The 72,089-nt window shown below is 38.0% G+C and overlaps 4 protein-coding genes and 1 long non-coding RNA gene across 18 annotated transcripts in view; 3 read left to right on the forward strand and 2 right to left on the reverse strand.

Moving 5' to 3' along the window:
* Positions 1-1,431: 1,431 nt before the first annotated feature.
* Positions 1,432-36,313, reverse strand: LOC112467682. 5 transcript variants are annotated; one of them, XR_003042298.1, is made up of 4 exons: positions 36,227-36,313; positions 32,594-34,746; positions 31,334-31,486; positions 1,432-1,492 (listed from the first exon to the last, which is right to left on the reverse strand). It is a non-coding gene; the product is annotated as an uncharacterized LOC112467682 (long non-coding RNA). The 5 variants fall into 5 exon arrangements; XR_003042297.1 differs by having other exon boundaries at positions 32,594-34,682; positions 35,993-36,311; XR_003042295.1 differs by having other exon boundaries at positions 35,993-36,311.
* A 6,069-nt stretch (positions 36,314-42,382) lies between these two features.
* Positions 42,383-48,015, reverse strand: LOC112467681 (renin receptor). Of its 5 annotated transcripts, none has more exons than XM_025036394.1 (8): positions 47,651-48,015; positions 47,221-47,348; positions 46,759-47,004; positions 46,324-46,632; positions 46,082-46,165; positions 44,562-44,735; positions 43,206-43,314; positions 42,383-42,821 (listed from the first exon to the last, which is right to left on the reverse strand). In XM_025036394.1, the coding sequence occupies exons 1-8, from the start codon at positions 47,691-47,693 to the stop codon at positions 42,742-42,744; spliced, it is 1,173 nt and encodes a 390-aa protein (XP_024892162.1). In that variant the 5' UTR covers positions 47,694-48,015; the 3' UTR covers positions 42,383-42,741. The 5 variants fall into 5 exon arrangements, with proteins under 5 accessions (XP_024892162.1, XP_024892164.1, XP_024892161.1 ...); XM_025036396.1 differs by lacking the exon at positions 44,562-44,735 and adding an exon at positions 45,302-45,388; XM_025036393.1 differs by lacking the exon at positions 47,651-48,015 and adding an exon at positions 47,453-47,523 and having other exon boundaries at positions 47,221-47,368.
* Positions 48,016-48,138: 123 nt separating this feature from the next.
* On the forward strand, positions 48,139-62,231 carry LOC112467680 (V-type proton ATPase 116 kDa subunit a-like). Of its 4 annotated transcripts, none has more exons than XM_025036388.1 (8): positions 48,139-48,443; positions 48,651-48,956; positions 52,193-52,305; positions 58,933-59,059; positions 59,198-59,374; positions 59,667-59,879; positions 59,972-61,353; positions 61,560-62,231. In XM_025036388.1, the coding sequence occupies exons 1-8, from the start codon at positions 48,327-48,329 to the stop codon at positions 61,660-61,662; spliced, it is 2,538 nt and encodes an 845-aa protein (XP_024892156.1). In that variant the 5' UTR covers positions 48,139-48,326; the 3' UTR covers positions 61,663-62,231. The 4 variants fall into 4 exon arrangements, with proteins under 4 accessions (XP_024892156.1, XP_024892158.1, XP_024892159.1 ...); XM_025036390.1 differs by having other exon boundaries at positions 52,220-52,305; XM_025036391.1 differs by lacking the exon at positions 52,193-52,305 and adding an exon at positions 53,988-54,040.
* Positions 62,232-63,279: 1,048 nt separating this feature from the next.
* On the forward strand, positions 63,280-71,586 carry LOC112467684 (glycerol-3-phosphate dehydrogenase [NAD(+)], cytoplasmic-like). Of its 3 annotated transcripts, XR_003042299.1 has the most exons (9): positions 63,291-63,421; positions 64,442-64,619; positions 67,674-67,814; positions 67,907-68,048; positions 68,545-68,657; positions 68,791-69,021; positions 69,261-69,460; positions 70,761-70,881; positions 71,061-71,586. XR_003042299.1 is itself a non-coding variant. In XM_025036401.1 (8 exons), exons 1-8 carry the CDS (start codon positions 63,387-63,389, stop codon positions 70,816-70,818), a joined length of 1,098 nt encoding a protein of 365 aa, XP_024892169.1. In that variant the 5' UTR covers positions 63,280-63,386; the 3' UTR covers positions 70,819-71,053. The 3 variants fall into 3 exon arrangements, 2 of the variants coding, with proteins under 2 accessions (XP_024892169.1, XP_024892168.1); XM_025036401.1 differs by lacking the exon at positions 71,061-71,586 and having other exon boundaries at positions 63,280-63,421; positions 70,761-71,053; XM_025036400.1 differs by lacking the exon at positions 70,761-70,881.
* Positions 71,587-71,996: 410 nt separating this feature from the next.
* The window catches only part of LOC112467685 (glycerol-3-phosphate dehydrogenase [NAD(+)], cytoplasmic-like), an 8,637-nt gene continuing 8,544 nt past the window's right edge, over positions 71,997-72,089 (forward strand). The window contains exon 1 of the mRNA XM_025036402.1: positions 71,997-72,089. This exon is cut by the window's right edge and continues 150 nt beyond it. The gene's annotated coding sequence lies outside the window, so the exon portion shown is untranslated.

Here is a 72,089-nt window from a genome sequence, read left to right on the forward strand (position 1 = left end):
TTATAAAACGTGTCATTGAATTTGAGTATCTATTAATTTAACAATGTGTAAAATGATTAAATACAAGTCGTTGCTAAATACGAGTTTTCGTCTAGTAAACCTAGATGTGACTCTGAGGATTATTTCAACAGATATGTCGGATCTGATAACACAGTCTACGGCATATTTCTTGTTTTATCCGCAATAAAGCGGTTTCATTAAGAGTCGTCTGTATGGACATAAGTTAAACGAGAGAGATTCTCCGCGTTTATTTATTCATTTCTGACGTCGTAATCCAATGTGGGTGACAATCCAGAAGATTAAAGCACAAAAAAGTTAATTATATATGCAACCTTCGCGTTATGTTAAATTTTATAAAAAAAATTTATTAACAATTTAGAATCTGCGTTTAAATTATTCTTAATTTATTCCCCTTCCCGAGGGAGGGGGACTTTAAAGAGCTTGATGTACCAAAAGCTCCGTTTGATAGATTAAGTCATCTTTACATAACATCGTCCATACGCTTATATAAACTTTTCTTTATTTGATGATCCGAGAAATCAGTTCCCTATGTAGATTCGGCGTGACTCACTCGGTCGAGCGACAACGCGCAAAAACCTGCATCAGCTGCATGTGCATATATGCGCGCATATGCATCGGCCATTACTATGACAGCTGGTCTGTCGCAAGCAAAATATAAAACTGTACTTGGGATCCGATCTTTATTACGCGAGAGATCGGAGACAGGCGTTCGCGCGTTCTCGGAAACGAATTACCTTCCGAGACCCGGGTGCCAATTAATCACTCATTGCCGTGAGTTGTAATAATGACTTAGAATTTTCTCCGCGACACGTTCGCGCTGCAAAAATAACGTTTCATCAGACCTGGGTCTCCCGTGGTCGTGCCGGTATTTGGATATCGGTTGATCGAGCATACCGAGCCGTCGTGCCAGCGCGGTAAAACTAATCGCGAATTCAATCGGCGAACACGGCGGTCGCGGGCTCGGCAGGCCGCGAGTGCATCAATCGGTGGGTCACGCGCGTGTTAATATTTTAGCATCAATCTCCGCCGCTCACTCGGAAACTGGACCAGTCGACCCTGGACCAAATCCCGACGAGCCGATGGCTGACGAAATGTCTCCTCACGAATTCCCAGTTCTAGCGCGCGACCTCACGATCCCTCTGTTCTTTCTTCTCCCTCTTTTTTTCCGCGTCTTCGTGATTGGAAAGAAAACGTGAAATGGCGAATACCGAGTAAATTCGTCATCAGATGCGAATGATCAGAAATAATGCAGTGCTCTGTGGTCGCCGATCGACGCCGATATGCGACCAGGGGGGGTCGATTTTGAAAGACACGCTGGAGTTTCAGGGATCAACTCCAAATCCGCGTGAAGGAGAAGAGAGAAATTAAAGAACGCGGATCCCTTTTCTCAAAGAACTCGTAAATCACTCACCGGTGTCGTTGTCGTGCCCTTGGGGCCCATCCCCGACATCCTCGGTGGCTGTGGAAAGTGCTGGAACAGATAAGGAAAGAGCAGAGTGAGATCGGGACGCGCACGGCCGTTTTAGAGGGACGCAGGGACGGGGGGCGGCAGAGAAGAGCGAGGGGGAAACGCGATTATTAATGCGGGTCGCGTCGTAAAGTTACGTGCCCTCGAGGCGATCGCGACCTTCCACGTTGACGGACGGACATTAAACTATAAGCATTAAGCTGTAGCCAGGCCCGCAACAATTAACCCTTTGACTGCCGGAGTAATTTATGCGACGTGACCTCTGGCTTGAGCCCCGGTAGAAAGATGAATGCGAAATTAGGCTTGTTTGCGTATTTGATTCTTACGACAGTCTCAATGCTGCGATATTATGTACAGCACGCCTCAAAATCACCGGATGCTGTCAGCGACAAATCTTCTGGTCAATTTAAAGCTTTTCTTCAACGAGCGAGACGTCAACAATTTCCGTGTTATAAGCAGTTAAACGGACTTTTCGCTAAACCCCTTCTGTGTGGAAGCTAAATGGATTAACTTTTTTAGTTAACATAGTAAATTGAAAATAAAATTAGTTTCTTTAATCAATTTTAGATAAAATTTGTCTTGAATTTTAATTAGAGGTCCAGTTACAAAGATATATGATATATAAACTTGACTTTATCGGTATTTTTTCTTTAGAAAAATCACTTTTATAAAAAATTTATTAAAGGATATTTGATGATTTCAGAACGTCTTGTTTAAAATCTATCACATATCATAAAAAAAAAATCATTATATTATATAATACAATTTCATATTTCTGACAATACTAACACATTTCCACCTGGGCGACAATCGTTCGGAGGAAGACAAAATAACAAAAGTTCTGGTAATTATAATGCCACGACTGAAGTTTATGTATATACCGCAACTCGTTTTATAAAGTTATGAAGACGAAAGGTGATACAGAGAATGATCAAGATCAGGATAGAGTTACAGCAAATGTGACGCTGAATGTCGTTTCATTAGTTGTATATAATGATTTAATTTTAGTGATATAATGGAATAATTATAATAAATAGTCATAAACTTCAATTTAATCACTTATAATAATATTATATTTTTTATTTTATTTATCTCGGATAAACGTTTTTTTGAAATTAATTATTATAGCATTATGACAGATTATGACACATTTTTTGTATCAATCTCAAGCAAAACACGAAGTTGTAATAACGTCATGATAACGTCAAAGTGACGAAAGTGACTTTTAATAATTATTTTGGAACCATTCTAACGTCACATTGACATCACCATCCTTTCTTCTGCTTGGGAATAATAATAGAACTATTTTACATGACTATTTCCTTTAATATGTTTCGTTGATTCATGCAGCTTGTTCATTTTTCTTTCCGAAACTTCACAATACACAATTAAGGTGCTATTTATCCTCAATTTTCTAGTTGCTGATATTTACTTTTCTCTCTGAGCGCAACCAAATGTCACCGCGAGTTGGTATAGGAACAATAGTCGTCGCGCGAACGACACAATCGCGTCCCTCGGTGCAGAACAATTTAATTTATTCAATTACGAGGCAACGCAATTTTTCGCCATTTATTCTTGATTGTTATTTACTCGATAGGCGCAAACACGCGTACTCGCACGATCGATCCCCACGCGGTGATTGGAGAACAAGCGTTTGCTCGGTGACCCATTAAGCCCGCAACCTGTTCCACGACAACCTACGTTGTAGATGTGAGCAATATCTCTCTGGAGGTTTCCCCCAGTATTTGCGCCCAGAAAAGACCGATCGAAGAAACAATCGTGACTTTTCTAAGTAACTCAGCTTTACGAGTGCCACAATGATGTATCACAATGTTTTCTCAGAAAAAGAATCTTGAAAAAAAAATCAATGAAATCTTATATCAACAAAAAGAACAATATTATGTAAAGATTGATGATTGACATGTAATTGTAAAGTTTCTTAAACTTCCTTAAACGAATCTATTCATTGCCTTTTAATTTGTTATCTTTAAAAATATTTAGATAAGACGCTATAAAATAAAAAGTTAAGATACTATAGAAGTAGGGCCGTGTATTTATACATAGCGTAAAAATGAGTTGAACAAAGAGGGAAGTTCCATCGTCGAGAGTGCACAAGGGATATTAGGAGAAATAAATAACGCATGCGGGATCCATTGGGATCCATTTTACGCGTTAATTCCCATAGAATGTATAGCATTTCCTATATGCGGCTCTATCTCGTCTAGCGCTGGGTGGAAAGCGCGTTAAAATCGATTGGCGGCCCCAGAAGAAAGTCAGTGTTAAACGTCGGACTCTCACTGTGATATAACGAGAGCGCGGGACATACGGTGTGCATCCGCGCTAAGTGGTACACCCGCGTTCCCTAAACGCGCTCGTTGCTCAAATCGCGCGGCTCGCGCCCGATTGCCGGAACCGGCTTCCCGATATATATAATTTGCCGGAACGTCTCGCGCGACGCAGCGTCTGAATATCATGGATTGCACCTGACACATTATACTTCGTCGCACGTGCACGTGACCGTCACAAGCGTGGCCAGATGCGTCAGCGAATCGCACGCTAATCGCGTTAATTAACGAATCCGGGCTTTAAATGCGGATATGGCCCGCGCGCGTGACGGCGGTTCCAAACAGCGGAATTACTACGTCATTGCGTATAGCAATGTTAGTCGATCTATTTGTATTATGATGACTCTTCTGTTACAACCGATTGGAAATCCATGTTTTTTGTCAGAAGTTAAACTTCAGGAATGTAAATGTTTATTTTAATAATAATAACAATAGCCTACTAACAATCTCATTATTTATGCATTTTGTTAATAAAGACTAACACGGTATGCAATATGTAATATATAATATGGAATAAATTATATGTAAGTATATATAATATGTATTATATGTATATATGTATAATATACATTGTATATAAATTGTTAAAGATTGCTCGAAACTTCCGTGCAATTTTAATTTAAAATTCAAGTACAAAACTGTTTTTGCTATTTAATATTTAACCAAAGATACTTAATATTCACTACTGAGAAGAGTTGAAAATCTTTCCCCTCTTCGTCCCATGACAAGGTCAGAGCTCCCATCAATTGCAGTACTCTATAGATGCGCGAGCCGAACGTGCTGCAAGTAACCAATTACATTATGACGTATGCAAATGAAAGGCGACTGTAACGACGGCTGTGTCCCCGTCTACTTCCTGTTGTCCACTTGGTACTTCCCCTCCCCCTTCCGCTCTTTTTCTGCTCTTCACCATGTGCGATGACCTGAGAACGAGCGATGATATTCAGCGAGCGAACGTGATCAAAATCGCGATCGCTCAACGCTCGAGTATTTTCTCATACATCTTTGTACTTGGAAATTCATGCATTACTTCATGTATTACCGATATCAACCGTGAATGCACGCTAAAACGGGTCCTTGAAACCTTGCGGTATTTACTTTTCTTTGTATAGCATTCCCTTGTGTAAATCTTGATCAAGCTCCTCTCTCTTCCTTATAGATCATTTTTAAGCGAGATGAAAAAAATATCTTTCCACAGGGTCATATCCATACATTTTGTAGAATTAAGAAATTTCTAGGCAAATTTACATATCAAAGTCAAGGTCCCTAAGTACAATGCCGACATTAATTATTGCATCATCTTAAAAATTATTTATTTATTAAAAGTTTAGCGGAGATACTCTTTATACATACTTTATGTACGTAAGTAAAATATTTTTATCGTTGTGGCAGTCCGTGTGTGTATTTGGTATCATGAAATCAGCGTTGATACAATAAAAAATTTAATTGTCAATGCCAAAGAAATGTCAGGCTGTAATCAAAGCCCATGACAGCAATACTAAATATTAAGAAAAAAAAAACGTATTAAAATGTTAATATGAATAATACTTCCTGAAGTTATCTACAAATGTAACAAGATAAAATAAGCACATTGGATTAAAAAACTAATTTATTTATTATTTCGATTTTTATGAGAAAAATTGATACAATGATGATCTAATTAGATTTAGTACATTAGAAACGCTTGTTTAAGAACATGTATACGCAAACTTCAGTAATAACAATGCATTTATAAAATTTTTTTATTTAGAAATAGTCTGTAACTATCCGTTTCAGAAAGAAATTTTGATATTTTAAAGCCAAATATAAAAAAATTATATATATTAGTACACAGAATTGTGTGGTGACAAATTATTGGGTGATGCAATGATTAATGCTAGTACTGTAATACTAGCTTTACTTATTTGTCACATTTGACGCGCGTTTAGTATATTTGAACATTTTAGATGCTTTTACGCGCGGATATTTGTTTGTATATTTATTCATTTGGATATTTGTTAAACTTTAAATTTAAAAACGCACAATCTCTCCCCCCCTTCCCAAATGTATATCAAGATACATTGAACGTTCAAACATTCGACATTTGATTTTAGGGTATTAGGGTATTAGGTTTGGGTGAACGGCCGGGGACAAAATACCTATTCGAGTATATTTCCATCCTCTTGGACGTCGCTCAAGCGAACGCCCTGCATCGGAATGGATTGCCTAATAAACCTCTGAAATCAGTTATCTCTATAGCTCGCTAAAGGCAGTATTAATTCGCTCCACTTTATCGTGACGGCGCGGTGTGTGGCGCGCACGTTAAAAAAGCCGTTTTGAAGACTTTCTATAATCCCGAGATCGCCTCTCACCGTCTCTCGCGCTCGCCCGCGGCGTCGCTTACAGCTCCATTCAAAAAACGCAAACAACCTCGGCGTCCAGGGGCGCACGTGAAAACGTTTCTACGGAAGTGGCTCAGCACGTACGCACATGTAATAAAAAATTGTCTGTTTTACGTATAATTAAAGTAGTCATGCAAATTATTTGAGCCCCGAATCGATATTTGGATTTAAAAGTGTAAAACTGTTCTGCGTTCGATTTATCCAAATATCTAAAGATACTTTTTGTGCAATTCATGTCGCAAATAATATGCATAAAATGTTATTAAAAACTCTTTTTTTCTCGTCGTACAGTAAAGTCAGCAATTTTTCGTTGACGCTGATACAGCGCTAAGATCGAGTAACCAAAAAAAAATACGATCGCTCTTTTTTTATGTCTTCTTTCTTTTTTTACGTCCTGGCTCACGTCTTTTTTGCGTCCCTGCGTGTATTTCCAAATGCAATCGATCCGCCGAATAACACACGTCTGGCTTGCACCATCCTTTCGAAATTACTAGCGCACGAGACTCGTTTAAATAAATCGCGAGTCGCTCGTGCCGATTTCGAGAATGGTAATCACGATCGAGGCATCAATGGCTCTGAAATGAATGTCGGACGCCTAAAAAAAAAAAGTTCAAGGGTACGTGTGCGCCGACGAATTAACCCTCGATCGCTGTAATTAAATTTGTTAGCGTGACCACTTGTGGCAATCCTTGGCCCCTTGTAGCCGACCCCCTCACCTCCCTACGCCTCAGAGTAATAACCCACATAGCGTATCACCGTTCCAAGGATATATCTGTAGAACATCATCGTAATGGGATATCCTTAGGATGTTGTTACGACAAACGCAACTATCCTGCGTGCCTGCATATTTATTTATATTAAGTAACGGAACGATTCAAGACGCACTATACGTCTGACCGTGCATTCCGATCGGAATGCGGGGGAGACGCTTCACATCGCCGTCACGTAATCGACACATTGTTCTGGATTCCCATAGAAATCCAGCACACGCGATCCGATGACGTGCACACGTGCGGGATTCCTGGATGTCGATCGGCGGCTCAGGTGATCGACGATCGGCGCTTATGGGCATCGACCAGACGACCGCTCGTAATAGGAGAGAAAATGCACTTTCAAATAAGAAAGAAAAAAAGGAAACAGAAAGGAAAAGAAAGAAAGGCGAGGAGGGGGGGGAGAGAGAGACTAATTGTAAATTTCATAATTCTTGGAGAAGATAAGAGCGTAAAATTGCGTGTGCACTATCAGCGAATATTCCTGAGTCACATTTCTATCATTTCCCAGCGAGAAATGACCCGTCAATTAGACGTCTAATCGACGTCTATAAAGCAACGTTTATAGACGTCGATTAGACGTCTAATTGACGGGTCATTTCTCGCTGGGTTTGGCTTCCGGGGGAAAAGGGAATCTAAAGATATACGATAGTACTTCGAGATAATGATGAGCGTCTGACATTTCGAGGCATTTCCAAACAAAAACGTTTGTGTGTTCATTTTCGTCGAGTATTTTACGCGACGGTATTCGATCCTAGTCCATGTGTGTCGAAATACCACGATCGACGCACGACATACGCGATGTCGAGGGACACATCGCGTCTCTTCCTCTCGTGCCACCTTTCCTTCCTCTATAACTTTGCGAATAATTTCGAGCGCGCTGTTTGCCTCGCGATTACGTAATTTGCATATTAAGGCTGGGACCGCGTCTTTCAGCTTCAACCTTGTCGCGTATACGGTAATAAGCGAACCACGTGCGCGTAAAATTCTGTTTTTTTAACGTGCCTTTTATTCACGGTACGTTGCGTCTCGTTTGTACGCGAAATTTGCTCAATCGAGAGGAAGAAAGAAATCCGAAAAATCGATAGCAAAAATCGACATAATTACATGAATATATGTCATATAAGCAAAATCTGGCCAAATCTATCTAATATAATTACTATCTAATATAAATCTGTCTAATATATAAATAATAACATCATATGATTAATATACATGATAGTATATACCACGTACATTAATTCATCACAAATTTACATAAAACTGTCCAGCATTCATATTAATTTCATACAAAGTTAAACATAAATAAAAAGTAATAATATAAAGACTCTCGAAATTCAAATATATATAGATAGGACCCTTACAGCCTCTTCCTATCTATATTTAAACATAAATACTTCGCGTGTATTTCTCATGGTATATTAATAATGCATTATAAAAATCTAAGAGAGACTTTTCGAAAGGGCTGCGAACAGAGGGAGGGAAGAAGAAAAAAAAAGCGCGTGTTCGGTTCATTTCGAACGATGCGAATTATTACGGATTGTCCGGACGCAGGCAATAAAGAGAGGCTTGCCTTGAGGAAACGCGTGGCTCACGCCTCGATTCATTGAGGACATCTCATCGCCGCGATCGAGACGATCCTTGAACCGGCCGCCGCGTTTCAATTCAAGAACACCGGCCGACTTGGACCGCACCCGCGAGATTCGCGCGATATTCGATTACTCGATCGCTCGGTAATCTCCGCAGAGGCGAATGGCAGCGCTGCTCGATGACACTTTATTCTTTCCTTCGTATATTCTTGAAAAAAACAAAATGATAATCGAAAGATGCCAAGTGTGTCCACGATCACGAAATGTTCGTCGCTAATTGTTTTACGAACGGCGATAATGGCGATATTAAAATGCGCGTCACGCGTATAGCGTTTTAAAATTCTTTTTGCATAGATCCTTTCTTATGCGCGGCGTATAATTATTACGGATCGCAAGATCATCTTTATAATGAGGAATACCGTCAGTCATCTCGCAGCACATCTGCCTACAAGATTAGAATCTGGAATCTGACGTTCCATCTGTAAGGAAAAAAGTAATCTTGTCTTTTACGGATTTAATTGCTCACTCCATGTAAGTTGCGTGCATCCGAGAGCTTTCTATTCGTCGGACATACTTCGTTTCTCTCCTACATACATGTAAGTGGTATATCTAATTTAGGTGTTGCATTGCATTGTGTCATTTGTGTGTATTCAGGATACTGCGATAAGGGAAGTTCCACAAGTAAGATAAGCTTGAAATAAATAAAGAAATTATTTTCATTTCCCAAAGATGTATCAAAATAAAGCTTATTAATTCATTTCTTCCCATTTTACAATTTTTTTTTCCGACAGATTCGAGCGAGAATTTAAAGATGCATATATTCTTCACAAAAATTCGTATTCAAGTTGCCGAACCAATTTGTGGCCGCAAATCGTTTTTTATTTTGCTACTTGAGACGAAACATTTTTCTGACAAATGCTCTTTCGATTTTCTAAGAAGATGGAAATCGGAGGCTGCCAGGTCAGAAAAACGTTGACGACTGGTGATTTAGGGCTGCTGCTTGAAAGGGCTCCTGCTGGTTGAATTTATTCACGAAACGAGACGGTCAATGCTGCTCGACCACTGAAATCTTGGAACGACAAGTTGTTTAAAACGTGTTGGAATGTTCGGTCGAGGTATCAGACTTTTATGTGACACGCAACTACACGGAAAAAATGGCATTGTATTAATAACAGCAATCTAATTGAAAATAATCTTGTTAATTCAATAATAATATTAATGAAACAAAAACGTCATGCTCTTATTCGAATAAAACATTATTTGTTTATTAAATTACTGATAATTTTCAATTAAACTGCTGTTCTTAGCTTAGCAAATGCTGTTTATATCATTTTTTTTCGTGTATGCACCGCTGAGAAAACTTGCGAAACAATCGAGGCTGGGACATTCTAAACACTCCCTTCTTGATTTCGCAACCTCCGATTGTCTCCTTTTGGAAAAAGAATATCTGTCCAAGAAAACGTTTTGTTTCACAATCAGATCAAAAAGAAGAAAACAAGACATAAATTTGATTCTCAACTAGATGCAAATTTTTATGCAAAAAGTTTTGTAAGTAAAGAAATAAAGAAAAAAAAACAAATACTTGAAACTCTCGGAAGAAGAAATGAGTTCATTTCGATATATTATATATTTTGAAAATTAAAATAATATTTTTAATTTGTTTTCTTCAAGCATGCCTTAGTTTCAAAACTTTCCTCATGAAAGTGTACATATATATTTTAAATAATACAATTAATATTTCATGACTATATATAACTCTCATCTAATATTAATCACATCGTATATATACATATGCATATGTAAGAAACTGTCTATTCAGGATTCTTTTGCAGATATTAATCTCGGAGAGTATCTCCAAGAAAGTTCAATCGAGGATTGAAGGATTGACCCTCCGGTAACGCAACAGCTTTATAAGCCGGCGGAGGAACATTCTAGAAAATCGTAGGCAGACTATATCGAAGGCGACGAGTAATGAAGTCAATTACAGTTAACGAGATAACATCGCGATCATTCAATTGAGAATCCCCCCATTCCCCATTGGCAACGCACGCACGTGCATTCATTGCCGGTATTGTGCAAGCACGGCATATCCGAAAGGGCGCGCAACGCATCGTTGCATTCGCAGAATTCCGCGCTCTGTAATTAGCCTGATTATTAGCTGACGTTTTCAAACCCAACAGCCGAATGCCGGAACAGCGATTTGCCCGTTGCGCCGTTGGGCTTTCTCCGCAAGTCAATCTCTTCTTTTATTCACGGTCGTTTACAATAGCGACCGCCGCGCCGCGTTAAAAATAAAATGACGAATGGACAAGGATGTACATACAAGCACGTTGTATCTGTTATATTGATTAATCTGTTTTTCAACGTTTATATTTATACGTTTGTAATCTCATGTTTTTATTAGTTTACCTACATGTTTTTGGATTAAAGCCTGATTTTCGTCTCAACTTAACGCGGATTAGAAAGGCACAGAGGGGACAATTTAAGGAATTCGGCGCGACTCTCGGGACACCCTGTATAATGACGTAGCAAGACAAAGGGGAATAAACGTAGGTACGAAAGAAATGCAAACGATTGCAAAAGCGCGCGTCCGAGAAAGTGCTTTTCTGCCGTTATATTCCGCGCACGCGTCGCGGATCGCGGGTCGCGGGTCGTGTCGCGCCGCGTGTTATACGCACCGACTTCGGCATGGTGCACGGAGAACTCCAACATGGTCCACTGCGAGATATGACCGGTAACGATGCCGAATGGTAATCCTCCAATCCCTCACAGATGTTGGAATACTGTCAGGATCTCGGAAACTCCGGATTGATCGGTCAATCGATCATTCTTCCGGCCGTCCGCGTTCCCGGACACTCGACGAGTACGATTGAACGAAGCGAAACTATTGACGCAGGTTTCCAGTAATTCTCGGTGTCAATTATATGTAGTATTTGAGAGTTTATTTTGAGGGAACGAGGAAGGGGGATGATGGAAGAATTTTCGGGTTTTCAGAATTTAATGAAAAAAAAGGGGTGACAATAACAGAAGCTCAAGATTTCAGGGATTAGAAATTTCAAGTACAATTGAAAAACATTTTTAAAAGATTCAGCAACTCGGCGATCGCGCAAGAAACTTGAAGTCGAAGGATTGTAAAAACTCGTAAGAATTTTAGCAAAATTTTGAGATTTTTTTCAATAAAAATTGGAGGATTCCTAAATATTGGGCAGTGTGTAAGATGAGGATGCGCGCGCACTCAAGGAATTCACAGTAGAAATATAAGATCTTTAAGGATGTCAGGGATAATCCGGAAAAAGAATGGTCCGGGAAGTGGCAATTGGAGTCAAAGAATGCGAACTGACACTCGAAGAATAGATCTCGCAAATAGATTTCGCTAAACTGTCGACGGCACGTCTTTCACGATGGAGGAACCACCCCCGGCGCGTCCTTCGTCGAGACGCGACCCTGCGCCGTGAGGGAGCGATACACACGAGAGTTTTCCAAGGCAATTCCGCCGGCGATCGAGGATTGTCGCGGCACACAGACGCAGTCGCGGGCTTCGAACCTGCGTGACGCGCGGAGCGGTAAGATCTGCAGGAGATTGACGGAACGTTTATACGTTCCTCTCGGTGCAATTCCGCTCGCTCGCTCGCTCGCTCGTACGCTCGCGCGGGCGCGCACGCACGTTCCGGTGCACCAAGATGGCGACGACCGAACTTCCGTGACACGCGGAAGACGGGACAGATGCTCACACGCACGGCGAACGCGCGCGGCGGCGGAGAGGACACGCTCCGGTAGAAAGCGTTCGAACCGTTCGAGGCGCACTAACGCGTTCCGGCTAAGCGACCGTGCCAAGCCGAGCCGATCCCACGAGCGAGTCGTCTTCGCGCGATACGCGCCCCGAAGTAACGGAGCGAGCTGATTGCCAAAGAGAGCGACGGGGAGAGAGAGAGCGAGAGAGAGAGAGAGAGAGAGAGAGAGAGAAGGAAAGAAAGAAGGAAAGAGAAAGGCCAAGTTGGCCGGAGGAGGGGAGGGGAAGGGGAACAGATAGACTTTTCACCTTCGACGAGCACGAGTGACCGAGTGGAGCGAAGTGAGAAAAGATCTGCCGATGGGAAATCTAAACGAGGAGTTAATGACCGTGTTATAACGCGGATTGATGCTCCGTTGATCGGTGTGGGACCCCGGGGAGAAAGGTTGATCGAATTAAAACTAAAGTCAATTCGCGCGTATACGCGTACACTTTACACTCTACCGTTCTAATTGCGGTAGGTATTTCGGATATCTTGAGCGACGGCGATAATTCGCGTTGCAAGACGCGGAAAATAACAGAGTTGACTGGTAAATATCTCAAGCTCTTATCAGACCAATTTTTGGACTACTGAAGGTCAAAGCTGAGAAAGACGTCAGCTGTTTCAACATCATACCGGAGGACATGATGACGATCACGATCACTGAAAATAGCGACAGCAAAATAGAGCGCAATTTCGAACCACTGGCGCCGTTAGCTATAACTTTTAGGGGGGAACTTTGGAAACTAAAAAAAACTCTAATTAAATAAATACATAAATAAAAACTAAAAAAAGTACAATTTGAAGTTTAACTTGTTAGGGTTTTCAGATTACACGTGTAAACATTACTTTAATTTACTCAAAATCATCATACATTTGCGTATACATTGGCGGGAGGGTTCCCCTCATCGCGCTCCCCTCATCTTTCCGTTAAAAATTGACGGAATTGGGTGGAAAATTTCTGGATGGCCTTATAGACGAAAATATATATCGGGAAATCTCGAATGATCGGGATACGCTAAAGAAACGCGATTGTTTACCAAAACTTTATCTTTAGCGTGATTAATGTAATCCGCGATAAAAGGCTTGAAAACAACGCACCATTCTACCACCCGCGAAGGACTTCAGATAATTGTTATTTGCGTTGCTTCCGATAATAATTTTTTGCACGCGTCATTTCAATTAATTCTCTGCATTTCTGAATTATCGATTAATTGACTGGCACACTAAGGACGGTTAAAAATGTTCGAAGACACTTGGGACAGAAAACACTTTTTCTCGAGTGTTTGGAAATTTTATGCGAGCTTTCCAAAACTTTTCAAGAGTAAAGATTTTTAAAATGTTTAAAAATAAATTGGACATTTAAAAAAACTCCTGAAATATCTTTTATGATACCTATATCAAAACATTCAAGACAAATTTTCGAGAAAAAATCCGACAATTTCGTATAATATCTATAGGGACTTTTTAAATTAAAATTTATCTTTATTTTAGAACTAAAAAAAAAGAAATAAATGAATGATTTAAGAATGTAAAATTGTCAATAAGAATGTTTAATAAAAAATTAAAAGAAATAAATAAAGCTAATAATTGTAAATCAATAATTATTATCTAAAGCTTATTTTTGCCCATAATCCACAAAATTTACGGTGTCTCAAATTAAAAACGTATTTCTATCTTAAAATCTGACGTGTTATAAATCTTCTAAAGTGGACTTTAGAAGATGACGTTTCTGTGGGTGTCTTAAAGTATTTCTTAAAGTGACTAAGAACTTTTCATTCTTGGAAAAGATCGGACGATGTCTAGAAATTACGCGATAGCTTTTGAGATAACACTCGACCACATTCTTCGCGTTATCGTTAAAACTCGCCCGTACATCGATCGACAATCAATTATTCGGCCGGACGCTAATATCGCATCGCGGTGACATATCGGTTCCGTTTCAGCGGCGAGCACGCAACGTTCGTAACCGAAGCGTGATGAACGGAAACAGGAAGAAAAGTCGACACGCGCTCGTCATCACGGTCGATCGGAATAATAAGCGATTCGTTTCCCATCGCGAGAGACAATCGATTTCGAACTATGAGGACGTTGGGGCGTCGGCGAAGGACACCGCTTTGTCCAAATTCATGCCCTTGCCGCGATCAAAATCTCATTTGTGTACCGCGGTGTGTCACGAGATTTTTGCGCAAGTTCCACTCCCTTTCTTCGTTTTCCTTATACATAATTATGAATCAATGTCGAAACAAGTCGTCAGATTCTGCAGACGCACTTTTTGATTTAGTTTCTCACTATTTTCGCCGATTAATCGATTGTTCTCGATAAAACTTCTTTATTTCTCGGTTGTTTGTTAACATTAAATGTGATAATTTATCAGAGATATTAAGTTGCAAGTCCATCAAGAATTAATCAGAATAGCGAGTAAGATTTCTTTGTTCAACACGAAATTTTTATCATTTTAGAATCACTTCGTTTCGGAATGCAGTATATTAATTGTCACATTATACTAATTCAGAATGTATTATGTCGGCGGCAATGAAAAAGTCTGATTAAATTATTAAATATTAAAGTATGAATTTTAAACCAATACCTTGAGTTAAATAACATTTTGTTATTTTTAACTACCACAAAAAAATATTATTTTAACTTTATTGATTTAGTTAATGAAAATGCCTCAAATTGAGTATAATTTGACACTAAAAATTTAACAGTGTAGACACCTTAATGTATTATTTTATGAACTTAAACAAATAATCGACGATAAAGATTAGAAAATTTCAATGCGAATAAAGCTTGATAAGTAAATAGATAACGCAACTTTGTTTTTCAGTTCGCCTTAAGTGGATGTCTCTTTGTCGACGGAAGCAAATCAACAAAACATCATATCTCTGTTTTTTCCTACGATTGCAACTTGATTGTGAAGCGAACATTTCAAATAAATTCGACGCAAAATGTTTTAAAAATCAGTTGTTTACACGTTCATTTACACCTCGTCATTTTACGTAATAATTCCGTAAAAGTTATTTCAAAGTCATAATCAAGGATCTTTTTTCGCATGATTTTTAAGCTGATCATAAATTATAACTCGCGATGTGTGGATTAAAATCGAAATATCTTTACATCATATCAACTGGCCGAGCATCGTTAACAAAATATTAATCCCTGCTTTTTTTACATCATGGTTCAAAGTACATTTGTCATTTTCAAACGTCCGAAAATATCATATGATTTTCGGCGATCCCAGAATTCCTACATCATGGCTCGAATTATATTGTCGCTATTTTAAAGTAACCGGAAATTTTTCATTTTTTAAATTATCGAGTATCCGCGAACGTTCAAGGTTTCAAGCGTATTCTACTTCTAGGTCTCGGGTACTATCTTACAAGCTCGACCGATGTCATTAAGCAGTCTTATCAGTGCTCGCACGTGACGTGATACGCGGGCGCGCGCGTGCAAGTAACTGTCTAGCCGTTAAAATGTAGAATGCCACATTCGCATGTTTCCTGCATTATGTATCCCGAGGCGCTCCTCGGTGACGACGTAAACCATATTTGTACTTGCGATAATGGCGACCTCGGGAAGGCCTCGTCGTTGCGACCTCTTCCCCGGTCTTCTCGGAACTCTCACACAGAACGTTCTCGACCATCTGATTTCTTCAAACGAGAAGATTTCTGGCTTTCGAGCGATATCATTGATAGCTCGCTTCCGGCTGTCAATGACACTGCGATTTTAATTCAGTGATACGGGTCACTGCTGACCCCAGCGTGCGCGTTAGGAGTACGAGATTAATCTTCCCTTATATTTTTATGTAGTTTTTGCTTTCGTTTGAATGAAGTGATAACTTTTCGTTCAGAAGCTATATCAATATGTCGTTCTGTAGAATTTTAAATACTTTGAGATATTTTTTATCTGGACCTTTAGACCCCCCTTTGCCTTGTATACAGTTCCTGGTATTCGATAATATAGAAATTTAGAATACTATAGGAAAAGTTTAAAAATTTCATAGAATAAAGTAGTTGAAATTTCGTGAAAAATTAAAATTATAGGTTTCTCTCGCGCAGAAATGAAATAAATTAAAATGAGGTACAAGTTTAAGAAAGTCATTTGCCGATTGGAGCTTCTTACTTATTTAATTGAGAACAATGACTTTTAATTAGGAAAGATATTAATTAAAACGTCTGCGTCTGTCGCAGAGATGACACATTTAATTGACAATAAATTAATTGCGGTGACTTCTCTCGGCTCATTTGGTCGCTACCTCCGCAATTTCTCGGAACCGCAGGATGCGGCAATAAAACAAGACGTAAGTCAAACATAATTCATAGGTATACCGCTGCCAATCAGTATGAGCGAGTGATAACGCGCCAGCAAAGCTAACGAGAGATAAGGTATCGTGCGAGTTAGACTAAAAATCGAACAAACACCGAACGATGCAGAGGTACACGGCAAGACAGTACAAAACAAACAAACAACTTTACCAATGGCAGCCGGAAAAAGACACTTGATCGAAAAATTCCATTCCAAATCGATTTATTGTGCAATTGTTTCCGTAACACAGTCAAGATTATAGATTTTCATTGCTCAAGAGGAAGACTTGAAAAATAATTATTAAAGAAAATATATATTATTTTCAAATCGTATTATTAAGTGAAGTATTATATTTTCCAATCGATTAATCGGTCGTTAACAGCACGCGATAATTAGCCAAAGACTAATATAGAATCAAGGCCGAAGCAAACGCGATCAAGGATCAAAAACTGTAAATGCCGATGGCTCATGGGCGTCGGACGTTCAATTTAGCAGTTATAATTTTATTTCAAAATGACGTTCAATACACCCTTTGGTTTAATAGAGGACCCTTTCAAAAGTTTGTTACAAAACTGAGTTTTCCCTGAAAGCATCAATGAATTTTAAGTTGCGGCAATTTTTCTTCCGAGTATTTCCTTCGACGCGAGTTTTTAACTTCACTTTTACTTTCAGCTTAAGACGTGAAGATTCGATCGAGTTAACATGTAGACATACAGATCTTGGTGATACGACATCAAGAATAGGTATGGTGCATGAATGATTTATTTGTCTCGCGTACATACATATCACTATTTTTAAACCGATATCCCTCTGGTGTAATTTGCGAGGAGATGTGCGATTATGGCATCTTAAAGCCCCGTTTCCGAAGGCGAGCAAATAAAAGCAGACAATTTGAAGTAGCTTATCGCGCTAAAGGCGTAGTAACGTTGTTGTGTACTTGTCTGCAACTTGTCCGCAACCATTACATATCATTTATCGAACTGTTATCAGTAGATAAAACATCTAGAAGGTATGCTATTGTTCAACTGAGTCGTAACTTTTACTTCATAAAATAAAAGATTAAAAACCTCCGTTATGATATCGTTAACACGCGAGCGTTTCAACCATAATTGCTCATCGCGATCAAGATTCCGATAAGAGAGAGAGAAGCGTCGAATATAATCCTGTAAATTACCTCGTAAAAAAGAGAGAGAAAGAGAGAACGGGAGGAAAAGTGCGATTTGTCTCTCTCGAATCGGGAGATAATCTAGTCGAGTCTCGAGTCGAGTAATTTGATGTTAAAACTGCACAGGTTTTTTTTTTTACGAAAAAAAAACCCGCGTGAAATATCGTAAAGTTATTTCTTTCACCAGATTTTATATACCTAATCAAATAAATCGTGGAAAGAGATGAAAGCTTAATGGGACCAGTGTGGTAGACACTGCGTCTACCAAGGATGATTAGCCGGTTTTTAATGAGCGAGAAATTTGACAAAAACATCGATCAACCGGTTTTTCGACGGTACCCGGTTTTTATATCCCTTACTGAAACTCATCTTAATGTCAAAATTGCCGATGCCCACGAAAGAGTCGATTCTTTTGCATTCGGCGTGTCTTTGATATACGAGTTCTTTTTTTAAGACTATTATTCATCTGCTCAGGGCCGAATCTGGCTATTTCCAGTATTACGGTCCTAAACTTTCGTTCCTCGATCGTAAATAAGAACGGAGATAAAAGCCAGATACCCAGAATAGATATAAAGTAGAGAAGAAAAGATGGAGCCCACACAGAACGAGTTTAATTAAATTCCCGATTAATTACCTTGCACCGCTTTCTTGATGGAATCAACAGCGAGAAAAGCGGAACGAGAAAAGCGAAACGTGTCGCTAAACGAGCCACGATTTCGTCACTATCACAACATGTATTAGGGATACTCGACACGTGATTGACGCGTGCACTTGATGAATACGAATGCCTCTCTCTTTCTCACTCCGTCTCTCTTCTTCTCTTTCTCTCCCTATCTTGAAATGAACGAAACCATCGACATTTATTTACTCAATCTTCCACCTCTCTCTTACACTTTTGATTTCTCTTTCCTGTCCACGTTGGAGAGCATACAATGTGTCCCAGGAGCACCGCATTATTTTTCTGACCATTTGGCATATTCTTCACATGTTCAGTCAGTCAAGTTACACAAATATGTTACATTTTAGGAGTTACATTTGTTTCGATATACGTATTTTCCAAATTTTATTGCTATATTTTATGTATGTAAGGAATTGCATTATTAATTTCAATTAGATTTATACACATACATCATTAATATACTACATATATCAAGTACGTAATTTTATTACGATTATATTTATTTAATTATCGTGTAATAAAATTACGTACTTTTTATGGACGTAATGTTGACCTCGTTGTATACATTATGCGTTTATTACGACTTCTGCCTTATAAATTTAATTTAATTAACAGTAAAACGTAACGGCTTTGTTTCCTCTCGTCTGTTAGTACGTGTAATTTCTATCGGATCTTAACAACTTTAGATATCGAAATATTTAAAAATGTCTTTAATAATGATAATAAACATATCATTGCCGGTGCGCCAGTGGACAGAGATCAATGAGATATCATTAGAAAGATATGACATCGAACAGCGTTATCAGAAATCCCGAATGACATTCTTTTGCTTTTGATGTACGAGTATCTTGTTTGAACAGATGCCGAAGAGGTATTTTCGGAGGAGACGCGCAGTTCAAGAGTGATTCGAATATGAACGTATAGTTATGAGACGTCTTATTATGTCTCCCGAGGACAACGACGAGTAATAATGATAAGAAAAATTACAGGAAATTACATTTAGAAATTCAATTTTGCGAACAATCCTATTACGTTTTAAACGTGTATTTATCTGTTCTTTTAACGTGGTTCTTTTAAAATAGATCATTTCAAGGCAAAAAGAACGCGCGTACGAGAAAATAAAAATAATAGTAAATAATAATAAATATGTATTTTTCTCAGAAAGGCAGATATAATGTTTATAATATACATCTCACACTGCGTTTTTACAACACGAGACTGTGGATTAAAATATAATCTTAATCAACTTTAATTAATCGAATTATATTAATTGATTCTGGATCTTAATTAAATACGCTTTCGGAAACGTTAAGTGATTCCAATTTCTCTCGATTTTTCACACAACGTTTTACTTTACATATTTCTCTGAAAAAAAAAAGATATTTCATGCCTAAATTATTTTCTGTTCCAAAAATACGCGTGGACAATATATTAATATGTTTTGGATTAATCAATCTAAATTAAATGGCTCTAAATCAACTAAATGTTTTTCTTTTCTGCAAACAATGACTAACTGGCTTTCTCATTTAATGATCGCAATATTTCTTTCGCACAGAACTCTGAAAATAAATATTCGCGCCGAAATAAATTATCTTCCTTGAAATACACGAAGCGCAGGTGTGTAATAAAAAACGTATCTCGCTGTATTTTTACGATGCAGATGTTGTTGTTAAGAATCTACTTTTATTTAATTAATCTAATCGAATCAAACCTTACGTTAAAATTTAAATTCTAGATCAACTCGTGGGTCCCTGGAAAAACGCGACAACAACTACACCGTCCTTCCGCGCGCTCGTTAATTTATTTCCGTCGCGTTTCGGCGCGTCACGTAAGCACACGAGTCGCGAGATTAATACCTCGCCCGATAATAGCCCGATATTAACCGGCGGCAGCGGATCGCTTTGTTTCCGCGCGAGGACTCGGCCTTTGTGTTTCGCGTCGCGCATAATTTACAATAAAAAATGCGCGGGTGAGAACAATAATAAGCGATCGGATCGGGATGGCGATCCGCTTAAGACATATGCCACGGGGATAATCGTTTTCAGCTTGCATTCAATGCAGTATACCGTCATCGTCGTGTCCCGTCGTCGTCCCGTCTCGCTTTTAGCCGCGTCAAGGTAAAACGGCGATTACCGAAGTCCCGTGGTCTGGAAACGCGCTCGACGAAAAGGATACGGGCATCGCGCGCTTAATTGCGTGCCGTGATTACGCGTTCCTGATGCGTGTGCCGATTTGCATCTAACTCGATAATCGGTTTTTTCCTTCGCGAGATTCATATCGAATATGTAAATATGCAAACAAACGTATTATACGTAAATGAACAAATCGCAGAGAACTAAAAATACTCCTCGAAGCATTCCAATCCTTCGTTTCCCAAATGTTTCAATTTCAGTCCTGATCGTTTATTAATTTAATTTTTCTAATATCTAATATACATAAAATACATTTTCGATTATTATGAAGTATGAAGAGTATGTTCTTGTGTTTCTCGCGATTTGGGCCGACGCTGTGCTGCGTCGATGAACTACTTGTCAGTTACGAGTCACTCAATTAAGTGATCAGGTAGCCGAGAAATCTAAATCGTTGAATAGTTAGAGAAGTGGTTTCGCTTTTCCGCGTGAAAGAGTTAAGTCGCGATCCAAATCGCTGTGAATCGTCGTCGAAGTAACGCAACGCTCCAATTGGTAGCCCTGAAGGAAGCCGATCGGCGTGGCCGATACGCGCCATTGTCCAAGGATCTTTTTCACTTAATCCTCAATGAGAAACCCGTTCTGAACCGAGGCGGAAGACTTTTTGGCCGGTCGAAGGTCCTCCGGGCCCACTTTTCTTTTTTGCCGTGCGCACGGACCGCGCAAACCAGACTTAGTTTCCATTCACGATAAACCAGTCCCGTCCGCGGTGTCGGACGATACCGCGCGACCGCTTGGACTAGTTCCGTTGCGCTGGGGAATTAACAAGAATCAGAACGCGATCGGAAGCTCGTTACGTTTCTCTCTAATCGTCGCGAGATCGCATTTTCCCATCGGACTCAATATACTCGGGCATATATCGACAAAAAGGAAAAATAAAAAAGAAAACACATAATTGTATATAAACCGGTTAGTTTTGTAACCGCGGGAAAATATCCGACGACGTTACATATTCAGGGTGATGGTTGTTCCGATTATTAGAGCCGGTTTCCTGATTAAGCGTCGCGAGGACTAAATCCAATAGAAAGAAAGAGAAGAAGAGAGTCTCCAGAGAAAGTCACCGGAGAAGTCACGGATCATTATAGGGAGAAAAAAAATATTGTTATTGAATTTTAAAACGTTTGTTATCTCGGATCCTTGAATTCCAGTGTCCTTCGGTTCAGGAAAAGTAATAAAATGTCTGCTCGTTTTAAAGCCTTTGATTCCAAGATCCTTGATTCTGAGATCTTAGGGTTTTACAATCGTCTATTCTCTCGCTGAATCGTAAAGTCGTTTGGATTATTAAATTTTTATCTTATCGAATTCTTGAGACTGTTTCCGAGAATCTTGGGCTTTGGAAACAACTTTTATGCATCCCCTTGACAGCGCAAATATCTAATATATATATAATTTAATGATATATAATAGGGGTATTCAAATAAGTTAGAGTTTAACGGTTTGACAGGTTGTCGAGTTAAAGTCGAGTAAAAAGTTAATTTTTAAACTTTTAACCCAAAGATTAATATGATAGGTTAATGAGTCACTTATGTATTTTGCATAACCTTAAAGAGTAGCGCGCCCAAAGTTAATTAATTAACTTTTTACTCGACTTTAACCCAACATAACCTGTCAAACCGTTGAACTTTAACTTATTTGAATACCCCTAATATATGTGTAAAGTATCTAATGAAAAAAAACCTGTGATATTAAACGAAATCGATTATACTTAATTCTCGTAAATATTCTTTACGTACACTGTAAAAAAATTTTGTAAAATTCCAACTATTATAGTGGGTAATTTTGAGACCCACTATAATAGTTGTAATTTAAAAAAATTACAGTTCGGAAGGAAAAAGTAATTTTGTATTACAATTACACAAATTAAAAATGTGTGGAAATTTACACCTATTATAGTGGGTCTCAAAATTACTCACTATAATAGTTGTAATTTTACAAAATTTTTTTACAGTGTAAATTACTTCCGCGAACCTACGAGTATATTTCGCTTAACGTGAAATTTTGCATAAGAATAAGATATTAAATAATGTGCGAGGAGAGTGAGAAAGAGAGATGGAAGGCTCATGCATTCGATTTGATCGGGCTTCGTGATCGGACTGTCGAATGGAGCCCTATCAAAAACCGCGAGACGGCTATATTCGCGAATTAATAGGCGCCTTGAGAGGCAACTAATGACTCCATTCGAATACGGATGCATGCCGAATAGAGTATTCGATACATGACGTGACTCGCATTTATCGTCATACGTACGCGCGCGGATGGCCGTCAACGTTTTCCTGAACCGACGACCAGGCTACACTTTGCAGACGACCTTCCGCGCAATAATTGCACTCGCATCCTTGTGTGGGCGCGTTAATCCGCCCATAAAGCGTATACCCCGCGACCGACGTTGATGTCTCGAGAGCGCACTCTTGACGTCTCGAGAGCGCGCTGGAAGGGTTCGCCGCGAAAGGGTTTGCCTGGCCGGAGATATCCAAATGACAGAATTAGCAATACAAATGAGATTAAACTTAAACGTTTACTTAATGTCAATTTTGTTTTGAGAAGTTTCCTCTGGACTAAAGCGATTTTATAGAGATTTACATAAAAGCTTTTTTATCATTTTTCTCCTTTACTCGCGTTATTCGCCATTTACAAATAAAAATCTCAGTAAAATTATACGCATTTTGGATTATTTTTTATATCGGTTCTTTTTAGAGATTTGTTTGGAATTTTTATTTTAAAAGTTTCTGCGAACATGACTTAAATATTCAAGATATATTCTCAAACAAACGAATGTCTGGGGTCTTTATCAGAGAACAACTTTTAGGTATCAGTCTGCACATTTTTCGGAACGTAATTTTGTTATTTTACACTCTGGAAAAAATTTTTACCAATTTGGACCCCCATTAAGCACTTTAACATTTTGGTTAGTGCCCTTTAAGTGAAAATTATCTTTGCGTACTTAACTGAATATCGACAGAACTAATTGAGAGAATTGACTAGTATAAATTAAAAATCTTTGAAATAGATAGAATAGCTAATTACGATTTTTAGTTACGCGGTGTTATTTCTAGTCCAAATACGTAAAATTGTAAGGTTATATAATACGATATCGAAATAATTTGATTACTATAATCGTGGGTTCCCAAATTTTTCCCAGAGCAGGTCGTCGTTTTCTCGTGCCCGCGATAAAGCGACGCGGCGGCCATGAATATGGATGCGGAGGATTCGCGATGGCGGCCAATCGATTACCTAACACATAACAGGACGGCTTTCCTCCGAGATGATACGTAATACAACGAAGACGTAATCGGCCTCGGATCGCATCACGGCGCGCTCCCGTGCACCGGAACACGATGATTTTTATGGAAATTTCTGCGCACGCACGAGGCAAAATCTGCCCGAGTTGGGAGGGTAATTAACTGACCGCATAATATGTAGATGCAGGATGTCAAAACAATTTTACCATACTGCACGCATGTAACCTGTATATGATCAATTTTATATACGAGTTTCAGTAAATTAATGTAAAATACTCAAGTATCTATTACTCGATTACCATATATTAAAACATACGGGAATGCCTGCGATTGTATTTACTAATTAACATCGCAATGTCGCTCGACTTGAAATCGGTCCGTTTCAGATCCACGACGTTAATAATCGAAAAATGCAGGAATAGAAATCGAATTTATTTTGACATTTTGTGCAATAATATTTAATTTAATAAAATTATATTAACGGCTAGACGCCTCTCAAGACGCCCGACAGACTAAAAAATGTATACAATTGAAATTTAGCATACGCATTGCAGTATATTTCGAACATACCAGTCCTATAAAATACACATTTATTAATGAACATTGATATACCATGGCTTTCTATTATTTGAATTATTCAGTTAAAAAGTAATGAGCGAATTGCACTTCAAAGTCGCTAAAAGTTTAAACGTGAACTGAATTAATTACAATCTAAGTATTAAAGAAACAATTAGTGCTCTAAATATATTGTAATAAAATAATTGAGTATATATAATAATGAAATAATGAATAATTCATAATTCCCACTTTTCTCTTCGTTTATTCCGTGAAACAAATAAATAAATCGCGAAATATTTGTTTCGATATACATAGCCGCACACTCGATACAAATCGTTGATCATAAGAGTTAATTAAAAACGCGGGCTGATAGTAGTTAATCCTAGAAAATGATCACGTTTTCCTTCGCGATATCTACCGCGATTGCGTTTCGATAATAACTTAATAACAAATAATGACAAATGGAACGCCGCTGTGTGTCGGCTCGAGTTTCGCCACATGAATGGCAGCAAGGTGACTGTGGTGTACGACACAGCAGTACGCCGCAACAAATGCCAAGTGTGTGCAATGATGTGTGCAAAATATATATTTACAGATAAACCCAAACTAAGAGCTAGCAAACTTGAATGAACATTTATGGACAAACATATAATAAAATTATTTTGTTTGTTGTTGAATTTGCTGAAAGAAATTTATTTTCTATCCCCGGTTAGAATACGGCTAAAAAAACTCTTTTGTTTGCGGCGAACCCAGGTAGAACGTAAAATTATAATGACATCGTGATGACGTTATCATGATTTTATTCATGTCTGGACAGGTAGCTTTTAAGTGATGAATAAAGTCATGACAACGTCATTACATGATGTCACTATAATATGAGTTTTATGTTCTACTTGGGATAATAGCGATTATCAGGTATTATATCGGTCCAAAGTGTGCGTTGGAATAATACATATTACATCTACTTCTTTTCTTTCTAAGTATTAAATTTCTAAGCGCTTTCAAATGATTTCGAAATGTCTCTTGGTCCATTACGAGCTATTTTGCAAGTCGATTGGGTCGGATCTTCTGCCAAATTCATGTGATTTTATTCCTCTTGGAACATAAAAGTTGAATATAAATAATAATAATAAATTAAACTTTTATATCAGTAAAATATATTTTAGTCTTAAAATTTAGATTTAACATCAGATATTTTTGTTGTGTTCTTTAGTATAAATTAAAGGCACAGTTAAATTAATAGATGATAAAGAATTTCTTATTTTGTGTTCGGTGCACGCGCGCACGTACAAATCCACCTTCGTGAGAGAATTCCGATATCAAGTTATTCCTTTAATATTACGTCAGTTGATAATTATCATTTTAATTGATGTACTACTTAGCACATTGTATTATAATGATTCATTGTTACATTATTTCACATGATTAATTTTATAAATATCAGGACATCAGTACTTTTAGCATTGACGTCTAAATGCCAAATAGGCCACATGTAATTTTCGAGAATCATCGTTCAGATAATTTCGCAGATTACAACGTTCAAAGTCCAGATAGGAGCGGTAAAAAAAAACATCCTTAAATCATCCTGAATAAAACTCCAAAGGATAAGTCTCGAAGTCACATCTCCGGGATCACCGAGTCTCTGGACTTTGAGACTAGAGATGACGCGTAGATGGAGCGGTTCGTTGCTCTCGAGACTCATGATCGCGACATGACGTCACGGCGAATTATTCGGCGAATCATATTTCCGTTAATGAGCGAAATGCTAAAGGTCCGCCTTGCGTAATCGCCGACGACTACGGGCATTGTTAAGCATAAATAAGTGAGTCAGTTGTTATCATTTCCATTATAACCATTATTCCAGTGACTTCCTGCTGCCGCATCTTAAGAAGATCGTTCACTACAACATTGTCCACTAACCGGTGTGTGTCCGACAACCTGGCCATTAATTAATCTCCCGACAGCGCTTCGGAGCAGATCTGCTTGTGAGATATGCGCATCGTAATTTCTTTTGTGTTAAAAAGTTCGGAGAACAGGATGATCAATACTTAGGTTTATCGAGAATAAACATACCTTTTCTTTATCTATTTACCGCACTTAAATGAATTCTTAGGATAACAAGTTGTGAGAATACGAAATGCTCCGGGAATTCTTGTTCAATGGGACACCATTATTGATTGTGGGCAGGATGAAGAAATTCAATTTGCATACTTCGAAAAAACCTCGAAAAAATCTATAACTGGTACTCCTTATGCGTTTGGGTAAAAGAATTAGCAATACTTCAATTTTTATTTTCCAAAATTCTTTGTTTTGTCAGTGAAAAATTAACACAGGTTGTTTTTTTGATCAAACTGACATTTATTCTTACGTTAACTCAGAGTTAAATTGAACACAGGTTGTTTTTTTGACCAAACTGACATTTATTCTTACGTTAACTCAGAGTTAACGTAAGAATAAATGTCAGTTTGGTCAAAAAAACAACCTGTGTTCAATTTTTATAACGTCTGCAGAGCTGCCGGCATTCATATCGTATGATAATTTACTTTGCAAAAAGAAAAAAAGAAACAAGTTCGCGTTACGTAAGTATCGTGCGTCTTTTTAACATTTCGTGATAAGATAAAACAGCGTTTACTTATTTCCTTTTGTCCGCCAAACAGCAATTTTTATAGCGCTTAGAAATATCGAACGTACCAAGAATCTATTTGCGACAGGAAATGAAATAGAAATATTCTCATGTGCGAGGAGATAACTTCAAGTAGCTGCGGCAAAAACAAAAAGTAACCGGATTTGATTTCTTAACACCGCATTGTGACGTAATGACAATTCCTCTCCGCAGCTTCTTCGTAATATCGCGTAATTTCCTATCATCGAAAGATGAGAATCTGGCGACGATAATTTTTTTTTTTTTCCGCGAAGATCGCGAGAGAATCTCAGCAATGTGCAGTTTCCAGATTCAATTAGGAATTCGCATGCTTAACGAGACTGGGACGTGTTTGCGCGTCTAAAGTGAATGAGAAACGCACGGGATTTGATTTATTTACCGCGCCACGAGGACGCGCACGTGACGCCTCGGCACGTGGCGATGCTGTTACCTCCTCCGCCAGGTAGGTAACGGCCGAGGCTCGAGGTAGGAAACGGCACCGATACCATCCGCTGGAAGTCGCGGAACGTGCCGCGGAGCATAACGACCTTGAACTTGGAGCCGCGGTTGCCGCCAAGAACCGCGGCGAGTTTCATTAGCCGCGACGACGAAGGCGTTCCGCTTCCGATTACCGAATTCTCCGGGCACAAATGACGGATTCAACTATAGGTACCCGAAACTCGTGCGTCTTTAAATCCGAGACATAAAAAGTTTGCCCGTTCTACCTTGGGGCAGAATCGATTCAATGTAATCATCAAGAAACGTCAAGTCATGAAACTGGGAATTAAGAATATTACGTTTAAATAATATTTTCCTATGATTCTACGAATATAATAATATGATAATTTAATAATAATTTCCTACGAATATAATAATTTAATCATTATTAAAGTTTCTTCGTGCAACAAATACAAAAAGTTTATAAAACATAATATTTCTTTTTATCATCCGAAGTTGATTCGAGTCGATTTTTACATATCAAGCTTCAAAGTTGTAAATAGATATTTGAATAAAGATAACCCTTGAAATTTCTGAGTTTTGTGATTTTTGGAGTCTTGAAAATTGAAAATATATCTTCAGAATTTGTGGAAACTTCTGCTATGCTTTGTTTCTTCGTAAGTCACACTTCGAATTCGAAACAACTTCTTGTACGAACAAATTTGCGGGATGTCTTAACGTGTTTCAATGTCAAGGATGAGTTATTTTTGCATCCTAGCGAAGATTCGCGATAAGGAATGCGTGACAGCGAAAGCGCAGTTGGAATAAACGAACGTCATAAAGCTAATTGGCCTCTGTCTATTATCACGCACCGATAATGTAATTGTTCGCTTATCACTACCTCCCCTTTTCCTCACGTCTTCTCTTTTGTTCCTTACAGTCCAACTGTGTTAGATTAGATTACGAAATTTTACGTTTTGCCATGTCACGTGAAGACGCCACGTCACGCGAACACGATCCACCGTATAGAGATTTCATCTTTCGTCGGTAAATGTGACGCTCGAATGTTAATTGAATCAATCACATAACAAAGTTTTGTGTGTGTAAGCCACACTTCCGTCAGAAAACGAAGTACGAGTATCCTTGTGGGCAGTTTACGACAACAGAGACACAAGCTCGTAATTACGAGACGTACGATTCTAAACTCCCGAAGATGAGAAGCAATAAAAAATTTTTTGTGAAATTTCAACGCAAATTAAATTCTTTCGAAACGCACAATTCCGAGCCCGCTAAAATGACAAACACACCTCCAGAAATTTGTATTCATAAAATTTGAATTTTAATTAAATTTCTATTTTAATAGTCACGGATCTTTTAATAGCTTCCAAGTACGGAATCGTGGTGACGTGGGATATTGTAACGGGCAATAAATTCGCGCGCGCGGAAATTATTGCAAATTCTCGATGCGCGGACGGTCGCAAATAGTCGGTAGTAGATTATATAAAGTAACGTTGGCGTAATTATACCGGTTTTTTTACGCAGATAAAATCTATTAATCACGCCGAGCAATACTATCTACTCAGCAGATCGAATAATATACCCGATATCTAGATCGGACAAAACGCGCCTCGGGATATATAGAGAGAACTTGGAAGAAATTATTAATTATTTATGACTTAGAAGATAATGTTACGCTTATTAAAATTTATCAGGTATTATTTATTCATTGGTCTTGATGTTTCCGATGAAAATGGTACTTTCTGTTTTAATACGGAATTTAAAACAGAATAAAATGTTCCCGAAGAACGGACGCCGCTCTTAAAAGTAGAAGGAATTTTTGGAAAATTACTAATTCTTTTTTTGGAACGCCGCGAACGTTGCTGCCGAAACGATTGATTCAAAAATATGCAAAGCAAGCAGAGACGCCGTTCTTTTCGATTGCTAATCAGAAGTCTCGGACAAAAGTCCGGAGTATCGAAAATAGATCTCAAGCGAGTCACATGACGGGCGGGAGTCAGATCTCGTGCGCGCGGTCCATTTGCAGGCCTCATCTGCAGCGCGCAAATGAGTCCCGTAAATGACGTGCGGATGTTTATTTGACGGCGATGTTAGCGGTCGTGAATCGCGCGCAAATTCGCGTAATTTGCGTGCAAACGCGCGAGCGAGCCGACCAATGATACTTAGCGAGCGTATTATTAGCGTAACGCGACACATGTCGCTTTTGGCGAGCGCGATCGAGCATTCAGAGGCGAGACTCTCTTGTGCGGTCTCTCGTAACTTTGAAAAACAATGCGCGTTTTTCCAGGAACCTGCACAAAGAGTTTCGTGACTTCGCTTATCTATTTCGCGCAATAAACCGCAAAAGCCAAGTAATTGGCAGTTTTTTGTTTCCTCCGGAGGAGGCCAATTTTGAGATTGCGACCAGACCAGTATTTTTAATTAATAGGATTGATATTTAAATATTATACATATATGTGTACGTAAGATATATATTAAAAAAATATAATATAATATATATTTTTCAATACATATTGATTTTTGCTATCGCGAGCAAAAGAAAATTGCGCGAGTCACACTCTCTACCTGAACGTCAGAATGAGAACGGTCGTTATATTATAAACCCGATTTATCCTTATATTCACTATTTGTGCTGCGTAGCTTTTGCGGCGCATAACATTGTTTACGTAACAATCGCCTCTTATCCGAACAAATCTCGATGAGCAAGGGAGGGGGAGGGGGGATCGAACGTGCGAATCATCGACGTACAGTGGTCTAAGATCTGAAAAAGCTCGCCAGACATTAAGCTTTCAAATTTTTATTTTCAAGTTAGCATTATAAGATAGCATTATAAGATATGCAAATACAAATATCCATTACGAGATGTAACAGTTACTCTGTTTGATTATTTTAATATTTATTGATAATTTAGCAAATATCTGTTTAAGGTTGAACAATTTAACGCGCGTGTTTTATAAGTGTGATATCGCATTTGCTGACTCTATATTAATATAATACAGATTTTTAATTCTTTCGCATGACGATATTTTGATCTACGAGATATAACATCGTAAAAAATGCAAATTTTTTTTCTTGTAATTTATAATTATGTTCTTTATGCAGTACAAGTTTCGTGACTTTACATAAATTAGATTGTCGATATAAAATGCGTGACGCGGTGTGACGCATTCTTTCTTGTTTTATATCATAATTTACGATGTGTGAAGAATAAAAAGAAAATTAGATATTCCTATTAGGAGGTCTCAGCGGAGAGCACCAGTTTTCAATGTGTATAGAATTCATTCAGTAAAAACAGGTCGCAGACATTTGTGACGCGTCCGTCGCACACTGTTTTATTGTTCAAAGTGCGAAAATTCTGTTCAAAAATTAGAATAAAAAAATTTAAATTAAAATTAAATATTTAGTTTTTAGCTAGTTTTTTTTTCAGATTTTAGACCATCGTACGGTGTGTCTCACTCAAAAATATAGAATGAGTATCGGTTATTCAGTTTGATTAAACAATAACTTGCTTGCGTGATAAAATATCTAGACAGCAGATCAAAATAGAAAAATGATACGGATACCATAACGAGACTCGGAAACGTTAGGAAAGTAGGAGTCATTGCGATGAACAGAGTTCGACGTGGTTTCTTCAAAACGCAGTTGTCAACACTGTTCTATTATAATTTTCTCTCTTTTCCTGCTCTTAATTTTTTTTCCTTAATTTTAATGCGACACGATATTGTTCGATGGAAAATTTAAATAGGAGACTCACCGATGCCCTCGACGACGTAACGATCCTTGGCGTCCATGTTTGTGAGCTCGGTGACGCTCACAACGATTCTGACGCTCATTGTCCTGTCCGCGTCCAAAAGTCTCGAGTCCTACGGAGCGTCACAAGGCCGGGCATTCGATGTCTTCTTCCAATCTGTTGGCAGACAATAAGTCATATGTTAAACACATGAGACTTGAGTATCACCGATCTTCCTCAGAATGCATTAATAATGTTATTGTAACTTTCCGAATAACGATATTCGATATCTCTCGAATTATTAAAAAACGCCGGTGGTTCCCCGTTTTAATATAATTCAGTTTTATCCATTTCTGTCAATGCAGTTTAACTTTAATCTCGGTTTGACTTACTTTTTATCTTCTTCTAATTCTTAAAACTGGAAAAAGATCAAAAGTAAGTTAACCCGAGATTAAAGTTAATCTACATTGACAGAAATGGACATTAGAGACACATTCGAGACGTATATAAAGAAACATGATTGCGGAAAATCTTTTTCCTATTTTGTATTTAATTCTATCATCTTAATTTCTCTCAATAACAAACTCCTTAACTTCAATGTATAATGTAAATAAGTTCGTCTGCATGGATAAATTATATAATAGAGAGTTACGTAATTGACGTTGCGATTGGGACGTCGCACGCAAAAATAAGTCAAAAATATAAAATAAAATTTTTTCTCGCGCTTTTGTTTTTAAGATAACTTAAAAAATTTTAAGGTTTAATATAATATTTGTATATTTTTTAGATATTCTTTATGATCTTATACATCGTATTTATACTGGAATTTATCTCAAATTTCGAAAATTAAGTTAGTAGAAATGATTTTTTGCATCTTTTTACATTTCGCAGTATATTAAAATGTGCATTTAAAAGGATACAAAGATATTTTTACCTCCTCAATTTACAAAATCGATATTTTTTCAAAAATAAAGCCTTAGACGAGAAAATTTTATTTTGCACTTTCGTTTCATTTAGATTTACTCATCATCGATCGTGTACCACAATTAAATCACAGGAAATTCACTGTAATGTTAAAATTGGTAAGAAATAATGATTTCTTCTGATATTTTCATTCAGAAGTGCATTTCATAGTTATCCCGTTAAATCAAAATAAGAAGTCGTATTCAGGGTATTTGATTTCTGTTTAACAGAATCGAAATGTAATCCAAATTGACCAAGGCGCGGGAATAAAACTCGTCTAATCGAAAAGTCCGGGGTCGTTCGACATGATCAATAACCAACCTGCGACGATCTAAGAATCCGAAAGTGCCTACTTCAAGCTCGGTGGAGGACACTCGATGCGCGAGAATCGGTAATGCGCGTCCGCGCGGGCCGAGAGCCGCGGCGAGTCTGCGTGAACGGGCCGGACACTTTCATTAACAACAACACCAACAAACACGCGAACGAGAACGTACATACGTCACGCGCGCGGCCGTCCGAAACTTCAGTAACGCGCGTTCTCGCGAATTCCCGTAGCGTTTCTGCGAAGGCCGTTCAGACGCGATCGCTGATCCAGGAAGACGATGTGAGACGTGTCTGATGATATCTCGACAGGAAAAGACACTTGCAACGTCCTTCACGAGTAAGGCTCAAGTGTCGCCTTGAAGCCGATGGTGTTTTCTTTGAGAACGCCCGATGGTATCTTTCTTGGCTTTCCTCCTCAGGCTTCCGCGGACGTTTCCTTAAGTTTCCGTCCTACCTCTCAGAGCTTCCTAAGGTAACTGTCTGATATTTGTTCTGCTTCTCCTGTAACTTTCCTTTAGCCTTTGTAGCCTCTTCTTCTAAAACTAGCTACCTGTGTCGCTTTTGTACAAGTTATTTAACCAATGCGATTCACTTAAACTGATCAGCATATACCTTTTCACCGAACGTTAACTTCTTCACTTTAGCTAGTTTTGAAATCTTTCTTTAACTTTTTTAACTTTACTTTGAATGACGAATATTACACAATTTTTTTTTTCTTAATACGCAGGTCTCCGTTATAATCTTCAAATTGTTTAATGTTTCGCTCAACTTTTCAAGTTTTCCTCGTCTTTATGTCTGTTTCTCAGTTTCTCGTCAAATTTTCCACAATTTCTTTGATCTTTCAAGTTTTCTTCCTTTTTCTTCTCCTATTTCTACACCTTTTCCTCGATCCGTGAAATCCCGTTAAATCGATTTACCGGATTACCGCGGTCTCTCCACTTGCTTAGTCCCCTTCAAAAGCTTCCGCTCGTTCAGCTTGACTGGTGGAACGCTTTGCTTCTCACTAGATTAGTAGAATCAACGGGCGGCTTTGGCGGCGGCGTCTTGTTACAGGTCTGCAGCGCGTTTTCCGCGGCCCATAACCTTGACGAGTCCCACCCGACGGTGTCGGTAGCAGCAGCAGCAATAGCGGCAGATTGACATTACGTAAAGCCGAAGTTGCGGAGCTTAATTCGCCGACCCAGCGTCGCGACGCCCCGCGGCGCTTGCACGCGCACCACCTCAAGTACCATTCTTGTCTACCTGCTATGACGAAGAGATATCGATCTTCACCGAACCCGGAAAGTGGAAAACGGTAGGCTCTGAAAATAACAATCAATCGCGAGGCTTGAGAAGGAAAGAAGAAGGAAGCTGAATGCTCTATGATCTTTCTTTCTGCAGAAACGTCTCTTCAAAAGAATCAAGGAGGATAAGCGATTGTTGCCCACGAAAGAGAGAGGAAGTATGTCTTCTTCTTTGATATAAACGCGTCACCGACTGTTCCTTGACAGTGTCTTCGAAGTTCTAAAACGTCTCCGGAAAAATTCCTCGAAATCGTCGCGAATCTTCTCACGAACAAACATCTTTTAATGTTTCTCATTAATAGCATTTCTTTCTAAGCATTATATTTTTCATTGAGGGCCGAATACGCATTCATGAAAAATATTCCTCAGAAAATTTCTCTTCAACGAGTATAATCTTTGAAAGAATTTTTCTCCGACATGTGTTTCCTTTTACGGAATAATCCAGCTGAAAATATATCCCTTTGAATGTGCTTCAGGTAGATGTTTCTCTTTCGGGTAACCTTTTTTCTGGGGATATATTTTTTAGAAGCTGCCTTTTTATACCTCTTTGAAAAGATTCGTTCACGAAGAGCTATTTGTTGGAATATCTACAAAGTTTCCTCGATTATCGCTTTTCCGTTTCAGAAGCGAGTCGAAAAATATATTGTGTCTCATTGATATTCTAATCTGATGTTTCTATATTTGTCTCTCAGAATTTTTCCACGTTGCAGTCCATCTTCTTTCGCGTCGAATCAATGGCGAATAATCGTCGATGCAATTAATATTCTTCACACACCGATCCTCGTATATGACAAATCGTTCCGCTAATAGATTATCGTTTCCTTATTATCCTTTGTTGCACGATGTGTGGAAGAAAACAGCCTGCTTCTATTCAACGCGTACGGATATTTTGCTATTATGACAATTTATCGATGCGATTTATCTTTCTTAAGATATTAAAATATTATAAATCAATAGCTATAGTGCATAATTTTGAATATATATAATCGAGAGCCAAACTTTTCATTTAAATCTAACTCATTACTGATCCTAATTTTGCAATGATTTATTATCGCATTCTAACATTTTTTTTTAATTTTCTACTCCTATCCTTCGATCGTGTAGGATTATATTCGATAAATGTTTTTCTATAAATAGAAGAACAGGTATATAAAAAGACGAGTCAGATATTAGAAGAGCGATATGTAATTTCGATGAACTCAGATTTCGCCGCTGTAGGTCCGCGCGAAAAACGATCTCTGGATTTATTCGGATGGATCCCGACGATCGGCGCGAGGACCGTATTCGCGCATATTTATGGCCGTGGATTAAATTCGTTGAGGCTACATTGGCTATATACTGGTTTCGGTCTCGGGACGAGACCTTTAAACGCGACTTTCGGAAACCGATCGATCGCTTAGAGATGATACCCTCCTAGATCGCCGATGCGGTAAGTGTGTTTACGAGATTGCGATCGACCACGTGGTGGACGTGTGGAATTACAGGTATGACTGGTCCTGAAGTGGCACGGCAATGCATGCGCCACGTGATTCCGCGAAGAATACAATGCGCATCTTCCCGCGATGCGACGTGAATCGGATTTCCGATCTGCGAGAATCAAATGCTTTCTAAATCTTCCGCGGCAATTATTAATAATACATAATATAACTTGCAACAGAATTGCTCTTAATATGATTAATAATTAAAATAGCTATTAATATACATAATTGTTAGTAATTAAACTTATCAAAATGTTCAAAAGCAAGGATAAAAATTCTTGAGGACAATTAGATCCTTCGCAGTGCACAAAACGTTGCGCAAGTAATGAAACCATTTTAACGGAAATTTATCAAGTTTGCGTAGATATGAATTTGATTTATCGTTAACAACTGGCAGTAAGATATAACAAAAGAAATCCGTCAAGAAAGATCACGCAATGATCACCAACAATCTTTCGACTTAATTATCACGTCTGACAATCGAATTTCTACATTAAACACGCCAGTCGATCGATCTCGAATCTCGTAAATCCTCCTCGAAATTCAAGAGCCACGTCGAAATCAGCATTGATTCGGGAGGAGAATTTCATCGCGAATCTCTAAATTATCCCCGAATTCTTCCACACACAACGAACCATTATCTCTCCTCGCTATCACTGCCGAGCATCCCCCGAGTTGAAGATCCCGTGCGATTACGCAATTGACTTCTGGTCGTGAGCACAGTTTTCCGACACGCGACGACAAACGAAAACGAGACAACTAAACGCGGGAACAAGACGAGCGCTCGCGAGCGACAAGTGCGACAACCTCGGTCGCGCGCGCGCACGGTCGGTGCGTAGCGCGACAAGTAAATCGTAAATCGCTATTACGCTGAGAAAAGAGAACGACGGGCGGACGACAGGAGTCCGCTGCACGCGACAAGAATCTCGGGAGAACCTGCGACAACCGTATATACGTCAGACTGGCGGAAAGCCAGTCGTTCGCCGTCGTAACGACAGGTGTTGTTGGAGAACCCGGAGGTGGGGTGGGTGCGCAACGAGAGCCCAGGTGGGGATTGTATCTGGCCCGAAAGTGGGGTGAAAACCTTCGCCGAGAGGAGTCGACCTCAGTTGTTGCTGCTGCGCGCAGCATCTATATGTCATGGATCCTTGATGTGACTCGGATCTCGGATAGAGATATTCCTCCGGCTGTATTAGAGATGGAGGAAAGAAAAAAAAAGTCAACAGAAAGATTGGGAGAAAGCGAAAACGAGATTGGAAAAAAAGATTCGGGTGGATCCGAATTGAAAAGTTGACACATTTATACTCAATGCATACATCATTCCTTTTAGTTTTTTAGCCCACTTCAGGCGATCTGTAATTCAAAATGGAATTTTATTTATAATTTTATATGCTGTTTGCTTAGACACACACACACACACATAAATTAATACACAATATAAAATTTATATCAGAGTATACTCATATTACTCATGTATAACATGAACGCGTAAATATATGCATATTCTGATATAATTTATTTATACGGCATTAATTTTAGGTGATATACAATTGTTTTCATTAAAATGGGGCACCATGGTACATGTGTACATTCCCTTTAAATGTTTCCGTATTGCAGACAGTGCACCTGAGATTATAAATAATTAAATTCTGTCACGAATTACAGATAGTCTAAAAAAAACTTAACTTGATCGTGTTGTCATGGCCTTTCTACTTCTATTTTCGATTCTTTTATTCATATCTTTTGAATTTAACTTTGTCTTGTATTAAAGAAAAACTTGCACATTTAATGGTTAAGAAAATTGTCACGTAGAGTAATAATAGTAATTTGACGTGTTACATGTATTCTAAACTGATTTGAAATCCGCGCTATCTTATATTAGCTGTAGTTGTTGCAATATCACCATATTATGAATTCCCGATACGACTTAGATTTTTATACGACTGTATTCTAATAAACATATTTATCTTTGGATCTTATTCGTCAGAAAGCATCGCGCGTGGAATAACAATAATACTTCGATTCGATATATATCTATATAATACGTATCAGAGATCCTTGAAACAACTTCGATCTCTGTAGAGATATTCCGTATAAAGAGACACGTATACACCTTAATTCTTAAATTACATGCTTATCTTATTTCTTGAGGAAAGTTGCTTTTCAGCATTACACATATATGCACGTATACGTAAACAAGAAATGTCTGATATCGATTGAAATGGACCGGAAGAACTTCGAGATCGTATCGGTGGGAATTACCAATAACACGAGAAAACGATCGGCGATCGTTAATCACGAGCTGATAAACGTTACCGTTATTATATATAAAAAGCGATACGCCACTAATTATGCCTGGTTTTATTGCGCACTTTGAAATTTAAATGTTTGACAAGATGATTAAGTTATAACCGATGTCTTACGTAATAAAAGAATAAAATTAACAGCGATAATAAAGTAAAGCGGCGGTAAAATTATGATTCCATTAAGGAAAAGAACGAGATCATTTAATTAATTGAAATAAGTAAAAGATATAATAAAATAATTCACAAATGTTATATAATAATTTATCCCTGTCAATTTGTAGCTTTAATAAATTCAAGCAGAAATTATTAAATCAAAATGTAATATAATTGAAGAAATTAATAGGTAATAATAAATTAACTGTTTGCGCTTAGTATAAAAACATGTGAGAAGGGCTGGCGAACTAGCCGGGTGTTCTTGCTAAAATATTTACTTTAAAAACAATAAACAATATACATACGTTTCGGCTTTGAATGTGGCCTTCTTCAGTGTAACATTAGTCGGTCTTTAAAAAGTCGTTACATTAAAAATTTAAAGATCGACTAATGTTACACTGAAGAAGGGGCCACATTCAAAGCCGAAACGCATGTATAATGTTTATTGTTTTTAAAGTAAATATTTTAGCAAGAACACCCGGCTAGTTCACCAGCCCTTCTCACATGTTGTTAGAAATTAATAGATTAGTCAATTAAATTAATTAATTAATTATGATTAATCGAAATAACTCTGTTAAATTATAACAAACTTATTAATTCATTAAAAGACGAAAGTATGATTATATTGATTCAAATTATTATAGCTAAAGAATCTATTTTTAAAAATTAAGTATATTCGTAAAGCAACTGAATGATTCATCTTATTTTTGTAAAAGGCCGTAGCCGGATAAGAAGGATCAATGTGCCCCCACACGGATCATGCTTATTTTTTTCCTTTGATTGCTATCAGTATCGCTTACAATTTAGTCAAATATTAGCCCTTAATATTGAACCATTTTGGTGTAAAAAATAAAAATAAAAATTTAGAAAATAATTCATGTCTTCTGATCGGCTTAATCGATTTTGATGAAATTGTAATATGTTGTAGATATCATTGAGACACATTTGTGGAAAATTTGGGAAAGGTTTCTACAAGATATGTAGTAGATGATATCTACAACATATTAAAATTTCATCAAAATCGGTTAAGCCGATCAAGAGATATGAATTATTTTCAAAATTTTTATTTTTATTTTTTACACCAAAACGGTTCAATATTAAGGGTTAATATTTGACTGAATTGTAAGTAACACTGATAGCAATTAAACAAAAAAAAATGAGCATGATCCGTGTGGAAGCACATTGATCCTTCTTATCCGACTACGGCCTTTGTTATTATAGATTAAAAATTAAAATCGACTTCTTCGAAACGGCGGAGGGATTTGTTAAGGGGTTAGTCTACCCTGAAATAGGCGAATTTTCAGGAATTAATTTCAGACAAAATATCGTTTCAAAAATGCAGTGAAAAATTCAAGAATTTTTTTCTTGACGCCAAAAACGAGGAGAGAAAAAAAGCTCCGTCATTCCAAAGACAATACAATATAGTTAATGACCATATTTTTTTTTTTTTTTAGACCACCCACATTTCAGAAACCATGTACACCGTCTGAAAAGCATAGTTGCGCGCAAAGGAGTGCCTCATCGCGATTTTGAAATTTTTTTACACCAAAAAATTTGTACATGTTCTTGAAACCCTAATAAAGATAATGAAAAGAAAATCATTCATGTATCACCGATATTTTGTCTGAAATTAATTCCAGAAAATTCGTCTATTTCAGGGTAGACTAACCCCTTAAGAGACCGTTAGGAATTTCAGTCAAAATTCGATGATGTAATAGTTAATCGTAAATTACTTGTTACACTGTTATTCGCATTCATACACATGTACACACATACATGTACGCGTGTGCATTCACGCATGTGCACACATATGCAGGAAGCATAATCGCGATACGGCTATTAATAACAAACGCATTACAAGCAAGTATTACAAGGTGAAATACTTAGGAAATGAAAAACCGGAGATACATTTGTAATAATTGTAATAAGTCACATAATCGTGACGCTTAAAAAACGTATTTAAATTAATCAATATTCGCACGTGTAAGGCAATAGCGGAAGTGATAGACACGAGATACCGCATTAAGGAAGTATTCCGACCGATTAGAGTTTGAAAAACTAGCAATTTTGATGTTTAATTTAAGGGGAAGGATCGGACGAGAACTAGTACCATCACCGTAGTATGAATGTTGACTGCGAGACGAAATGGCAAAATGAAAACTAATGTAAGACGGAAACAAGAAAAAGAAGTACTTCCATAAATGGAGAGGTAAAAACCAAAGTGGTGTAAGTCAATTTTTTTTAAATATTTTCTCGTGTGCATAGATGCAATCTGTACAATATATAAATTGCATCTATGCACACGAGAAAATATTTAAAAAAATTCGACTTACACCACTCTGATTGTTACCCCTCCAAATGTAGTTATATATCTATGGGTATTTTGCACAGATTACAATAAGCTTACAAAAGGTTTTTTATTGCACTGGACTGCACTAGAACTTCTTCCTTTTGCCAAAAGTCAAGCATATACCTATTTCACTTTAAAAGAAAGTGTATACTAGTTCAGTTATAAAAAGCAAGTCTGACTCAATATCAGACAGTATTAATACAATAAAGTGGCGTCCGGTGACGGCTGACGGATCAAAATAGATGTAAAATAGACCAAAATAGATACCATGTCGTCTTTCAACGTAGTTCTCTTACCTAGGAATGTTATATAGCTTCATCGAGGGCATGTGTTTGTTCGAACGAATGCGAGCAATTATATACGATTGGACGTGTTATTAATTAACATGGATTATGTCCAATTCGACACTTCACACATTACTCCATATACCAGTAAGTATATTTCGCTTTAATGCTCTAATGTTTCATTAGCGTTATTCATATTATATAAATAGACCAGTCTAAAACGTTCAATTCTAATTTTCTTATTGATGAGGAGTAGATATATACACATTACGGAGATTCTATTTTGGGGTAAAACAGAGTTAACATTTTTAACAAGATGTATATATATACGCGCCTGCACGTACATGTATTACTATACATTCCATACATTCAGGAAAAAACAAAACAATTTTATTTTATCAATCATATTGCAAATACTTGTATTCTGTATAAATAAGTGAATAAAATTTAACGACATGGAAAGATATTTAAGATTGTATAAATTATTTTTTATATGAAAATGTCCATGTAACCACATTATTAAAAAATTTATTTAAAATTTATTTCATCAGGAATATGCTAGATTTCGCACATTCTATATTTAAAATATATGGATTTTTGATGTTTGGATCAAATAACATGATTGTTTGCATTTTTAATCTCTTTTTTCTTTCCTTTTACCTTCCTATTCCTTTATAATGCATAACAAAATATCGCAGTTCTTCATACACTCGAATTGTAAACCCTTCAATTATACTGTACATGAATGAATGCAAACGAAAATTTATGTTGTGTTAATGACACGTCACGTATACTGCTTCGAAATATAATTTCACCAAGTGGAATTATATATAAGATTCAAACGTCTCTCGCTTCAAACATCATATTTGTAGTGGTATGTCAGAGAGGTTTCTCTCTGGTAGCGTCAAGAGAATTGCGCATTCGAGTTCGGCAATCAACCCCGCATACGGAGGTTCGGCTTCGCGTTTACCACAAACAAATTGAATATCGTAGAACAAATAAAAAAACAAATAATTTCAAAAAATAAGTATGGGAGTTGAGGTGTTTCGAAAGAAATTCAGTTAAATCAATTTATACTTACGTATAGCGCCAGCAAAAACGTCTCTCGCTCTTGACGTCAATTCGTTGTAATGTGAGGAAATAGGAACGCCGGAGAACCAAGGATCTGTATGGGAAACGATGATTTGATACTTTAATCGAGATGTTCGTTCAAACTTTTCAGCGTTTCGCGAATATTTACTACGCGCATAGACATCGCAAATTGAGCGCAAAACATACCTGAGCGATGCGGAGCCACCTACACCGCGACGCGTTCAACGGTGCAATATGGCGCGAAAGTAAAAGTCTCGCTCGCGTTCGAAAAGTCACATGATGCGCGCGCAACCTCGCCTGCCTCGCGCCGGTCGCGTCCGTTCCGCGGAGTCGTGCGTCGTGCGCAAAGCGACGCGCAGAAATAAGAAAAATAATCGATTCGCACGCTTACCTCGATCATGATTTTACGATTCGACGCTCGAGTCAGTATATTCCTAGCGCTGATCTGCGTACATGAACTGTCTTGAAAATGCAAAAAACGTGGCGCGACTTCTCATCGAACGCACGGCTGCGCGGAACGGCAACGGCGCGAAATTGGCCGCTGGCGCCGCCAATGATCACGTGACCGCACGTGATCGCACGTCGTCGTCTGCTTCGAGTTCGCGAAAGCATCGAATATTGCGCGCGCACAATGGGGATTATTATAAATTTCAAAGAGATCAGATTTTCAATGCTGCAAGCACAAAATATGTAATTTTTTCTTACGTTTCTTTCTCGTCACATAATAGAAACGTAAAAAATGAGCATATGATTAATTTTCCGGTATCTGTAGCATTGAAAATTGAACTCGGTTGAAATTATATACGAGATTTCTACCGACTAAAAAAATGCGCAGATGTCTTAATTTGGATGATTACGTTATATTTAGGATAGCCTTTGGCTTTCGAGGAATATACAAACTTGCAGAAATTTCATAACGATGTAACAATCACTTTTTAAGCTTTGATAAAGTGATATCATGTGTACCCTTGTCATTTGGTAGCTCTGACGAGCTTGGATCACTCAATTTAAATAATTTTCAGGATATGGAAATATGCGATAGAGCCCTACTTCCCTACTTGAACACATTTGAATTAAAGTTGATAAATTACATATACAGATACTCTGACGAGCTACATTTTGCACGGAGAAACATATGTTACAAAATTATATTACTTACATGTAATATATATATATAATATGTATAATAATATTTACATTTAATTGTCTTTCTTCATTCGATTCGACGTCATCCTATAAATAATGGAGTCCCGTCCTGGATCCATATCGGCGATGGCGACTGAAAATATCAAGCTCTCATCATTATGTTCAAGTTTCTTTGGTTAAATGATTAAACATAGATATTATCCAAAGAACTGATCAGCAACTTTTGTATCTTTGCCTTTGTAAAAGTTATATATATAATACACAATTATACAAATGAATATAAATTAGATAAAATAAATTATATATGTAGATTATATAAAAAAATATAAAATATATATACAATGTAAATTATAGAAATTAATATCTTTTAAATGCGATCCATCAGAATAACGAGAACTATTCCAAACAAAGAAATTTCAAAGATTTCTGATTCTAAATAATACTCAGAGTATTTTTAGAAATTTCGCTCAAAATAATTACAAGCTAAATACAATTCTATATTTACAAAAATACGTACTACAAATTGCTAAAAGCGAGAAGACGAAAACGACGCCGAACCACAGCATTATGTTGAAGATGACTGGATAATCCTCCGTGTAAGTTTTCGCACGGCCGGAAAATTCAGGCTGAAACAGATTAGTCGTTGTAACAAAGGTAAACGCAATTCTCGAAACAAAATCTCAATCCTGCAAACGTCTCTTTCTGTGATACTTGCTAAATTTACTAGTAACACTCTACATTTCTTAACATCTCGCGAACGAGTAAGAAGAAAAAATTCAGCGTATTCGGAAATGCGCAAAAAATACCAAGGCTTTCGCAATTAACATATAAAACGAACTCGAGAGTTCGTAATTCATCAATGAGATCTGTTTTCGATACTTGCTAAACAATTAATTGGCTGATTAAATCTTCTTTAATAAAAACTTTCCATCGAAAGTCCTATTATTAGATTTATCATCATTAAAACATATGCATGCAATCAGACATGACAAGCCTTCATGCAAGATTATAATTTCGCACTTGAGAAGCACAAAGCAACAAGCCCGACTGTTCGGCATATTTATATGCAATAAAATTCATGTAAAATAGTAATTAAACATCTCTGGAAGTAATTTCTTAAGTTTACATCCTTTCGCTTCTCGAGTACAAAATTAGCTATCTAAAATTTGCTGCTCAATTAAGAATGTCTATTAAGCATCATTCACATAAGCATTAATTGGCATCTATGGCAGATTATAAATCTCAATGCAAAAGAAATCTTACAAGAAATTGAAGCTGAATTAGATAAGTGTTGAACAATCTTGTAATATTGTTTGGCTCTATTGGAGTATTTGGCAAACATTGAATTAATTAGTCTCTAGAACTCAGGTGCTCTAATATTCTGGCAAGGTCTGGCAAAACGAAAACCACTGAAGGGTCCAGGAAAAGAACTTGACAAGTCACATTTTGTCAATTTCTCTATGTGCCAAAATTTAGGAATTTTACCATTTAATTCGATTGTCTTAAAATGATCTACGTTTATTCCAACATGTCAACATAACTGATTGTAGGATTGTGTTAAACTATATTCATTAAGGGAGCGAACAGACGAGCGATTTTTTCGCGCGACAAAGTCGCCCGTCTGTATTTTATTATGCTTTTTCTCTGTATGCTAATTTTTATAAAGTTTTTTAATATAAAAAAAAACTTACTCCCTCTTTCGATAATATTATATCATCAATATTGAGTAATTAGTAGAGAAAAAATTGTTTACTTGTTACATAATATGATCATACAACAGCATCAGAATGTAAAAATTGAAAAAAAAAACCGGACTTATCCGGTTCTCCCCTGGGCCCATCGATTGTGATGCATGTTAATATGTTTGCGATACCTGTCCAATAATTGTCTGTATGTCAGTATTATTTATCTTATTCTCCTTAATAACTTCGCCGGTCTTTTCCGGCATCTCGTTTTTATCGCCCGTACGCTCAGTAGTACTAGTTAATAATCTATTTTTGTCCTCTTCATCCGTTTTATTCTTTTGCACGTCTTGCTCGTCATCTTGCTACAATAAGTGTTCAGTATCTGAGTAAAGTGATTAGAGCAAACCTCCAGTCTTCAAGACTCCAAAGATATTAGAACTTGAAGGACTTAAGTTTGCTAAGTACATCGACACCGAATTTCAGATTCTATTGTTTCGTAGGGATCTTAATCCATTTTAAGGATTTGGCAAATGTTCAAATTTGCCTGTCAAACTTGGAATTTCATTGAGCCCAAGGATACTGACAGTTTCAAGGATCACATTAGCGACTATCTAAATTCACCGATGGTGAGCTTCAAATCTGATCGATTAAGAGCATCGGAATGTTAAAGAATTAGCGAGTAGATTCTAGATTTGTCGATACCAAGCTTCGACCATTCGTTAAATATCGTTTGAAAAAAATTTCGAGAAAGAAAAGAAGACGAACGGATGGATAGTGGCCGAAGAAGTTTTGTAAGTTCGTTTGATTAGAGTAATTAAAGAGTAATTCGTCGTGTTCGCGATATCCATGCATAAAAGCTATCTCTAATTCGGAAAAAAAACACTCTCAATCAAAGTAATAGCTCATGCAATGCGACTCGACACGGTACCTTGACGAAAAAATTATCGTTAATGTCTGAATTAATTGGCGCTCCCTTGGCACCACCAGCGGTTTTAACATTTTTAGTCTTATGAGCCTACAAAATATCCCGTAACAATTAAAAATGGTACAGATAAAGGACAGATAATTTCAAGCGAAATAACACACCGCGCGATTCTAAACCCAATAGCCCTTGATAATTGGAGTAATTTGAATATTCAAATCCATATTTGGCGATCTTTTTTTGTCTTGTTTATTATATTTCGGCATGAAAGAGGAATTTCAATTGATTAAGATAAAAAGTATGATACTTACTTAACAAATCGGTTGCAAAATTAGTTGTATCATATACGTTCAAATATATTATGTATTGTCGGAATCGCAAAATGATAAAAATAAGACTATAAATAATATGAGAATACAAAATGGTTCTTCTTGTATATAATTTGATAAAAAAATAAGTAAACGGTGAATTTTAATAATCACATAGTTTCATGTTTCGCACAATATATCCTGTTATCATTTCAATAATAAAATGAGAGTAAAGACTTGTTTTCAAAGAAAACTGTACTCATGAACATTAAGATGATCGAATTTGACTTAAATAGGGATGTTTAATTTAATTATATTGTACTGTATATTTATATAATTATCATAAGTTCTTTCATAAATTCTATTTTTAAATATTTTTCTTTCACAATGTTCTCAAAAATTTTCAAATTATCCTGCACTCGAAATGGTAGATTACAAAATGCTCATATAAAGCTTCAGACAGTATTGGACAACTCACCGGGGTATCTCTGCGCTGTCTCTCGAGAACAGAGCGGGCGTTTCTCACCTTCGAGGCGTCATTCGTAAAAGCCGCAACGACAATCTAAAACAGATATGCGAAAGCATTCTGAACGTGTGAACATGTAATTGTATAACCTCGTACGATTATTAACGTGCAAATAGGCTAAAGAATAAGTCCGAGGTCTATCCATTGATGCGAGCTACATGTGCAGGTAAAATCAAGAGCGAGTGCCTTCGTACCTTGCCATCGTAAGTATTCACAAAGGCATTGGAAACGTGATCGATTGCGTCACTTAACAATGTAGATGCCTCCTCAGCGGCCGCAGATGTGTTCCCATGCAGATCCAGGACTGGTTTGAGCCCCGATACCACCAACCAGTAAACATCGGTGCCAGAGTCGTGCTTCTTCGCGGCATTGTCAGCGACAGCATGGAGAAGCTGTATCTCCTCGACGAACTTGCGATCCTCCTCGACCTCGGAGTTCAGAGACTTCAGTTTCTCTTTCTCCATGTTAGCAGGCTTCAGCTCGCCGAGAGCCGACTGGCCGAGCTATATCAGAAAGGTTTTGTTTACAATATCTAGGATCTTCAATAACAGGATGTCAAACTGCTAAGACAAGTTTCGTTTGTATATCAAGCTATTTGTTATTTATCAATTCAGTCATGTGATACTTACGGCGTCAACCCCATCACCCAAGTTGATCCTGACCAACGTGTTGTCGTTGCTTCGCTCCTCTACCCTGCTTCTAATAGCTTGCCAAGTGGTCTCCTCCGCCTCGTCAACGATCAGAGGATACCAGACTTTGGCTTTGTAAGTTGGGATGGGTAGTTCCTCTACTCCGTCAATCGGTATAGCAACCAACGCCTTGGGCAACGCAAATGGATCCCATATGGCGATACTTTGCTCCGTGTAAGATTCCCTCTGTAAGATCACAAATATATTTCTCTCGCAGCGAACAAATCTTCACATAAAGCACACGTTATTTCAAGTACAGAGGGATTGAACTTCAAGATTCAGCTTCTTTCATCTATTTGATGTTATAAAAAGCTTTGCCGTTCAAATGTTTCGAATGCATTCAAAGCTTCGTGGCGTCCAAGAACTTTCGACGGTTCCATTGAGAGATTACAGACGACGCACCTGCTTTCCGGTGTAACCAAGAGCTGCCGGAAAGATCTCCTTGACGCTGCTTTGCTCGATCGGGCCATTCATGGTGAATTCTATGCTGTCAGGTGAGTGAAGAACGGCGAGGTTACCGTTGGCGTGAACTAGAAAAGAAAGGCAAGCACTAGGATAATCAAAGTGTCAAGAACGTCACAAGCACATTGAACTCAGACTCGTCTTCGGTGAAATAATACATGTCTCAGCATACTCGAAATGTCCAGGAAAAGATCTACTTCGTTCTAAAATAAAATTAAGTTTAAACATTTCGGAGTATCTCGCGGATTCCTCAAGAAAATGTTTTGGAAGGTAGACTGGTCTTGCGCAGCCGGGAAAACTTGATCGCGAAAAACTCGAGCCATTCCGATCGTTCTCGAAAGGATTTCTTAAGGATGAGCGGGGAAATTACCTGCGGCCAGGACGGCGAAGAGGAGCGATAATTGTCGAAGCATCGTTGCACGGGAAAAACAATCAAATTCGAAAGACTACTCCCTCGACGTCGATCAATTTCGGACGCGATCATGTGATCACGTCAGATAACATGTGACGGTGTGTGACATCAAGAGTCGCCGCACTCGCCGCCAGAGTCGGCCATGGACGTGAAAATCGAAAAATTTATATCGATAGTCGGTAATATCGATACTCTTCAATTTGCTCCAATTATCTCCGGGCTCGGCGGGCCCCGTTGACAGTCAGGAGAATTTCTTCAGGCTCGATGGTTTTCAATATAGCATTTTGTCTTGCAGTCAAACGCGAATTGTCCAGTCCAACGTCCAACTGGCCTCCGCCGGGCTCGGGGCTTCCCTCGTATCTCCGGCCCGGCCGCGCGACGGCGACGGCATCGCGGTCGCGATGGGTGTAGCGAGGTCACCCCTACCACGTGACTCGCGCTCGCGCACCTCGTGACTGATCGATCGATCGTGCCTGGCCCGTCGCCTGTCGCCGCGACACTATCACGGCTGATCACGCAGTTTCAGGGTTTGCGATAAGGCGGATGAAGTGTCACTTGGAGACGTCGTCGGCCGATGCTCCTGGAATAAGATCCATTCGATCGTCCCCGCGGCACGTTACTTCCAACCACGAAGATGGGCTCGCTCTTTCGCAGCGAGGAGATGACTTTGTGTCAGCTCTTCCTTCAGAGCGAGGCCGCGTATGCCTGCGTGTCCGAGCTCGGCGAGCTCGGCCTGGTGCAGTTTCGCGACGTGAGTAATCGCCCTTCTCGCGATTTTGTTTCACCTCTTGACAAACTAATCCGATAAATTTTCCAACGGTTAGACACTTTGGACAAAGTTAGAGTCGTGCAGGTCGTCGAATGAATTCTTATCTCTATGTCAATGTCGTTACGCCTTTATCTCGTTATAACGACGACTCCGTCACCCTTGCGCCAACGTATCTGTCTCTCATTTCAGTTAAATCCCGACGTCAATGCCTTCCAACGGAAGTTCGTCAACGAGGTGCGCCGTTGCGACGAGATGGAGCGCAAGCTGCGCTACCTGGAGAAGGAGATCAAGAAGGACGGCATCCCGATGTTGGACACCGGTGAAAATCCGGAGGCGCCGCAGCCGCGGGAGATGATCGACCTGGAGGCCACCTTCGAGAAGCTGGAGAACGAGCTGCGGGAAGTGAATCAGAACGCCGAGGCGCTCAAGCGCAACTTCCTGGAGCTGACCGAGCTCAAGCACATCTTGCGAAAGACTCAGGTCTTCTTCGACGAGGTAAGTCGCCGCCAGCGCAAATCCTTATTTCTCAACGATCTGGATATGTGCGTAAGAGAATCGGGGTAAATTTACTTTCTGAAGAAGGCACTTGAGAGGGCAGTCTTCCAGATCTGTTTTTCAGAAAGGAGGAATGACGAGGAATGAAACGATATTGTCAATGGAATTGTAAAAAGTGGAATGTGTAAAGCGTGTCTGGTTACCCTAGTCTGTCGATCGTTTCTTGTAAAAATTTGGATGTGAATCTCATTTGGGGAAGAACCTTCGCATTGGGCTGTAAATATCAGCGAAAATGGTGAATGTCACTTGTTATCGAATGTCGAGTCGCGATGGACATATAAGAATTCTTTCTCAGCAATCGATTGCTCTGGTACGAAGCGCCAGTCATTAATTCGGCTTACACAAGACGTCTCGTCCGCCGAACGGAAATTCATTCTGCTCTGTTTGCTGCAATTAAATTTTCGCACAGAGAAGCAAAATGTATAAATTGTAAAAAAGTTTAATGTCGCAAGTTTATATTTGTACAGCCTTATATTTGTTTGGCTTACATTTCCGTAAATCGATTAACGCGTGAACGACGCGATTTTTTTTTCTTTCTGGATATATAGAAGATTAGTGTTAATTAATGCGCTTCAGTGTGAAACGTACTATCACCTTAATGGGATTTCTTCGTAAATCTGCTTTAATGCTTTTAGCGTACATTGTACATTTTTGGCAGCCAAAGAAAAAATTTGTAAAAATCTTTATAAAAAATTTGGAGGACTTTTGCACGAGGAGATCTCGTTGAAGTGACAATCTTGCGATGTCTTGTGAAGAAAGGAAAGTTGCATTGAAGGATAGCCGCACTAGAAAGCGAAAGAGCGAAAGAGTCCACGGACTGAGCGCAATTTTTTTCTGATGCATGAAAAGCTGGAGGACTGTGCGAATTAGATATACCACAGAGGCCTGTCTTTGCGCTTGCGCAACTTTATGCGAATGCAGCGAGATGAGATAGGACCAACGAGATAAGGGTGGCGAACGCTACCACCTCTAACGAATTGTCAGATATCAGAATGTCCACCGTTTTGTTACCGTTACTAATCATATATATTGTTGAGTGATTTTAGGATTATTAATGTGTTAGTGTTGCCAACTAACCAAAAGCCACTGCTGCAAAGGACACAAGTCACTCGCTGCGCCCTGTCTCCCTTTACGTCCTTTGAGAGTTACCGTCCAGTACCGTCGCGTACCTCGTACGGATATATATATTCGATTGTGTTTAATGTTTGATCTTAGATCGAAGAGATCACTTGTTGTTGATCTACTTATATCAAGTGTGTAGCCAAGAATTCTTTGAGAGACTGCATATTGTTCGTGTTCCCTTTGTTTACCGACATCTCTGCACACGAACTGAGAGCTGTCTTAGTTTGTAAATGTACCCTTCGAAGACGCAGCCGTTGATTGTAGTTGTTTAACACGTAATATCTTGAAAGTCCTAGTTTTATTTTATATTTGAAATGTTTCAGTATTTTCTCTTTCGAGTTTTCATTTCTTTCATTTTAGTCCATTAACGTTTTCCGTTTTTATTTTAGTGTATTAATGTTATTACATATATTTTTTGCTTCTGTTCTCTCCATTCTGTTCACTTTAATGTTTTTCTTTTTTGCATAAGAACAGAGATGTATCGTAATTCGTGAAATGCATGTTTGGGAACAAACATGTTTGCACGTGTTGTATTTACTTACTCAACAAGATATTCACACGCAAATAATTATTGTAATTTCAAGTAATTTCTTGACACACACAATACTCTGACAATAATAACTTGAAAGTTTTAAATCATTTTCCCTAAAGTTTTAGGAGCAATTAGTTTTAGTGGCAAATAATAGCAATAGAAATATACTATAAAAATATCAATAACATTAAATGAAATACGTACAAAACACTACACAAAATTGTTGAAATTAATGTGAGATTTCTATAGGATTGTTAGAACCCCCCACAGAAGACTTCCATAAGCGAGCTAATTGTAGACGCCAAGCATGAAGCCTTGTACAATTAATAGTAATGAATTAATGGCAATCTGCATGAATTGTACTAATGTCTGCAACGTTATGTGAAATTTGTTCAATATGCATCATTGAGAGGAAATTGTATTTTGTACGCGCTAATTCTTTAAAGGCCGCTTTGCTTTTTTTACTTTGTATGGAACGTATTCGTTCGATAATGTCCGATATTTTGAATTTGTGAAATTTTGAAATTCTGTTTTGAATAAAATTTTTGAAATCTTTCTGATTAAGAGAATTATTGAAATCCACGCGATATTAATGTGAATTATTTAGCATTGTTAATTAACTATTATTATTTTCCATGAAAAATATATCAAATAATTATTATTGTAATTATCTTTCTTTAGCAAATAAATTTTAAGTAATTAATCTTGAAATTAGTACAGTCGTATGTCTTAATAAAAATTTAAAAAAGAGACGTATTTTGAGAAAATAGTCAATCAGCCTTTACTGAATTAACGAATAAAATTCTTTGCATGTAGCATGTGTAGCAAGATTGTAATTCTATATGTGATATATGTTTCCACTTAAATTAATTTACTATAGTTATTACAGTTATTTCAGTTGCAATTAATAGTCAGCAATACTTTAATTGTTAAATTGTAGAACTAGAAAAAAGTTAGGGCTGCATGAATTTTATACAGTTCGTGATGCTTCCCTATTGAACTAAATTCGTATATCTGTAGATGTCTTAAGTCTTACACCTCGACTTTAAACATTTGACATCTGATTTTCCGAATTCAAACTTTAGATTCTGAAAGATTCGGATATATCTATAGAAATCCAATTCTTATTTTCAATCTGAAAATATCCTGAGAATATTTGCATAATTTGATATCCCGTGCGTTTAGAAAATTGTCTTCGTGAAACTACTCTTTAAATTTGGAGGAATTTTGTATTTAAATTTTTCGCGACTCTTATCTTGATCAAATTTTTGGAGCTCTACTTTTCGTCTCCCATCTCCTCCATGGCTAAGCATCACGAATTTAGACTTATCGTTAGATCTAGCGTTGAGCAAAAACTACGCGAGTTCGTGAAGAGATCTCTCCTTCTTCTTCCTCCTCTTCTTCTTCTTCGACGTCGGTGAGTTGAAGAAAATTTTGAAACAGAGAGAAGGAAAGAGGATCTGGTATGAGCGAGTGGAACGGGAGATAGGGCGAAAGAGGGGTGACCTGTGTCTGTTGCCAGGCTGAGCATGGAGGTGTCGTGTCGCAGATGGCAGACCCCAGCCGTGAAGAAGAGCAAGTCACTCTGTTGGGTGAGGAGGGCCTCCGCGCCGGCGGCCAGGCTCTCAAGCTCGGGTAATTAATGTGTGCCGTACACCCTATAATTGCAGAGCGTGGTGACTCCCGAAGACCTCCCGAAAGATGAGCAGATGGTAAAATCAAGATCTGTAGTCGCTTACTGAAATTTAGATTCTCTCAAAGTCCGTTTGAGATGAAACCTGATGAGTATCGTCCTGCCTCGACCCTTTGAAGCTGTTCCGCTTTGTGACAATCCTTTTACAGCAGATGATACTCGAAGACTGTAAATAAAAACTCTTAAATCGTTCAATTCAATTCCTTTTCTTTGATATTTCACTCTTATTAAGATGAGATTTTTAATTCTTTGACGTGCAAATTGTTTTTAATGTTTTTTTTATCGCTGCTTTCCCAAGTTCCCCGACATTTATTGTAAGTTAACATTGAAAATTACACATCAATCTTATACCAGACTTATTTATGTGTACGTCTGCCTTATTACGTTTTTACCTAGATTTCGGATTTATGTCCTTGAGATCCACCAGACTTAGCCTAGGATAGGTGATTCCGAATCACCACGCTCTGCAATCTCCATCGAGATTCGTCATCGGTATAACGTCGCATGCCTACCTACAGTTTGTGTTGCAAAATACGAACCCGATGCACTAGTGCATTTCGCAATAGTTCTCAGTCATTAACGCTGATCCTCGAATTACCGGCACAAATGCAAGCGTATATCTCAGTTTTCTTGTTGACAATTCTCTTTAACATGCAACCTTCATACTTCCAGGTCTCACTCCGACTTGTATTATCTTTATACTTTATGTAAGCTATTATGTAACTTGTTATATTTTAACAGTTTTCAGAATTATTTTGTTAGCGGCGGTTGCTATTGAAAAACGAACAAGTACGCATCAACGATTTACCGATCAGTAATCCGAGGATCAGGAGTAAGTCAGGAAATGTGCAGCCAAATAAACGAAAAATAACCCGGTGAAATATTCTTATATGTACGCTCGAACGCGATTTCGTACTGTAGGACTGAGATGTCCCGCGTAGAATCAAGAATAAACCGAGCGTTTAATACAGTCTTTGATACATTTGTAACATAATTCTTACAAGTTTTCGGTATTAATATTATAACATAATTTATAAGAGTTGAGGAGACACGCTCGAAGAATTAAACCTTCGGAAAATCGGGTCGTTGAGAATTATTCTCGATTATCTAAAACGTCGAATTTATTGGAAAATTGGATTCTCGATTTCTGAATTCTTATAGACTTTCGGCTGTTTAGAAAACTTAAATACCTGGGATTTTGAATAAATCTTAACATCTTGGACCTCAAATAATGATCAATTATACAACTAACTGAAAAAAGCTTTTTTACCGCGAAATTATCGTCTAACATATATTTTCTGTAAGAGAATGCTGCAACGTTATAATTATCCTAATCTACGATAAATACCGTGTTAAAGGCTCGGTTTTCGGTGCAGAACTGAAATTCCGCCCAGCGCGGAGCTTTTTTACGTACTTTTTTACGTGTTCGAGAAAGAAAGAGAGTTCGAAGAGGATTGATCGAAGAAATATCCCGAGGACTTTCCGAATCTTTTTTTTTCTCTTTTTTTTTACTCCCCGAACCCTCTTCCTCGTGTAATCGTAATCGCTACGTCAAAGGCCCGGTACTCACCCTAAGACCCTAGATAGTAGATGCGTCCTACGTCAGTGTGTTCTGTGATTACAGCACCTGTACACCGCGGCAGACACCGTAGGAGCACATTATAGGAATCCGCTCAGGCAAGCTGTTATCAACCGTTATTTGCGAATCTTGTTTGCGAAAACTGGTTTTTTTTTGCCTCGTTGTTGTTGCCTGTGTCTATATCCAAGACCCCGGTCGCTCGAACGAACGGAGCCGTACCCTGTGTTGCTGGAGCACCCTCTCGCGAAGACCGTTTCGAGCTGTTCCGCTCCCCTCGTCTCTCTCGACGAGTTTCTCTCCCCACTGAGAATCCACTTGTGTCCAATTCTTAAGAAAATCTGTATGTTTCGATCATTTCGATTCTAAGATTTTCTCCACAGAATCTCAGAAACTTAAATTCCTAGAATTTTTAAATTTTCAGATTTTCATATCCTGGAGATCCTTTTCTCGTTAAATCCTTAGAATTTCTGGCTCAAATCTCCCGAATTCGAGTCAATCCGAATCTCTTTAAAAATGTTTTAGAATTTTTCTATTTCGATTATTCCGATTTTAAGATCCTTCCTTCTAAGAGATCCTTGTTTCTCTCAGTGACTATATAAAATTATTGAAAATTTAAATTCTTGACTGTCCAAATTACTACATACTTGTGCCGTCTCCAAACGTTATCTCGGATATTCGTTTAATACCTCGTCAAATTAGCGCAATTAATTCTCATATATTATGAAGATAAGATAATCCTGTTTTCTTTTTGCTTCGTCCTCGGGGATGCTTCAGCAATCGGAATCGCACTTGAAAGACAAACGCGATGATTCGCTTTGATAACCGATTTTGTGCAAAACAAACGCTCTCCACCCACTTCGTGTCGCAGTGGACGCGCGTTTACGAAAGAGGGGGAATAGAAAAAAGATCGGCGTGGAATCGCGCCGATTGATAACAGTTGATACAGTTTGATGCAGTCACCTGTTTTTTTAACACCCGTTCAAATAGAGAAATTCAAACTGTATCGAGATACACTTTCGATCCACGATGAAAACGATCGGGATCCGCTCGCTTTCCAGCAAACGACGCTCGCGCAGCAAAATTGTTGTAATAATTTCTCACTGTAGTGATACAACGTTGTAAATAACAATAAATGATGATGGTGTGGCCATGGGTATGTATAACAACGTTCTCTCTTCTTAACAAAGGACTGTCTGTCTGTATGTGTTTTTTTTTAATGTGCCGCTTGCTCGCATGCCCTCGCACTCGTTTTTATCTTCTATTACGTTAATCAAAAGCAATGTGGATCATTAGTTAGATCGTTAAAGGCTCCTCGTCGGATCTTGGTTTAGGATTTATTGATTTTTGGTACAAGACTCGAGAGTTTGAAAGAATGTACTTAATCATTGCGATATTTCATATATTTGCATTTTTAAAATATGAAACACGTAACTTCGCAAAATATGATGTCCAAATATTGAAAAATATCTCAAAAAAATGTAAGATTAGATAAGGTTTCTTAAGATGTATAAACTAAAAAATGTTTAATCTTCCAGTTTTCTAAATTTTCTAAGTGTCTTAGTATTAATATTTTCATAATTTATATCTCAAGAATTCATTATTTTTAAAAAATTTGAAATCTCCAAGATCTTAAAAAGAAAAACATATACAAAAAAGATTGTAATATCGAAAAGTTTTTAGAACTGAACCAACTAACAGGAACCAACGAAACTCCTTTAACGATCTGACAGCTTGGCTTGCGTCATGCTTTACTCAAAAATAAATTGTTCCCATTTCACATTTTGCATCGAACGATGCAAACAGTGCGAATAATTATGTTAACTTGATCAACTTCTAATTGATTAGAAAAAAAAAAATGGAAATCGGATAAGTCTGATAGCAACGATTCTAATATAATTCGATCGATTGTCCTTGTTTTCGATGAAATCCTTACAGCTGTATTAAGGACCGCTGAATGAAGTAATCATGGCTTGAATTTCTTTCAGATTATTTGATGAATAGGAATTGCCACGTATCTTTTCTAATATTTATCCAATAATTTCACTCTTTAAAAATTCTCGGTGATGACACGATTAGTTAAAGTCAAGGAAATTTCAAACATTTTTATAATATCATATTTATAATTTTTCTATTATTTTTACATACAAAGTGAAATTTTATATCTTAATTTATTTTGTGTTTTAGATACATGTGTAGGTTTTTATTTAAACTTATTTCAGAGACATTTATTTATTATATTACGTAATTATAGATAAATTTTAATAATTATACATATAATTTTATCTGGAAATATATAAAAGATATATTTTCTGGTTTCTGCCTTTCTCACATTAATGTTAAATTATATGAGCATTCGATCGTGGTTTGACTTGCTGTCAATTATCACTTGGCAAATATTTAATTTCTGTTATCAGTTGCATTTGGCAATTCCTATTTAATCCGACAAGTTGACAAACTTGAGATATCTCGGCGCAATAAAGTGTCTTTGATGATTTCGCACTGCTTCTCAAGCTGCATTCTACAATATCATCTTCAAACGTGATTTCAAGACTTAAAATATAACATTAAAAAGAATCTTGCAGTTAAAAATTAATAAAAAGTCGAGAAAAATAAGAAAAGATATTAATAAATCTGCAAATTAAAGATATCAAATCTTTCATAATTTTATACAGTTTCTTTTTGTACAGTACTAGCTACTATTATATTATGCAAGTAATTATTATAATTTCTGTTGCGAAATTATGAAGCAATCTTCTAATTAGCTTGAAAGAAAAATTATATACTTCTAATCAAGTTCCACCATCACATTTCCATTCATTTTGTCACAACATCACGGCATTATCATGCATGTGAAAGACATTGAGATGTCACTGTCGAGGGATATCTCAGGTTCGTCCAAGACAGCGAGGGTAACGAAAGAAACCAGTGGGAGAGCCCGCGCAAAACCGAGAGAGACAGAGTGGCGAGCTGGAGCATTGTGGTCATGTCTAGTGTGGCTAATGTGGTTGTGTCTTGTCTGTTGTGTCGTCAGCAAGAGCACGCGGGCTTGAACCCCACCGAGTCCATGACACGCGCGTTGATTAGCGATGATAATATCGCCCGCCAGTCCACCCTTGGCCCTGTCCAGCTGGGGTACGTACTCCCATTATTAGTTACTCCTTCCATTTCCCGGTCGTGCCAGGTCCCAGGAATCCGAGGTGTTGAAATGACTCCAGGAATCGCCGATAATCAATTCTGGCGAATAAATCGACGCTGCTTACGCGACGAGGGAGCAGAAATTCGAGCATCTCTGAATCATGCGCTTAAGGGAGAGGGTGCAGAAATCGTAAAATGAAACCATTTATCTATATTCCTTCTCATCCTTGGATCAGCATATATATTTGATCTTTTCTTCGATCGGCCACATTTTGATCGATGCTTTTTTCTAAATAAATTCTTCCTGAATTTTGATTGTAGTTTGAAAAATGTTTTTCGATTGTTCGTAATTTTTAATACCATCATAATTTTTTTACACCAATTAGATCATAATCCACTTATCAAGTAAAAATTAAAGACAAGTTTAACAAATTTTTTTAGTTATTCTTTTATCGTCTGTTTGTAATCACTCAAACCGCGAGAAGACTGTTCAACCTCTTTTAAAAGACATTTAAAAACCAATTTATATATTAAAACGCGCAGAAAACAATATATTTTTTAAAGAACTTTTCAGATTATTTGGATCGTTCTTAAAATTACCCTCCTCCTTACCGCAGATGTAACAGAATCGCGTTTAAAAAGCTCGACGCTTCCATTTTCGGGATATTTCTCTTTCTGCAAGGAAATCGCCAGATTTTTTTGTATCATTTAATTTCGACTTGCTCGGGCAAACACTGTAAAAATTGTCCTCTGCGAATTCGAATTTTTGACATTGGTTTCGTGGAAGTTTGAATTCTTGGAATGTTTTAACGCTTTGGATACTTGGCATCTTACTACCTCGATATATTTTAGCCCCTAGATCTTTGGAACGGTACATTTTCAGTATTTTCGATCCTTAGAGGTTTGAGAGTAATATTGGATCAGAGTTCGCATTTTATGCACATTTAACGTTATATAAATATAATCGTGAGCTTTTCATTACGCGAATATTCTACGCAATGTTATACGAGAAACAGATAATTTATAAGCGAGGATCAAAGAATCACAGTATCTGAACCTTTAAGGATATAAAGATCCCAAGATTTAGAAAAAAATGCATTAAATGGTATTAAAAAGAGTATTATGGGCTTGACGCAAATTTGACCTATACGTAAGAAATTTATTAGGTCGTTGTATATGTGATCTTTATCTTTTCTCGTTCTGAGGTGACTATTAGAAAATTTATATATGTGCATATTTTATAGAATAATAATTTTAATTGCTTTTATTGCGAGAATAAAAAAAAAGTTTGAACCACTAGAAGAAATTCTCTCCATATGCAACAACCTGATAAAAATGTATTGACAAGCAAGTTATCCTATGGCATTTGGCATTTAATTATGATCCCGCGTATGAGTATATACCCGATTTGTTCCTGTGACACACACGTATGCTGTTTGTTTGGAGTTTGTCGTTCAAAGAGTGTCTCAAGGATCCCTAGGATAGTTGACAGAAGGTTGCTCTGAACGGTACGTAGAACGAAAGAGAGAAAAGGAGAGAGATAGAAGGACCATGGCTACAGAAATCATCATTTCCCAAATTGGCAATTACCACGGAAAATCCGCATCGAGTCGTTGACCGATACAGATTGAAGGCTTCGCTGTACCGTCTTCGTAATGATCATCGTCACGACGCTTCGTTTTCAACCATCGCAAGAACAATTGACCCCCGTAAATCGTGATCGTGGCGAGTTTCACGCAGTTTTGCGTTTTTTTTGTGCACATACCTGCCGACATAGACACCCTAAATATTTAATCTCCCAATCTATTGTTATCGCTTATTAATATGACTGTTTTTTGTCTCGCCGCGCGAGCAGCTTCGTCGCGGGAGTCATCCTGAGGGAACGCATCCCCGCGTTCGAGCGCATGCTGTGGCGTGCGTGCCGTGGAAACGTCTTTCTGCGCCAGGCGGAGATTGAGACCCCTCTGGAGGATCCTTCGACGGTAAGTTATCGTATCGCTCCACTCTAAAGCGAAGAATTTAAGGATAAAGTTGCGTCGAAATGGTTCTTACGAATTATCTCAACTTATATTTTAATCGGAGAGTCCAGTACTAACTTGGATTGGAAATGATGGATTTAGGGGGACCAGGTGTACAAGTCGGTCTTCATCATTTTCTTCCAAGGCGATCAGCTGAAGACTCGCGTGAAGAAGATCTGTGAGGGCTTCAGGGCGACCTTGTATCCCTGTCCGGAAGCGCCAGCTGATCGTAGGGAGATGGCTATGGGCGTTATGACTCGCATTGAGGATTTGAACACTGTAAGAATTTTGTTAATTAACTTTTTAATTAAACAGTTTATCGTTCAGATTTTCAAAACAATTCACTTTATATAAACCTTTGACTCTTCAAATTAACTTCCTATGAATCGAAGCATAGGATGAGGATTTGAATCGAAGGAGCCCACTGAATCGATCTTTTTTACACGTCACCACTATATCAATTTTATTATTATTAAATATTATTCTTAATATTAATGCACTAAACAAGTTTCTTTCAAGTTTGATTAAAAATTTGTTGAACAAATGTTAATGACGCAATCTTCATTTCCAGGTCTTAGGACAGACGCAAGACCATCGTCATCGCGTCCTCGTGGCCGCCGCGAAGAACATCAAGAACTGGTTCATCAAGGTCCGCAAGATCAAGGCAATCTATCACACTCTGAATCTTTTCAACTTGGACGTCACTCAAAAATGCCTGATCGCCGAATGCTGGGTGCCTGTCCTGGACATCGAGACTATCCAACTGGCATTAAGACGTGGGACGGTAATCAATAAACACTATTTCATAACGTTCTTTTCGCTATGGGATCTTTGTATTGCGAAATGAAAAATCGATGTCTTTTCTATCATCTCCAGGAACGCAGCGGGAGTTCTGTTCCTCCCATTCTGAACCGCATGGAAACGTTTGAAGACCCGCCGACGTACAATCGAACGAACAAGTTCACGAAAGGGTTCCAGGTGTTGATCGACGCTTACGGGGTCGCATCTTATCGCGAGATGAACCCTTCACCCTACACCATCATTACATTCCCATTTCTATTCGCGATAATGTTTGGTGACACAGGCCACGGCCTTATCATGTTCCTATTCGGTGGTTGGATGGTGCTGAAGGAGAAGCCACTAGCGGCTAAGAAGAGCGACAACGAAATCTGGAATATTTTCTTCGGTGGCCGTTACATCATCTTTCTTATGGGCATATTCTCCATGTATACCGGTCTAATTTACAATGACATATTCTCCAAGTCGCTCAACATCTTCGGCTCTAATTGGATGATAAACTACAATCGGAGTACCGTCCAGCATAACAAAGAGCTGCAATTGGATCCCAATTCGACAGACTATGTCGATTATCCATATCCGTTCGGCATGGATCCTGTGTGGCAGCTGGCGGAAAATAAGATCATCTTTCAAAACTCGTACAAGATGAAGATCTCCATCATCTTCGGGGTGCTGCATATGTTGTTCGGCGTGATGGTAGGATTGTGGAATCACATGTACTTCAAGAAGCGCATGAACATTACTTGTGAGTTCGTGCCGCAGATAATTTTCCTCATGGCGCTGTTTCTCTACATGGTAATTCTCATGTTTGCCAAATGGATCAAATACGGCCCGAAAAACTTGCCGATCGATGGCCCCGGCTGTGCGCCCTCGGTCCTCATCACTTTCATCAATATGGTGCTCTTCAAGCCCGCCACCAAAGTCGGCAATTGCGACCCCTACATGTATGGCGGTCAGAGCGGCCTGCAAAAGTTTCTGGTGGTCGTAGCTCTGCTCTGCGTACCGTGGATGCTGCTGGCGAAACCGATCTTGATGATGCGCAATCGTAAAAAGCAGCACTACCAGCTCAACAATCACGGTGCCGAGAACGGCGACGTGGAGGCCAGTATGGGGACTCTCCAACAGAGCGGGGGTGTTCCACAGAGTGGCGGCGGTCACAAGGAGGAAGAAGAAGACATGACGGAGGTGTTCATCCACCAGGGCATCCACACGATCGAGTACGTTCTCGGCAGCGTGTCGCATACCGCTTCCTACTTGCGTCTCTGGGCCTTATCTCTGGCCCATGCCCAGTTGTCCGAGGTGCTGTGGAACATGGTGATGAGAAACGGTCTGGCGAGAGAGGGATGGGATGGCGGCATTGTCCTATACCTTATCTTCGCCTTTTGGGCGGTGCTCACCGTAGGCATCCTCGTACTCATGGAAGGTCTTTCGGCGTTCTTGCACACGCTTCGTTTACATTGGTAAGATTCTATTCGCGAGAGGTCTTTTATGTATTTTGATTTATCTTCATATCTTTTATCTCCTTGATTTCATATATTGTTATATGAATAAGTTAAACGATTTATTTTGTGTATAATTATATTAATTGATAAATTTATATTACAACGATAATATTCATTGTCAAAAATCTACGTTATTTCTAACTCTCGCTTTTTGTATTCTTCAGGGTGGAATTTCAGAGCAAATTCTATTCTGGTTTGGGCTACAGCTTCCAGCCGTTCTCCTTCGAGATCATCCTCGATGCTGCGCAGGCCACCACCGAGGATTAAAATAATTAATCATCGTTAATTAATAACTGCTCTTGATTATTATTAGTACGAGCGCGAGGACGACGTGAATTCGATAGCTGCTCGATCGAACAAGTCAGTTATGAATAGTTAATGAGATGACTCTTATAAATAAAAATGTGTACGTAGAGTATCGATTATAATAATCGATCAAAGTACGGAAATTATTTCCTCCTTATCTTGTGTAATCTTCTAATTGTAAACAGAACGTTGATCGCAAAGCGCAAGATTCGTAACGCACAAGATCATGACAGAGAAAATATTCTCGCGATATTATAAATTTCTTCCTTGGTCGATTAGATTACAATCGAATTCAAGATCTAAAGCCCTTTTTCCCTAAATGAAATGTTGACTATATCTACTCGTCAGTCGTCGTCTAATATTAGAAGTTGTGCAATTTTAAAAACCCTTATGCAAGAGCAGTGCATAATTCTTCATGCATACTGTAGAGCCTGTAGATCTGAAAACAAATGTATGTCGCGTCGGCGACCGATTGATGTTATTCCATATATCTGTACGTAATAAAAAAAAAATGTGGCATATGTTGAAAAGTGTTTGATGAAAAACTCACCGATAGCACTATGCTTTTACATAGTATACTCGACAGGACGCACATAGTCCTTAACAAGATCTCCAATCCTTCATCTTCATGTCCCTTCGAGCGTGAAATCCGATTGTTTGACTCATTTAACGACGTGGTATCAACTGTAATAAATTAGAAAGAGCTAAATTACGAAATTATATCCTCTTATCTTGTGTACTCTTTTAATTATAAACAGAACTTTGATCAAACCACAAGATTAATCAAGCGAATTGATAATTGAACTTTTTGAGACATGCATAGAAAGCCGTTACTGATTGAAGATTTACAAAGAGATGGGAAACGTTAGAGTTAAACAGAACGTTAAAACTGAATTAAATTAATATATGACTAATCAAAAAAGAAATAAATTGTGACAATTAAACTTTTTGGGGGACGTTCAGAGAGAATCATTAATGAAGATTTATAAGAAAATCGGATACAAACTTCTAAATTTTACAACTAATTCTAATAAAATCATTTAACATGTTAAATCAAGATGTCGATTAATCAAAAATAAATTGTAATTTTTTAAAATATAAATTTGTAGCATAATTTAAAATTTATAATTATAAGTACATAATTATAAACATCAAGAAATTATAATGTAAATTATAAATTCGTATACAATTCTAATAAATATGTAAAAATGTTAAATTCAACAAAAAAATAGATAATAAAAAGAGTGCGGGTAAAATAGGAACGGAAAGTTTCCGTAACTTCTTTCATATTTGAATAAAACTGAGTATAATAGTTACGATGAAAAAAATTATGAAAAAACTCATGGTGATCTCAATCTTTCATCACCCAGAGCGATTTCGAGTTTCAAAATTATCGCTACATCTTCCCTCCTTCTTCCAGCACGCGGGTTCCCCCCGCGGTCCTCCCGCCCGGCCCGAAGACACATTTCTTATCAAGCTGGACTTCGATTGGCGTGCGGCATGACGCACGCGTCAGCCGCGTCGCTCGGTCGGTCCCTCGTCTCCGGGCCCCTCGGCGGCGCGGCGGCCGCTCCTGCCGCTCCAGTCGCACATCGGCGTCCGGACGAAGCGGTGGTTCTCGCGTCTTCACGCTCGGTCTCCACCTCGTCTCCTCGCCCGCGTCGAAGCGTGTTCTCAAAAACACCATGGCATCCGTGTGCATCATCGGCTCCGGCAACTGGTGAGTCCGGGAGGGAGGTGGAACGGAACCCCTCGGGGATGGCGACATTCGGCCGGGCGCGCTCCAGAGTCCGGCGTCCTCGTCGGGAGGAATCGTCGACGGGACGGGGCACGGTGATCGATTCGCACGTGCCCTTCGCGCACATGCGAACGTTGCATGCGTACGCTATAATTGTTGTTTATCACGCGCGTGCTCCGATCTCCGTTCTCCGTCGCCGAGGCGCCTTTTCGTGCCGACGACGGGAGGAATGTCTCGCGAACGCGGAAACGGAATCCGCGTTAGTTTGTAGCACGGCTGATGTCCATTCCGATCGTTAATCACGTGCCGAGCGGGAAAACTCATCGTTGGAGCGCGGGCTTCGCACGCGCGAGTACTCAGGAAATTAATTAAACATTATGGTAGTATCGGGAGAAATGAGTCGTGTGAGCTGTATCTCGCGAGATATAAAAATTGACGCTAGAACTACCGAACCAGTCAAAATGACTGTTTAAAGTAAATTTTTAGAGAAATTGCAATTATATAACGATATATTTTTGAGATTTTCCGTGGCTTTTGCAATATGTAAGCGATTAAATTGATTAATTTTCCTTTATCTCTTTAAAAAATATATGTATTAAATTATTCCACTAAATATATTTAAATATATATATATAATATATTTAACATATATACATATACATATACATATATATAATATATATATAAAATATATATATATATAATATATATATATAATATATTTAATAAATATATAATATATTTAAACAATAGAATACATATATAAATACTATAAATATTATGTGTATGTATATGTATAGTAAATTTACATAATAAAATTAATCGTTGGTAGTTCTAGTATTAATGAAAATATATTAGAATAGAGGTGCAAGACTCCAAGTCGAAGCTCGACCGATATGTAAATTAAGAGCGTTTTCTCATTTCGCTTATCTCACGCATAACAATTCGACTGTGATACACGAAAAGTTAATTGGAATGCTAATCGCAATTAAAAATTCACAGGGGCTCGGCCATCGCGAAGATAGTCGGCGCGAATGCGAAGAATCAGAGCAGCTTCGCCGATCGTGTTACTATGTATGTTTACGAGGAGATTATCGACGGCAAGAAGCTGACGGAGATCATCAATCAGACGCACGAGAACGTCAAGTATCTTCCGGGACATAAGATCCCTGAGAACGTGGTAAGACGAAACTGAGACAACACTCTAACCTCGACTCTTTAACATTGTTTGTCCATTGCGGGTTGTTTGTGTCTCATCGCGATAAAATTTTCACTATCATTATAAGCACATATAACGATAAAATATTGTCCAATAATCCGTATACTCGGAGATATCATGTTGCGAATAACAACAATTTTCACTTTATATCTATTATTTAGCTATATTTATGTCATTTTTTATTGGATGATCAGTTTATCCTTTATAAGCGTTTTAAACGAATTTTGATAGCTCTAGTTAATGACTATGACGAGGGTAAACGACCTGTGGAAACTTATCACGTTTTTACATTCTTCACATTTTTAAGCTTTATTCTACACTATATTTATGCACAACGACTTTACTGGATGTACTGATAGACTCTTGGGAAAAAGTCTCTAGAAATTTTTTATCCTGTACCAATTGTCGCAAAAATTAGTCGTATATATACATTAGTCGTGACAAATGATGTAGAACTCAATAAGCAAAATATTAGCAGTGTGCTGGCAGATTCGAGCAGAATATCACGGCACATTGGCATCAGGTGTGTCCGCACTATATAAGCTCGTGTTCTATCAGTAGAGAGTCTACCGATATAATGTGGCAACAGATTGCTAACAGAAACCGAACAGAATCCGTCGTTACGTAATTCAAGTGAGATATATCACTTACGGAATGTAACCATTACGAAACGGCAGATTCCACATGGTTTCTGTGATTAAATTGTCATAATATTACGTTGGCAGATTTTATTACATTTCCGCTGGCATTCTGCCAGCAAAGTTTGCAGTGGACACTTTGCAAAATCTATTTTTGACTGTCTGGGCACTTGTCAGTTTTTGCCCAAAGTTGTTATTTAAATATTATTATTATTATTATTATTATTTGATTCTGTGATACAGAAATTCCAAGTTTGAAGTCGCCGGGAATTATATTGTTCTCCTTGAAGATATCTGATATCTGTTTTTAGTTTCTGCCGTGCCTCGAATGAGAGAAGGGAAACAGATAAGCGACCGGCCCGAGTCCAGTAATCATTATCATTCTACGAACACTGACACGCGTTCGCCGATTTTGAACTTTAATCGCCGTGTACTCTGACCGCGATCAAAACAGTCGTATATTGATTTACTGCACATCTTATCTACCGCATCCTCCCTTGTCACAATCACGAACGTTCTCCCGACTATTTCTGGCGTTTATCAAGATCTTGTACTTTTCTTCTTTTTTCTTAGTTTCTTCTATTTCTTTTTCCTTTTTGAAATCGTTATTTTCAGCTTTGTTTGACAGAAATAATTAAGAGGATAATATTAGGATGATTAAGTTGTAATGTGATTCACTATGGGATTTTATGAAACTGCGCTCTTGGCCATATATCTCGTGAGAATATCCCCCCCCCCCTTCTCCGTAAGAATCGCTGCACGTGTACAAAGCCTCGGCTAAGAATAGCACGTCTTTATGAAACATTCATCCTTTGAAGACGTAATTCTATAGACGCGATCGACTAACAACAAGCTAGAACGCGTTGAAACAAAGGCGGGGAAGGGATCAACTTGGAATACATTTCCATCTGATTTTACTGGAGAAACACGTAAAGGATGTCCCGTGTTGCTATTTATTCAACAGCACGTTATTTCAGTTAATTTGGAGCTGTTTCTCGGCTGATATTGCGATAGATGAAATTGTCCTGAAAATTTTGAGCAAGACACCAAAAAATTTTACCAGACAGTGTAATTTAATTTTATTCAATTTAATGTTATCAATGTTTATTCAGTTTTATTAGGCTTAAGAAGAAAATACGTGCGTTCGGACAAAAAGAGAATGACGACAACGGATACATGGCTAATGAACCCGATCAAAACAGAATTCATCAGTGATCTTTTTACCTTAAAATATACATCAGTATTCGCACGTCATTGATCGTTACATCACTTTTTATTTTAGTTGTATTGCACTTGGTTATATCGTCGATATCACCTTCTTTCGAAATACTTTGGGTATATTGAACGAAAACAAGCTACAAAGATAATTTGCATCTTTAAACCGGTTTGTCATTAGCTATGCGCGGCTTTCACATCTCATACTTTTAAGGAAACCGAGACAGATATCCAGACGTCCGAAGTTCAGAGGCAAAAGAGAAACACAACAATCTCGAGCCGAGAATCGCAGAGTAAAGATCTAAGAACTTAGGATACATCGAAAATCTCAAAAGTGTAAAGTTTAAAGTTCTAGATATTTTTGCGATTTTTCTCGAGAGTTCAACGTTCAAAAATACAAAAAATTCCGCTGCGAGACTCACCTGGTATAATCATATTTAGTAGTTTTGAAAGGGGGGGGAAATTCAAGCACTATTTCGTGAAGTTGTAAAATTAAAAGTCCTCTTCTTGTTTTACCAAAATTGTTCATAGCATTGCCTCAATTTTTAACATTATTCACGAAATATGGACTTTGAAAAATACTTTATCAATCTATTTTTCTCCTAGCTTATTTCCAATCGTTTATTCCGATTCTTGGACATCTATTCCAAATCGCTTAAAGAATTTGCGATAAAAATTCTATTTTAAATATACGTAAAAAGGAGCGAAACAAATGGAAATGATGCTCGTCGTATTTTCCGGTAATTTTTTGTATCATACCGATTCGATGGAGCGATATCCAAGGACGCGTTATTTTCTACGTATAATTGTTTTTACTTATCACCGAGGATTAAAGCGAGCGGAAAACGCCTCGCCGATGAATTGCGACATTCTTTTAAACAGTACATATCGTCTCAACACTGTCGTCTTCTGATCGTAAATTTTGTCTTCCCAATCTTAAGCAACTTTCTTACACTTCTCGATATTCTTCTAAAGTTTCAGAAGTCTTCCTTTTTTCCTTTCTGGAGGAATCCATTTAAATTCCCCTTTTTTTTAGAAATTCTATTATTTGACATCTTTATTTATTTAAGCCAAATTTATACGAACTCAAAGCGACCTTTTGGTTTCACTTATTTCCATTCTTACTCCAGGATTCAGTCACTTAAGTGTCGATTTGTTTCAGATTGCGATCCCAGACGTGGTGGAGGCTGCGAAGGACGCGGACATACTTATATTCGTGGTCCCGCATCAGTTCATCCAAAGGATATGCAGCACCTTGCAGGGGAAGATCAAGCCCACCGCCGTCGGGTTGTCGCTGATCAAGGTACATCTTAACATCTCGATCTCCCGTGTACAATTTTTCGAGAATATCGCGTGTAGATTCTTCAATCTACATATTCGGAATATTCTTTGTAGGGCTTCGACAAGAAGGAGGGTGGCGGCATCGAACTTATCTCTCACATTATTTCGAAACAATTGCAAATCCCAATCTCAGTGCTGATGGGCGCTAACTTGGCTTCCGAGGTGGCTAACGAGATGTTCTGCGAGACCACCATTGGTGAGGGAGAATTAAAATCCCGATCTTATACTTAACTATTTGAGAGATATCAGTTTAATCGCGATAAATAAGCAACATTTTAAAAGATATTACGTTAGATAGTGTTGCCTTTGCGGCGATAATGTTTTGCGACAGCATAGTTGTTTCTTACAACATTGGATCGCGTAATGAGTTTAATTGATTAATAAAAAGCGTTTCGCTGATCTTAGCTATCTTGTATTTTATTGATCCGGTTCTTGTGTCAATCTTATTCTGCTTCACGCCTCATTAACATTTATGATTCACAGCGCTCAAATGCAACGCAGGGTTTAATGCAGTTTTCAATTAAAGAGTTTACTTAGCGTACAGTTTTAAATCAAAAGTGGAGATTATAAAGCACGTTATCAAGCTGTAGAAAACTTGATGTGAATCGCGTATAACTCCTGTTTTTCAAGTACATAGATTTAAAGTGGTTTGCTAATGAAATAAGCTCTGCAATTCAGATTGGAATTTACAGGCTGCAAGGACAAAGTGATGGCGCCGGTACTTCGCAACTTGATCCAGACATCGTATTTCAGGGTAGTAGTCGTCGAGGATGTGGATTCTGTGGAGTGTTGCGGAGCGCTGAAAGTGAGAATGACTATTTCTTCTTGTTAACCTAATTTTAATATTTATATCAAATTTAATTAATTTTATGATGACTCTTTATTCTTTTTTTATTTTAATAAGATTTAGATAATATTTTTGTATTAACGTTTTATAGAACATAGTTGCCTGCGGCGCTGGTTTCGTCGACGGGCTGGGTCTAGGTGACAATACAAAGGCCGCGGTGATCAGACTGGGCCTCATGGAGATGATCAAGTTTGTCGACGTATTCTTCCCGGGTGGAAAATTGGCGACCTTCTTCGAGAGCTGCGGAGTGGCCGATCTGATCACAACGTGCTACGGTGGGCGCAATAGGAAGGTCTCAGAGGCCTTCGTCAAGTCTGGCAAGGTCAGTAATACAGGATGTGTCGAGCTTGACATGAGCATGCACCATCTTGATCAATTTTGCAATCTGGCTCATTCTGGCGGAATTTTTATATTATATATATTATATTATATATTAAGCATCTGTTAGAGAAGTTTTCCAAAATACAATATTTCAACAACTTGATATAACGTATTCATATATATGACTTCGTATTTACAAATTGTTGTGTCGTATAATAACGCAATGATTATGATTTGCAGTCGATCGAGACACTGGAGAAGGAGATGCTGAACGGACAGAAGCTGCAGGGCCCGGTCACCGCCGAAGAGGTCAATTACACGCTGAAATCTAAAAACATGGAAAATAGGTTTCCATTATTCACAGCAATTCATCGGATTTGCATTGGTGAGCTAAAACCGACGGACTTAATCGACTGCATACGCAGCCATCCGGAACACATGTAAGCTCATAATTGTTATCATTTTAAAGGTGATTCACTAACGTAAAATAGAGAAAATTAGCCCGCTTAGATCTATGGACTCTTTATCATTGAGAATTTAATTAATCTGCTTTTAAAAAGGCCCAAAATTTTACAGATTGAAAACTTCAAGAACATAAATTGCTTAGAGTTTTAAGTATCCAACATTCTGCAATTCCAAAGAGAATTATTTCAAAACACTGTAAAGTGAAAAACTCACTGATAAGATAAATTAGCAGAGATTTGATAACGCAATATATGGAACCTGTGCCAATCTTGAACCAAGTCTAATCGTCTTCTGACTGTAAAATCTTACTACAAATTTATTACATTGTTCAAAATTTCAATGGTTCCAAGGTTTCATGAATCTATAATTTCAAGGATTCATAGGACTCTAAATTTTATAAAATCAGGATTCCAAATTTTCAGATACACGCAAACACGATTCTATGAATATAAAATTTCACGGACTCATAATTTCGAGAATGACTTTATGATTTAAAATTTTAATGAAGTTTTCACTCGTTTTTAGTACAAATTGCTTAAATTTTGATTTTGTAATTCCACGATCTTATACATCGGTTTCTTACGGATCTAAGGGCTCTAAAAATCATAAGTTCAAAATGCTCGAATAATTTAGTAATAAAATTCCCGTATCGCGTTGAACGCGATCGATAAATAAATTGTTACATTTTACAATATGAATATATGTACATATATATTTTATCGTGACAGAGATTTTATTCAACGTTTTAATCGAGTAGATGAATTAGATCTATAGATCCTCCCAATCGTTGATTGTTGTATGCGTTGCCGACGAATGAATTCCGTTATGTAAACTGAGAGAGAACAAATATAACTAATTGTTTGTTGATAAAAAGAATAGCTCTTCTGTCCCTTGTTTTTCCTAGAATCTTAAAGTCTCCTTTCGTTCATGCATGATCAAACTCGAGATCCTATTTGACTTTTTCCTAATGAAATTACATGTAAGATATTATTGAACCATTTCGATGAACTTCAGGAGTGATTTTCGCATTGAGATTATTTAAAGAAAACAAAATACATAAAGACATATAGTGTGCTTTAACGTATTTTATATGAGTATATATGTTGACTGTATATATATACTATTTAATTAAAGATTGTTCACATATTTTTTTAACACTGTGTTATACTCGTCCATTCGTTAGCTGATGCGAAAGCTATTTTTTGGGCTGACGATAAAATATTGCGGAAAATATGTCGGCCTGAAGGGGTTAATTCGCATTCACTCCGTATTTAGGGACGAGGAAGCCTCGCCGTCGTCGATGACGCTCAAGTCGCCCAAGTGCCGTCTTTGAGGATGCCGAGCGTCGTTCCTCGAGGGAGGACTGGTCGCCATTGAAACGCCAACGACTTAGATCGTATGAAAGCGTGCTGTAGTTCAGTGATACATTGAATTAATTCGTCGGTGTTAAACCAAAGTGAAGCATTAGTTGTTAAGCTGGAGTCGGGATTCCTGTTACGTTGATAATAATTGCCATAATTCCAATATTAACGTAATAATTGTTTAATATGTTTTTTTTATATATTACGTTTGCAGAGACGTTATTGAACCCGGAAAGCTCATTTTTACGTAAGAAACTTAAGAAACGTTCGAGTAGCAAACAAGTAAGATGAGCGAGTTCGAAACAGGAGGCTCTTTCACGAGATGATCAATGTATTCAAACGATGTTCGATGCAACTGTGATAGTTCATGGACTTGCGTATGTGTAAACTGTGATAGTTTATAGGTCATGAAATAATTCATCTCATTGTGGTTACTAATTACTCTTTCACGCATGGCAAAACTTTTTGAAAGATTTTATCTTACTGCGTATATATATAAGAATCATTCCTTAGAGTTTCCTATTAATAATTTCAGTAAATATCGATAAGATAATCAGGCGTTTCTTTATAAGGAATCACACTCGTTTTTTTATATCATAAGAGCTATAATGTTCCGTATAATGAATAATAGAATGCGATCATCGTAATTGTAATCAATATTAGATATGTAATCGATAATTATTTCAACAGAGAATTAAGCAATTTGTAAACACTCGAACTGCTTATGTTCTCTCTTTTCTCTCGACTCTCGTATTCCTAATCTTCAAACCTCCTTCAAACTTCGAGTAGACATACAAAAGTAAAAATTTGTAGACATTTATTAATTGACATGTAAAAATATCTTAAATATTTAATTATATCCAATAGAATAGGTATGCTGATCATATTTATTAAGCGATCGCTTTATTCCTTATACTTTTTTATGTATTCCACTTGTAGAAATGTTATCGTACTCAGAAAGTTTTGTCTTTTGTCAAAAGCTCGACAAGTACTAGATTCAAAGAACGTTGCGCTCTTTGTTGTCTGTTAAATATAAAATCGAACAGACGGACGCGCCGTCAAGGGTCAAGTTTAAATACGCGACCTTAACTCATTAACGCGATTATCAGTGGGTTGCTAATTTCGTCGTGACGCTTCGTCGTTGCAGCACTCGTTCTCATCTCATCGGCTGGCCCTGGTCCAGAGCTTGCGCGCAAGCCGCTAAGAAAATAATTCACAATCGCCGCTAAGGTCAGCCGTCAGC

This window comes from Temnothorax curvispinosus, unplaced genomic scaffold, assembly GCF_003070985.1.
Source record: "Temnothorax curvispinosus isolate PA1 unplaced genomic scaffold, ASM307098v1 QBEX01017759.1, whole genome shotgun sequence".
Lineage (NCBI taxonomy): Eukaryota > Metazoa > Arthropoda > Insecta > Hymenoptera > Formicidae > Temnothorax > Temnothorax curvispinosus.

Excerpts from the sequence above, each read along its gene's own strand:
- LOC112467681 (XM_025036393.1), bottom strand. The coding sequence starts at position 47,508 with ATGTTTAAACTTAATTTTATTTTAGAACGAAGTAGATCTTTTCCTGGA. Across the intron at positions 46,633-46,758 it reads TGGGTGATGGGGTTGACGCC|CTCGGCCAGTCGGCTCTCGG; the intron begins GTAAGTATCACA and ends TTTCTGATATAG. Across the intron at positions 43,315-44,561 it reads TACAGACAATTATTGGACAG|CCTGAATTTTCCGGCCGTGC; the intron begins GTATCGCAAACA and ends AATCTGTTTCAG.
- LOC112467680 (XM_025036388.1), top strand. The coding sequence starts at position 48,327 with ATGGGCTCGCTCTTTCGCAGCGAGGAGATGACTTTGTGTCAGCTCTTC. Across the intron at positions 48,444-48,650 it reads GCCTGGTGCAGTTTCGCGAC|TTAAATCCCGACGTCAATGC; the intron begins GTGAGTAATCGC and ends CTCTCATTTCAG. Across the intron at positions 61,354-61,559 it reads CACACGCTTCGTTTACATTG|GGTGGAATTTCAGAGCAAAT; the intron begins GTAAGATTCTAT and ends TGTATTCTTCAG.
- LOC112467684 (XM_025036401.1), top strand. The coding sequence starts at position 63,387 with ATGGCATCCGTGTGCATCATCGGCTCCGGCAACTG. Across the intron at positions 64,620-67,673 it reads ATAAGATCCCTGAGAACGTG|ATTGCGATCCCAGACGTGGT; the intron begins GTAAGACGAAAC and ends GATTTGTTTCAG. Across the intron at positions 68,049-68,544 it reads GTTCTGCGAGACCACCATTG|GCTGCAAGGACAAAGTGATG; the intron begins GTGAGGGAGAAT and ends TGGAATTTACAG.